The sequence below is a fragment of the Mobula birostris genome, chromosome 26, assembly GCF_030028105.1.
Source record: "Mobula birostris isolate sMobBir1 chromosome 26, sMobBir1.hap1, whole genome shotgun sequence".
NCBI lineage: Eukaryota > Metazoa > Chordata > Chondrichthyes > Myliobatiformes > Myliobatidae > Mobula > Mobula birostris.
The window spans coordinates 45,652,118-45,723,863 of NC_092395.1; the positions used below are offsets into that span (position 1 = coordinate 45,652,118).

The window sequence follows — 71,746 nt, forward strand, 5'->3', positions numbered from 1 at the left end:
TACCCAACAGAGGCAAGGACAGGATACTGACAATACAACCCAGCACCCACACTCGAACCCAGGGCCACTTATATTCCCAGCCCCAAGACGAGCATCACGTGCCTAAGATTAAGCCCAACAAAAACAAGGGGCAGCCAGAAGACCTGGAGTCCGGAGTCCACGGACCAGATCATGTACCAAAACGCAGACTTCACGGACTGGACCATGACATATATTTAAAGCAGAGGTTGATAGCTTCTTGGCTAGACAGTGTGTCAGAGTTTATGGGGAGAAGGCAGGAGAATGGGGTTGAGAAAGTTAATAAATTAGCCATGATGGAATGGTGGAGCAGACTCAATGGGCAGAGTGGTGTAAATCTACTCCTACAGCTTATGGTCTCTCTGTATATGTTGTATATTTGGATTTTCAGAAGGCCTTTGACAAGGTGCCACACATGAGGCTACTTAACAAGATAAGAGCCCATGGAATTACAGGAAAGTTACATACGTGGATAGAGCGTTGCCTGATTGGCAGGAAACAGAGAGTGGGAATAAAGGGATCCTATTCTGATTGGCTGCTGGTTACCAGTGGTGTTCCACAGGGGTCCGTGTTGGGGCCGCTTCTTTTTACATTGTACATCAACGATTTGGATTATGGAATAGATGGCTTTGTGGCTAAGTTTGCTGACAATACGAAGATAGGTGGAGGGGCCGGTAGTGCTGAGGAAACGGAGAGTCTGCAGAGAGACTTGGATAGATTGGAAGAATGGGCAGAAAAGTGGCAACTGAAGTACAATGTTGGAAAGTGTATGGTTATGCACTTTGGCAGAAAAAATAAACAAGCAGACTATTATTTAAATGGAGAAAGAATTCAAAGTTCTGAGATGCAACGGGACTTGGGAGTCCTCATACAGGATTCCCTTAAAGTTAACCTCCAGGTTGAGTCAGTAGTGAAGAAGGCGAATGCAATGTTGGCATTCATTTCTAGAGGAATAGAGTATAGCAGCAGGGATGTGATGTTGAGGCTCTATAAGGCGCTGGTGAGACCTCACTTGGAGTACTGTGGGCAGTTTTGGTCTCCTTATTTAAGAAAGGATGTGCTGACGTTGGAGAAGGTACAGAGAAGATTCACTAGAATGATTCCAGGAATGAGAGGGTTAACATATGAGGAACGTTTGTCCGCTCTTGGACTGTATTCCTTGGAGTTTAGAAGAATGAGGGGAGACCTCATAGAAACATTTCAAATGTTAAAAGGCATGGACAGAGTGGATGTGGCAAAGTTGTTTCCCATGATGGGGGAGCCTAGGACGAGAGGGCATGACTTCATGATTGAAGGGCGCCCTTTCAGAACAGAAATGCGAAGAAATTTTTTTAGTCAGAGGGTGGTGAATCTATGGAATTTGTTGCCACGGGCAGCAATGGAGGCCAAGTCATTGGGTGTATTTAAGGCAGAGATTGATAGGTATCTGCATAGCCAGGGCATCAAAGGTTATGGTGAGAAGGCGGGGCAGTGGGACTAAATAGGATAAAATGGATCAACTCATGATAAAATGGTGGAGCAGACTCGATGGGCCAAATGGCCTACCTCTGCTCCTTTGTCTTATGGTCTTATGGTCGTATGGTCTACATCAATCTTCTGACTGTCTCTATATGTCCTATTAAAACTAGATGTCACAAAGTGAATCACATCACATTTTTCTGGATTAAATTTTGTCTGTTAAGACTGCATCCAACTTTTCAGCTGATCTGTTCTGCTGTATCTTTAGACACCCACTTCACCATCTATGACTCCATCAATTTTTGTGTTATTTTCAGATCTATGAATCAGCCACCTATGCTCTCATCCAAGTCATGTGTATATATACCACAACATCAAAACGTCCTATCAGTAATCTCTGTGGCACACCACTTGTTGTAGATTTCCAGTCATAAAACCACCCATCTACCATTACTCTCTCCATTCTGTCACCTACCCAATCATGGACCCAGGTTTGCCGACACATCTCCGATCCCTTGTGCCTTAACATTCCGGACCAGGTTACTATCAGGACCTCGTCAAAAACTTTACTGAAGTCCATGTAAACCACACCTTCCCCTCTGCCTTCATCAGTTTTCTTACTTACATCCTCAAAAGGCATGGTAGCATAGTGGTTAGTTCAATGCTTTACAGTACGGGCGACCTGGGTTCAATTCCTACCACTGCCTGTAAGGAGTTCGTACATTGCCCCATGGGTTTCCTCCCACAGTCCAAAAACATACCGATTGGTAAGCTAATTGGTCATTGTAAATTGTCCCATGGTTAGGCTGGGGTTAAATCAGAGCTTGCAGCTTGAAGGGCCTATTCTACACTGTATCACAATCAATCAATAAATACATACATACATACATACATGCATAGATCAATCAATCAGATTTGCAAGACATAATCTCCCCTACATAAAACATGGTGACTCATCCTAATCTGCACCTGGCTTTGTAAGTGAATGATGCTGTTGCCATTGCAGAGATCTGGTAGTGTGAGGGACAGGATTGGCAACTCATGCCTGGGTTTCGTTGATTTAGATGTGATGGGGTGGGTAATGAGGTGGAGGGGTTGCAGTAGTGATTTGGGAGAATGTCATGGCAGTACTCAGAGAGGACACACTGGAGGAACCATCCACAGAGTCGTTTGGGTGGAGTTCAGAAACAGCACAAGTACAATTACACTGATGAGGTTATATTATAGGTCCCACAACAGCCACCGTGATGGAGAAACAGATATGAGGACAGATTATGGAAAAGTACAGAAACAACAGGGTTGTCATCGTGGGGGACTTTAACTTCTGTGGTATTGATTCTTTAATACATGAAGCTCAGAAAAGGAGGATGTCTTCAATGCATCCAAGAGGGGTTCTTGAAACAGTTTGTGGGTTGTCCATCTAGTAGTGAGAATGTACACGAGTGGTCCTAATTTTAGTCAGGAGGGAAAAGGAAACATGCATCAGGTTTAGGAAGCAAAAATCAGATTGGACCTTTGTGGAATATAAAGGTAGCAGGAAAGTGCTCAGACAGGCAATTATAAAAGGCCACAAGGGGCCACAATGTCCTTAGGCAGCAGGGTCAAGGATAATCACAAGGCATTTTGTACTTGTGTTAAGAAAGAGATGATAACTAAGGGGAGGGTAGGTCCACTCAAGGATAAGGAAGGGAACTTGTGCTTGGAGTCAGAGCAAGTGGCAAGGTAGTAAATGAGTACTTTGTTTCAGTATTGACCTGGAAGGATGAACTGGAGGACAGTGAGGACAAAGTGGAGCGTGCTAATCTGCTGGGCCATTTGAGGTTTGGAAGGCAGCACTTGGTCTTCTGAAAAACATCAAGATGGATGGGTCCCCCGGGCCTGATGGCAAATATCCCAAAATATCGAAAGAAAGCAAGTGAGGAGCTTGCTGGCCCTTTGACAAGGATCCCTGTGCCCTCATTATCAACAGGCAGGGACCTGGAGGACTGGAGAGCCACAAATGTTGTGCTTTTGTCTGAGAGGGGAAATAGGGATAATCCAGGTAACTACAGGCCAGTGAGCCTCATGTCAGTGGTAGGGAAGTATTGAAGAAGATACTGAAAGGCAGGTTTATGCACATTTGGAAAGACATGGCCTGCTTAGGGACATTCAACATGTCTTTGTGCATGGCAGGTCATACCTTACAAATGATTGAGTATTGTCAGGAGGTAACAAAACTCTTGCTGATAGTAAGGCAGTGCAAGTTCTCTACAGTGAGCCATTTGATAAAGTCCCCCGTGGTAGATTAGATTAAAATATAAAGGGTTAATTGCAAGTTTAGATTCGGAAATGGTTTGCCCATAGAATACAGAGAGTAGAGGTGGAAGGCAATTTTTTTCTGGCTGAGGGTCAATGACCAGTGGTATTCTCCAAGCATTGGTGTGGGGAACTCTGTTTTGTGAATATATATCAATAATTTGGATGAAAATGCAGATGAGTGGATTAGCATGTTTGCGGATGGCACCAAGATTGGTGGAGTTGTGGACAGTTTTAAGAACTATCAAAGAACGCAGTGGGATATAATAAAAGAAGTGGTAATAAAGTTTAATCCAGGCAACTGTGAGTGTTGCCCATCGGGAGGTCAAATGGAAGGAGAAAACATACAGTTAATGGTGCTCTCCTTAATAGCATTGAGGCACAGAGGAATCATGGGACATAGGTCCATAGTTCACCGGAAGTGGCTGTGAAAGGGATAAAGTGTATGGCATACTTGCCTTCATGGGTGGAGGTGTTGAGTACAAGAGTAAGGAAATCACCCTCCAGCAATATATAACTTTGTTCAGACTGCATTTAGACTCTGGATGCCACATTGTAGGAAATCTGTGGACATTGTGGGAAAAGTTCAGAAAAGGCCTATCACTGCCTGGATTAGAAGGTGCAAGCCGTAAGGAAACTTTGGACACACTTTCTTTGCTCTCCCTAAGGCATCAGAGGCTGAAGAGAAATCTGATAAAAGTTTTTAGAATTACAAGAGGCATAGACAGTATAAATGTTTTTTTTATGCAGAGAATACAAGGTGCCTGGAATGGGTTACCAGGGACAGTAGTGGAATCAGGCAGTCTGCTGGAGTTTAATATGAAGAGAATGGAGGGATATAGATTGTACACTGGAGGAGGAAATTTAGTATAAATTAGCATCAAGATTGACACAGAATTGTGGGCTGAATGGCCTGTCTAGTGTTGCATGTTCTTTCTTTTCTTTCTTTCTTTTTCAATCTTTGTATTAGTTTCATAATGATAAACACAACATAGTATTGATACAAAGTTATTGGGATTACATTGTTGTAACTAACATATTTTAAATATAAACCCAGTTAACACACGGGTATTAAACCTCCCAATCATACAGGATACAAATATAATATACAAATTTTTTTTTAAATATAACATGGAAAAGGAAAAAAATGTACACCCCAAAAGAGAAACTAACCTAAACAATACTACTAAACTAAACTAAAAAAGAAAGACATGGGCTGTTATGTATATCAAAAAAAAGAACCATTAGTGTCGTCGACTCCACTCCTCTCGACACGTATTAAAAAGAAATAGAATATGTTTGGAAAAGGTCAAATTACATCCTATGGAAGTGTTGAATAAATGGTCTCCAAGTCTTTTCGAATTTAATAGAGGGATCATAAATAACACTGCTAATTTTTTCTAAGTTTAAACACAACATAGTTTGAGAGAACCAATGAAATATGGTGGGAGGATTGATCTCTTTCCAATTCGGCAAAATGGATCTTCTAGCCTTTAATGTAAGAAATACGACGATCCGACGAGGCAAAGAGGTTAAATGATTTGGTTCTATCATTGATAACCCAAAAATTGTGGTAATAGGGTGAGGTTATAAATCAATATTCAGAACAGTTGAAATAATATCAAAAATATCTTTCCAGTATTTTTTCAAAGAAGGACATGACCAAAACATATGAGTTAAAGAAGCTATCTCAGAGTGACATCTATCACATACAGGATTTACATGAGAGTAATAATGAGCTAATTTATCCTTAGATATATGAGCCCTATGTACAACTTTAAACTGTATCAATGCATGTTTAGCACATATAGAGAATGAGTAAACTAATTGAAGAATTTTTTCCCATTTTTCAATCGGTAAAGTAAAGTTCCCTTTCCCAATCAGTCTTAACTTTATTAGATACGTCTGAACATATTTTCATAATTATATTATAAATAGTTGCTATTATATAGGATTTAAATCTAATTTTTTTTCCAAAATACCCGTTGAATATAAATTCGGGAAGGTAGGAAGAACAGTATTTAAAAGTTTCTGATCTGTGAATATCTTGTATGTTCTATAAATGCTGTTCCACAGAAATTGTTTTATTTGGAGACTAATCAGGCTGCCTTACTCCACAAGCTCTACGTTTACCCAGTGAGCCTCAGAAGGAGCTCAATACATCACAGCCTAGTGAATGCTTTAGTAAATAGACAAAGGATGAAATACCTTTAATACAATTACAGCTTGATAGGTGGAACTGCAGGAGAACGTCTGGTGGTGCTGTAGGTAGAGACACCAGGGCATAGGCTCACAGACCCAGTGATCCGTATTCAATCTTGACCTCAGGTGTTGTCTGTGTGCAGTTTGCTTACTCTCGCACTCTGACTATGGGTCTCCTCCACATCACAAAGACATGCAGGTTAAAGAGTTTGTTGGCTGCTATGAATTGCCCCTGAGTGGTAGAGTTTGGGGTTATGAGAATATGGGAAGAGTAAAACAAAATGCAATTTTTGTAGAAAGAATGTAAATGGGTGGTTGAGGATCACTGTGGACTCGTAGGCTGAAGGGCCTGTTTGTGTGCAGTCCTTCCCTCTGTCTGACTCTGTCCTTGTTAATGACACTAGTGTCCAGCATTATACATGGATTTAAGGTCTGTATTAACACAACTCAAAGTACTTCATCCACTGTGAGTTACTATTTTACCAGTGCTACACAGTTAAGTGGCACTGTAACTTTGGTGCAGTGGTATTGAATCAAGACATAGTCAGGGGCTGTGTATTGTTTTATGACCTGCCTTTGGTGCTTGATGCTGAATATCCCACATTGGCTCCAAGCATTTAACTATCATACAAAAGGCTACAGTCGTCTGAAGCCAGCTGCTCAAGAAGTTAATTCACAAAATTTAGAACTCTCTTCTGAAATTGGGGAAGGGAGGATTTGGCTCAAGAGGATTCAGTGTGAAGAGGTTAAGTGGCCCAGGTGCTCGGAGTGAGAATAGGAACTATGAAAAGGCAGGACTCATTGATTGGTTAATTGAATGGCATTTTATCCAATTAGAGAAAAATAAGATTAACTGAAGTAGCCTTTTGAATTATAAATTGGGAGATTGGGGTGTGGATACCTTAGTTGAAGATGTTTTGTTGAAGGGGAATAGGTAAGGTTCATCTACGATGCTCAGCCTTAGTAATTGATTCAATGCTGGCAGGATAGCAGTGGAATGTCCCTCCTGCCAGATGTGGGAAGTCAGAGAACCTCTTCATCTCCATGATGACTACATCTGTGGGAAGTACACCCAGCTGAAGCTCCTGACAGACCAGAAACTGGCCCATTGGGAAGGCCGTTGCCATTACAGGCCCACTGGGGAAGCTGAGAATCTCAGAGATGAGACTCGAGGTGGTTGCATCCAGGGTACAGGCTTCAAATAGATAGGTGACTAAAATTAGACAGGAACCAGCAGAGGCTGATTGGGTGAGCCTATTAGAAGAGAAAGGAGCAACTTGCAAATGGGAGGCTTTTAAGAGCATGACAGCAAGTGTCCAGGAGCAGTTAAGAAAAATCCCAAGTTTTTAGAAATATATTAAAAATGAAAGGGGTGGCCAGGGAGAGTAGGTCCCTTTAGAAATCAGCAGAGCTCCCTATGTCTTGAGATTTTAAACAAATATTTCTCTTCAGTATTTACTGAGGAGAAAATCATGGTTGTTCAAGTGATAAGTGAAACAAGTAGAGATGTTTGAGGACAGGAAGGAGGTATTTTCAGCTGTACAGTCCATTAAGGTGGATAAATCCCCAGAGCCTGGCCAAGTGCATCCTCAGATAATAGACGAGTCTGAAAGATAATGTCCCACAGAATCCAGGGAGAGCTAGTCAGACATATTGAAAATTGGCTCAGAGATAGGAAGGTGGATGTTGAAGGTTGCTCCTCAGAATGGAGGCCAGTGACTAGTGGTGTGCTGTTGGGGTGGGAGGGGGGTAAGAGTTGGTGTTAGGACTCTTGTTATTTGGATATGAATGCACAAGGCTTGGTCTATAAGGTTGCAGATGACATTAAATTATGAAGCCTGTTTGATAGTGAAGAAGGTTGTTAATTGTGGATTACAATTGGATCCTAGTCAGTTAAGGAAGTGGACTGAGGAATGGCAAATGAATTTGCAGTATACTTAAGTGTGAGGTGATATGTTTCAGGAAGTCAAACCAGCGTAGGATTTGTACTATGAACTGTGGGCATTTGGGTGTGTAATGGCACAGAATGACCTGGAGTAAAAGTGCATAGCACATTGAAAGTGCCATCGCTGGTTGATGAGGTGGTGAAAAAGGTGTTCTGTACACTGGCCTTCAGCAGTCAGAGTACTGAGTAAAGGATTTGTAACATTATGTTGCAGATCTATGTTATTGGTGCAGCCACTGTGTACAGTTTTGTCACCCTGTTAAAACAAATGTGGTGAAACTAGAAAGGGTGCATGAAAGATTTGAGGATGATAAACACGTCAGTTCTAATGAAGGGTTCTGGCCTGAAACACCGACTGTTAATTCCTCTCCATAGATGCTGCCTGACCTGCTGAGTTCCTCCAGATTTTAAGAGTACAGCACAGAAACAGGCCATTCAGCCCACAAAGTTGTGCCTAGCCAATTCAATTAGTAATCAAATGGCCAACTAAGTTAATCCTCTCTCCCTACATAATGTCCATAGCCTTCCATTTTCCTCACATTCTTGTGCCTTTCTAAACATTTCTTAAGTCTCTAATGTATCTTTCTCTACCATCACCACAGGCAGTGCATTCCAGGCACCCACTGCTCTGTGTGTTTGTAAAAAAGAACAATTCTTACCCCTCACATCTTTGAAATTACCCCCTCTAACCTTAAACCTGTGCCCTCTGGTAATAGACATTTCAACCCTTTTTTTTTTAAAAAAAAAGATACTGTCTACTCTATCTATACCTCTCAATCTTGTAAACCTCTATCAGGTCTCCCCTCAGCCTCCACTGCTCTAGAGAAAACAACCCAAGATGGAAAAGACATGTAATAAGTACAATGTTACGATAGACATGGAGGGTTGCAATATGCAGGTAGATTGGGAAAATGACATTGGTGCTGGATCCCAAGAGAGGAAAATGGTAGAATGCCTGCCAGATGGCGCTTTAGAGAAGCTTGTGGTTGTGCCCACGAGAGGAATGGCATTTCTGGATTGGGTGTTATGTAATGATCCAAATTTGATTAGGGAACTGAAAGTAAGGTAACCCATAGGAGACGGTGATCATAATGTGATAGAATTCACCCTGAAGTTTGAGAAGGAGAAGCTAAAATCAGATGTATCAGTATCATAGTGAAGTAAAGGGAATTACAGAGGCATGAGAGAGGGGGTAGCCAAAGTTGAATGGAGTGGAATATGAGCAGGGATGATGGCAGATCAGCAATGGCTGGAGTTTCTGGGAGCAATTCATAAGGTGCTGGAAAGATGCCTCCCAAAGATAAAGAAGTATTTTAAAGGAAGGGCAAGGAAACCGTGGTTAACAGGGAAAGTCAAAGACAGCATAAAAGGAAATGGCAGGGCATTTAATTAAGCAATAATTACTGGGAAGTTAGAGGATTGTGAAGCTTTTAAAAACCATCAGAAGGCAACTAAAAAGCCATGAAGAGAGAAAGAATGAAATATGAAGTAAGCTAGCCAATAATTAATGAAGTTAGAACTGTGTATGTTGTCTACATGGATTTTAGTAAGGCATTTGATAAGGTCCCTCATGGGAGGCTAATCCAGAAAATTAGCATGGGGTCTGCGGCAAATTGGCTGTGTGGATCCAGAACTGGCTTGTGCAAAGAACATAGAATAGTACAGCACAGTACAGACCCTTCGTCCCACAATGTTGTGCCGCCCTCAAACCCTGCCTCCCATATAAGCCCCCACCTTAAATTCCTCCATATACCTGTCTAGTAGTCTCTTAAACTTCACTAGTGTATCTGCCTCCACCACTGACTCAGGCAGTGCATTCCACGCACCAACCACTCTCTGAGTAAAAAACCTTCCTCTAATATCCCCCTTGAATTTCCCACCCCTTACCGTAAAGCCACGTCCTCTTGTATCGAGCAGTGGTGCCCTGGGGAAGAGGCACTGGCTGTCCACTCTATCTATTCCTCTTAATATCTTGTATACCTCTATCATGTCTCCTCTCATCCTCCTTCTCTCCAAAGAGTAAAGCCCTAGCTCCCTTAATCTCTGATCATAATGCATACTCTCTAAACCAGGCAGCAACCTGGTAAATCTCCTCTGTACCCTTTCCAATGCTTCCACATCCTTCCTATAGTGAGGCAACCAGAACTGGACACAGTACTCCAAGTGTGGCCTAACCAGAGTTTTATAGAGCTGCATCATTACATTATGACCCTTAAACTCTATCCCTCGACTTATGAAAGCTAACACCCCATAAGCTTTCTTAACTACCCTATCTACCTGTGAGGCAACCTTCAGGGATCTGTGGACATGTACCCCAAGATCCCTCTGCTCCTCCACACTACCAAGTATCCTGCCATTTACTTTGTACTCTGCCTTGGAGTTTGTCCTTCCAAAGTGTACCACCTCACACTTCTCTGGGTTGAACTCCATCTGCCACTTCTCAGTCCACTTCTGCATCCTATCAATGTCTCTCTGCAATCTTTGACGATCTTCTACACTATCTACAACACCACCAACCTTTGTGTTGTCTGAAAACTTGCCAGCCCACCCTTCTACCCCCACATCCAGGTCGTTAATAAAAATCATAAAAATTAGAGGTCCCAGAACAGATCCTTGTGGGACACCACTAGTCACAATCCTCCAATCTGAATGTATTCCCTCCAACACAACCCTCTGCCTTCTGCAGGCAAGCCAATTCTGAATCCACCTGGCCAAACTTCCTTGGATCCCATGCCTTCTGACTTTCTGAATAAGCCTACTGTGTAGAACCTTGTCAAATGCCTTACTAAAATCCATATAGGTCACATCCACTGCACTACCCTCATCTATATGCCTGGTCACCTCCTCAAAGAACTCTATCAGGCTTGTTAGACACGATCTGCCCTTCACAAAGCCATACTGACTATCCCTGATCAGACCTTAATTCTCTAAATGCCCATAGATCCTATCTCTAAGAATCTTTTCCAAAAGCTTTCTCACCACAGACGTAAGGCTCACTGGTCTATAATTACCCAGAGTATCCCTACTATCTTTTTTGAACAAGGGGACAACATTCAACTCCCTCCAATCCTCCAGTACAATTCCCGTGGACAACGAGGACATAAAGCTCCTAGCCAGAGGCTCAGCAATCTCTTCCCTCACCTTGTGGAGCAGCCTGGGGAATATTCTGTCAGGCCCTGGGAACTTATCCGTCCTAATGTATTGTAACAACTCCAACACCTCCTCTCTCTTAATATCAACATGCTCCAGAACTTCAACCTCACTCATATTGTCCTCACCATCATCAGGTTCCCTCTCATTGGTGAATATCGAAGAGAAGTATTCATTGAGGACCTCGCTCACTTCCACAGCCTCCAGGCACATCTTCCCACCTTTATCTCTAATCTGTCCTACCTTCACTCCTGTCATCCTTTTTTCCTTCACATAAATAGTTAAATAAATAGGAAATAGTTCCATCCCGACACGCAGGACGGAAGCAAGGTTGCATTGTTCATTCCAATGACCAGCTGCTTGCGCTAATGCCGACCGGTTTAGCGAGCAGAGCAGCGGATACCCCTGCTGAAATCTGGAGGAAAACACACAGAGGATGCAGAGGGGGATCACAAAGTTGAGGAAAGAGGACCAGGTTGAGACAACAGAGACTTGTGGAGAAAGGAGTTCGGTGGGTAATAAAATGGCGAGTTCACGGCGCTAGCCAGGCGTCAGAGAACATTTCGGGAGTGCAGTGTTATGTGTTTCACTGGAACGGGTCTGCACGAGGACATACCCGATCAAAACTTCTCCATGGACGGCTTCCAGACCATTCCGGCTGACCAGAAGTGCACTGAGAGCGGTAAGCGTAAAGGAGTTGGGTGGTTATTGTTCTGGTTAACAACAGATGGTGCAATCCGGGTCATATTACGATCAAGGAACATGTTGTTGACCGGATATTGAACTTTTTACTGTTGGACTTTGGCCACATTCCACCGAGATTCAAACACTGGGCGGCACGGGAGGTCGTTCCTGCCTGTGGCCATCGAACTTGCAGCTCCTCCCGTGGAGGGTCAGACACCCTGAGTCAATAGACTGGTCCTGGACTTTTTTCCATCTGGCATAGTTTGCATTTTGTTGTTTGATTATGGTTTTTGTATTGCTATATTTATGCTCTATTCTTGGTTGGTGCGGCTGTAACGAAACCCAATTTCCCTCGGGATCAATAAAGTATATCTACCTATCTATCTATAACTGAAGAATGCCTTGGGGTTTTCCTTTACCCTACTCGCCAAGGCTTTCTCATGCCCCCTTCTTGCTTGTCTCAGCCCCTTCTTAAGCTCCTTTCTTGCTTCCCTATATTCCTCAATAGACCCATCTGATCCTTGCTTCCTAAACCTCATGTATGCTGCCTTCTTCCACCTGACTAGATTTTCCACCTAACTTGTCACCCATGGTTCCTTTACCCTACCATTCTTTATCTTCCTCACCGGGACAAATTTATCCCTAACATCCTGCAAGAGATGTCCAAACATCGACCACATGTCCATAGTACATTTCCCTGCAAAAATATCATCCCAATTCACACCCGCAAGTTCTAGCCTTATAGCCTCATAATTTGCCCTTCCCCAATTAAAAATTCTCCTGTGCTCTCTGATTCTATCCTTTTCCATGATAATGCTAAAGGCCAGGGAACGGTGGTCACTGTCCCCCAGATGCTCACCCACTGAGAGATCTGTGACCTGACCCGGTTTGTTATCTAATACTAGATCTAGTATGGCATTCCCCCTAGTCAGCCTGTCCACATACTGTGACAGGAATCCATCCTGGACACACTTAACAAACTCTGCCCCATCTAAACTCTTGGAACTAATCAGGTGCCAATCAATATTAGGGAAGTTAAAGTCACCCATGATAACAACCCTGTAATTTTTGCACCTTTCCAAAATCTGCCTCCCAATCTGCTCCTCTGTATCTCTGCTGCTACCAGGGGGCCTATAGAATACCCACAGTAGAGTAACTGCTCCCTTCCTTTTCCTGACTTCCACCCATACTGACTTAAGAGGATCCTGCTACATTACCCACCCTTTCTGTAGCTGTAATAGTATCCCTGACCAGTAATGCCACCCCTCCTCCCCTCCCCCCCATCCCTTTGAAAGCACTGAAATCCAGGAATATTGAGAATCCATTCCTGCCCTGGTGCCAGCCAAAGAAGACAGGGTAGTGGTTGAAGGGATATATTCGAACTGGAGATCTGTAATTAGTGAAGTTCCACAGTGATCTGTGCTGAGAACTCTGCTGTTTGTGATGTGTATGAATGACTTGGATGAAAATATAAATGGGAAAGTTAGTAAGTCTGTGAATGATACCAATATTGGTGGAGTTGTGGACAGTGTAGTCCACTGGAAAAGAATACAGCGTGCTGAAGATCAGTTGCAGATCAATTCCTATCCCAGTTCCCATTCCAATATGTCAGTCCATGGCCTCCTCTTTTGCCATAACAAGGCCACTCTTGAGGTAGGGGAGAAACAGCACTTATTCTGTCTGAGCAGCCTCCAGCCTGATGGTATGAACATCACTTTCTCCTTCCAGTAACTATTTTTTCACTCCCCTTCCCTCTCTCCTAGTCCCCACTCTGCCCTCTTTTTCTTCCTCTTTTGCCCTCACCTCTTTCTGGTGCCCCTCCTTCTTTCTTATCTCCCATGGTCCACCCTCCTCTCCTATCAGATTCCTTCTTCTCCAGCCCTTTCCCACCCACCTGGCTTCACCTATCACCTTCTAACTAGTCCTCCTTCCACTCGCCCCACCTTTTAATTCTAGCATCTCCCCCCTTCCTTCCCACTCCTGAAGAAGGGTCTCATTGACTGTTTATAGGTGCCATCTGATCGGCTGAGCTCCTCGTGCATTTTCTGTGTGTTACTCTGAATTCCCAGCATTTGCAGAATCTCTTGTGTTTACCTTTCAGACAGATCATGGTTGATAAAATTTAATCTAGGGGTTGAGACTAATGCAGGGTTGAAGGAATGTTGCACATGAACAAGAGACGTTCTGCATTAACAAACTTTATATAGAGTCTGTATTAACCATTACTTCATATAAACTCTATGAAGTCTTCTTACATGGGCATCATCACCACCAATTAACAACTATCTAATTCATTGAACAGATTACTGAGCATCGTTCATAGCTCCACGGAAGTGGTTACACAGGTTGATAAGGAGATTAAGAAGGAATATGGCACACTTACTATTAATAGTCAGGGCACTGAGTTCAAAACTCAGGAAGTTATATTGCAGCTTTCTAAAATGCTAGCTGGGCTGCATCTGGAGTATTACATACGGTTCTGGTTGCCCCACTATAGGAAGGATATCGAGGCTTTGGAGAGGGTGCAGAAGAGGTTTACAAGTTTGTCTAACCTCGTTATAGCACGTGCCCCCACAACCCGGTTACCGGTGGGAGGCCTGGATGCAACTCCCATCTGGGTCTCTTAACCCTTGCAGTTTCTTTACTCTACCCACAAGTGTTCTACATCTTTCAATCCTATGTCACTGCGTTATTGAGGATTTGATTTTTTTTACCCAAATAGTCACTCCACCCCCTATTCCTACCTGCCTGTCCTTTCAATCCATGGATGTTAAGACCCCAACCGTGATCTTCCTTCAGCCACAACTCAGTGATGCCCATGTCATACCTGCCAGTCTCTAACTGCACTACAAGATCAGTTACCTTATTCTGCACACTGTGTAAATTCAAATATAAGACTTCCAGTCCTATATTGATCACCCTTTTCAATGTTGGCCTCCTGTTAACTCATCCCTCTGACTGTAACTTTGTCCTATCATCTGCCTGTCCTTCCTCAGAGTTTTTTTTATATATACAAACTTCCCCTTTCTCAGCCCTATCATTCTGATTCCCACCCTCCTGTCAAATTAGTTTAAAACTTCCCAACAGCTCTTGCTAAACTGCCCACACGAATATTGATCCCTCTTAGGTTCACATGTTACCCATTCTCTTTGCACACAGATCATACCTTCCCAAAAAAAGACCCCAGTGATCCAGAAATCTGAGACTCTTTCCCCCCCACCCCCCCACCAACTCTTCAGCCAGGCATTCATCTGCCAATTCATCCCATTCTTGCCCTGACTGATGTGTGGCGCAGGCAGGAATCCAGAGATTACTACCCTGGATGTCCTGTTTTTCAGCTTTCTACCCAACTCCCTATATTCTCTCCAGGACCTCCTCCCTTTTTCTGCCCACGTTATTGGTACTAATATGTACCATGTCTTCCAGCTGTTCACCCTCGCCCTTTTGAATGCTGTGGACCCAGTGTGAGACTTCTCTGACTCTGACACCTGGGAGGCAACGTATCAGCCAGGTGTCTCTTCCATGCCCACAGAATCTGCTGCCCACTCCTCTAATTATGGAACCTTCTATCACTACTGTGCTCCTCCTCTTCCCCCTTCGCTTCTGAGCCACAAAGACAGACTCAATGCCAGAGATCAGGTCACTGCATCTTCACCTTGGTAGGTCATTCCCCCCAACATTATCCAAAGTGGTTGAGGGGAACAGCCTCAGGGTTACTCTGCACTGGCTGCCTACCCTGGAGGTGACCCTGGAAGGACTGTTTGTGGCCCTGAACGGAGGTAAGGGAGGAGGTAAATGGCCAGGTGTAGCATTTCTGTCGCTTGTATGTGCCGGATGGGAGATTAGTGAGGGAAGACAAATGAACAAAGAAATTAGAGAGGTCAATCCCTGTGGAATGCAGAAAGTGGAGAAATTCATTCTTCTCCAGCCCTTTACCTTTCCCATCCACCTGGCTATCACCTTCTAGCTAGTCCTTCTTCCCCTCCCCACCACCTTTTTTATTTCGGGCATCTTCCCCTTTCCTTTCCAGTCCTGAAGAACGGTCTCAGCCCAAAACATTGATTATTTATTAATCTTCATAGATGCTGCCTAACCCGCTGAGTTCCTCCAGCATTTTGTGTGTCGTTCTGTCTGAACCGTGCTGGAGTCTGAAGGGACCAGTTGACTAAGTGCTAATCCTGTTTTTGTACTGATGTGCTTGCGTCTTTGAACCCTTGCATTCTTGAGAGACATGGAGGTTGAAAAATTAAATGCAAGATTTAAAATCAGTCACCATGCTCTACACAATTTGGGTATTCACAGTCTGAGATGCGTTTATTATCGAAGTATGTTTGCAGTATACAGAGATTCGTCTTCTCCAGACAGCCATGAAGCAAAACCGTGGAAGCAATTCAAAAAAAAATATCGAAGTGCTGGTAGCTTAGTTGATCACTGGGAGCTGCTATTGGTGCAGTTAAATGACTGAAGAACCAGAACAGTTTGTGAGCTTTTCAGAGCAGAAGTTGCAGGGCTGCGAGCAAAATGTGGAATGGTGTATAATGATGGGATTGCTCCACTCAGAGTCAACTGGAGCCAAAGGGCCAAGTGGCTTTCTGTGTCAAGTTTTTCATCCAGGCTGCTCCCTTCAGGGGGAGGAGGATGAGGAGTACCCTGGTCAACAGGGTCTTGTCTCTGCTCGGAAGTAGTCACAGGAATTACATTATCAATAAGATTTGTTTATCATCCAATTCCAATCATCCGACAAGCATTGCATTCACTGTGTTCACAATTTAAACAGTAGTTTGATTTCCAGGAAAGACAGACGATGTTCATATCACCACACAAAATTGTAAACAAAGCAACAGTAAGCAAACCAGCAAGCTCTCTGTCTCACACCGTCACACGCAGAGGGTGAAGCACTTCCTGCATAACAGTGTGAGACTCAGTCCAGAATCACTGGAAAGACAGCATGTGTTACAATGCCACAATTGTTATCTCTATCTTTGGACATCAAAATGTAGCCTTGATTTCCCCATTGAGTGCTGTAGCTAGAAAATATTAAAGAAATGGCAAATTAGTAAACATGGCTTGTACTTAGTACTATTGTTGTAACAACTGCTGTGGTCAGTGCTTCCCTGAATACTCCTTTGAGGTCTGTGTACAGTCTAACTTCCTAAAAGTATTATTCTATATGAGCCTGTATTGTCCCTGATATACACAGTCCAGTATACACCGGAACACACATTATCCAATACACTACGTACACTGTCATGCAAGTACAGTTCAGCATACAACCTGTACACTGCCCTGTATTAATTATGTCCACTAAACTTGTCTATACATATACTGCTGAGAACATTGACGTCCACAGTCCTATATGTACATGCTGTGCACTACGCTATTGTTAGGCAAGTCTAGTACACCACCCTTCATATATACGCTCTCCAGTACACTCACATGTATACACTTGAAAGCTAAACTTTAAAGAGAGGAGCCCACAATATGAAAAAAATACTCTTCTGGCTTCAGGAGATTGGTTGCTCCTTCTAAAATAGATGCTGCAAGGAAGGAAATTGAACAGAGAGAAGTCCCGGAGATCAGGGAGACTTGGACAGGCTGATGGAGAATAGAGTCTGTAAAAGGCAAGAGCTTTAAATATGGGAGCCACAGTGCCCTGGTAAGGGTTTGCCCAGGATGTCTCTATGGGGATTAACAATGGAAGCAGAGTATAAATTCCTGCAACTGGTAGAAATTTATAGTGCACAATCAAGCCCTTGTCCTGCTCTGCCTGCTCCTGTGGTTTAAGGGAATGTACCCAACATTTCTTCCCCTTGGGGGTGGAATGGTCCTGAATCTTGAACAGAGTGACTGTGACCCTGAACGGCCCGGGCACATGGGTTCGAATTTGAGGGCCACTGGAGTCAGGGACTGTCCTGTGTAGACTTTGCTCCTAGGAGCACAGGTACCCAACAGATAAGAGAATTTGACGTTGTATGAGCAGCTGCTGGATATCATGTCGTGGTTATGCAACCACTGATGCCAGGCAGACAATCTCAGAACAGTGTTGATCATGGCTGGGGTCACCCATCTTCTAAAAACACTGCCCAAAAGAAGACAATGGCAAACCACTTCTGTAGAAAAAATTGCCAAGAATAGCCATGGTCATGGAAAGACCATGATCACCCACATCATATGACATGGCACAAGGAAGGGAAAATGGGGAAAAAAACATAGAATTAGTGTGAATGGGGCCTTGATGATTAGCAGAGACAGATTCATGTCACGCTGAATGACTATGATACTGCACCTCCACCCTCAGACACCCCCTGGGTTCTCTCTACCCAAAATTTCTTCACCTAACATACACTTGATGTCTAACTTTTCCTAAATCTGATGAAGGTTCATCGGCCAGTTTCTCTCTCCACTGCTGCTGCCTGACCTGCTGGGCATCTCTCCCATTCTCGGTTGACATCCAACCTACACTGTACCAAGCTGCAGTTCAGCGATGTAAATTAGATGTCAGTTTCCGAAAAAACAAATAGAAATTTCCCATCTCCTGCCACCCTTACCAACCTGCCAATATTTTCTTAAACATCCTTAAAAGTAATAATGAGCCAACATGGCAAGAGGATTTAAAGTATTCTTACTTAAATCTGATGCTGCGACTATACCTGTTTTTAACAATCCAGTAGTTCAGTCCATGTTCACTTCCATAGCCGACAACCAGCATCGCGTGACTCATGAGGTATGTCTGACAATTCGGTTCATAATAAATACCTGGAGAAAAATAACACACTCCTCAGCAAAATCTCAGCAGCAGTACTGTCTTCTTATTACAAAACTAAACTGAAACAGTTTCAGAATTTTTTTTAAAAGCTTTCAACTGCAGATTCCATTTTTATATCCATCTCAATGATTTGTGTGTGGGCTGTGGCTTTCTTCCCAGGGTCAGAGGGTGTGGGTTAGATTCACACCCCTAAAGTGTGATTTGGACTGATGCTATGGGCTTTGTACAGCTGTAACAAGACTTTGTCTGATTGGAACAGAGTCTCCACTGGTTCCAGCAAGTGGAAATCAAAGATCCCCAGTAGGTGATTGCCAGAAAAAGACATCCTTGCAGCTTCCCTGCCTACCAGCCTGCCCTGGAAATACATGGCTCTTCCTTTGTTATCACTGAGTCCAAATCCCGTACTCCCAACAGCACTGTAGCAACAGCAGCACCAAAAGGACCACAACAATTCACAAAAGCAGTTCACGACCATCTTCTGAAAGGTAATAAATGTGGCCTTGTTAGTGCCTATTGCTAATAAAGTCAGTACTAATTTCCCAGCAATGTACTATTGATAGAGTGGTTAATTATGTTAAAAAGAATGCAGCTAATACACTAGTTAGTGCCACTGCAAGTAGTAATGATGGCATAGAGACTAACTATGCCAAACAGACTTCATAGTGTCATCTGCTGACGAGCCATCTCGCACAGAATATCTTTCTTTCCCCTTAACTGTGGCTTCCCCTCTACCACAGCGGACAGAGCTGTAACCACATATCATCTATTTTTCCACACTTCTGCTCTCACCCCCTTCTCCTCCTGAGTTCTCCTCATTCTCACTTTCTGTCCCATCATCAACCACACTCAATGAATCATTCTTCATAAACTCAGCCAATTCCAAAAACAGATTTCAGCACCAAAGACGTATTCCTCTCCCTCACCTTTCAGTCTTTGTAGGGATCACTCCCTTTGTGGCTCTCTGGTCAGCTCTATGCTCCCTGCTCACCACATCCTGTCATACGGAGATTTTCCTTGCAGCCACAGCCAATGTATCACCTATCATTTCACTTTTCCCCTCCCCACCATCCAGGTACCCAAACGCTCTTCCCAGGTAAAGCAGTGGTTCACATCTAGTCTGGTATTCAGGCGACTCACCACCAACCACTGAATTATGGAGGGGCTGCATTCTCATCTATGTAAGAACTGGTTCTGCCTGCCTTGCTTTTCCTCTGTCTCCCACTTGGCTGACTCAGAATGTCCTTGTAACATAGAAACCTCACCAGCAGCACATTACAGTGTGAGGAGCTCAACTGATTTCAGCTAGAACATGACTTAACACCATCAGAGCAATTCCCTTTGTTCTACCTCTCTGTGCTTGGCAAAGAGAGAGAGTGTGAGTATATTGGCAGGTATGAAGTCATGGGCAACAACTAAGTCATGGCTGAAAAAAAGATCATAGTTGGGAGCTTAACATCCAAGTATACTCATTGTATTGAAAGGTCAGGCAGGCAAGCAGAGACTGTGGGGTGGCTGTTAGTAAAAAAAAAATAAATTAAATCCTCAGAAAATGTAGAATCTTTATGGGTAGAGTTAAGAAACTGCAAAGGCAAAAACACCCCGATGGAATTTATATATAGGTCTCTGAACAGTAGCCAGGATGTGCCATACAATTTACAATGAGAGGTGGAAAAGGCACGTTATAAGGACAATGTTATGATAGTCATGGGATTTCAATATGCAGGTAAAGTGGGGAAAATCATGTTGGTGCTAGGTCCCAAGGGAGGGATTTTGTAGGGCTTTTGAGGTGGCTTTTTGGATCAGCTTGTGATTGGAGCCCACTGGGGGTCGGGGGGAGGCAATTCTGGTCTGAGTATTGTGTCGTGAACCAGATTTGATTCGGGAGCTTAAGGAAAAAGAACACTTAGGAGGCAATGATCATGATAGAATTCATCCTGCAGTTTGAGAGGGAGAAGACAAAATCAAATACATCAATATTACAGTGGAAGAAAGGGAATTACAGAGGCATGAGAGAGGAACTAACCAAAGCTGACTGGAAGGGAACACCATCAGGGATGACAACAGAACAGCAATGGCTGGGAGCAACTTGGAAGGTACAGAATAGATGCTGTACATCCCAAAGAAGAAATATTCTAAAGGGAGAATGAGGCAACTGTGGCTGACAAGGGAAGTCAGAGGCCATATAATAGAGCAAAAATAGTGGGAAGTTAGTGGGTTTAGGAGCTTTTAAGAACCAACAGAAGACAATTTAAAAAGCGTTAAGGAGAGACAAGATGAAATATGAAGGTAGGCTAGGCAATCAATTTTTATAAAAATACCAGAAGTTTTTTCAGGTGTATAAAGAATAAAACAGAGATGAGAGTGGCTAGCAGAGCAGAAATGAGTTTAGTTGTTATTTCTAAGTAGAAGGGGCTTGGGAAGCTGAAAGGTCTGAGGGTCCATAAGTCAGATCAGATGGATTACACCCCAGGGTTCTGAAAAGATTGTGGAGACAGCAGTAATGATCTTTCCACAATTGCTAGATTCTGGAGGACTGGAAAATTGCGAATGTCATTCCAATCTCTAAAAGGGAGTGTGGTAGAAGATGATATTATAGGCCAGTTAGCCTGACTTCAGAGGTTGGGGGAGATTTTGGAGTCTATTATTAACAATGAGATTTCAGGGTATTTGGAAATACATGATAAATAGACCAAAGTCAACATGGTTTCCTTCAGGGGAAATCTTGCCTGATAAATCTGTTGGAATTCTTTGAAGGTCTAACAAGCAGGATAGACAAAGAAGAGTCAGTGGATGTTGTTTACTTGGATTTTTCATAAGGCTTTCGTCAAGGTGCCACACATGAGGCTGCTAAACAAGATAAGAGGCCAGTAGTATTAAAGGAAAGATACCAGCAATAATGGAAGATTGGCTACTGGCAGGAGGCAAAGGGTGGCAATAAAGGAGGCCTATTCTGACTGGCTGCTGCTGATTAGTGGTATTCCACAGGGGTCAGTAATGGGTCTGTTTCTTTTCACAATATATGTCAATGATTGGATGATGGAATTGATGGTTTTGTGGTCAAGTTTGCAAAAGAGACAAAGATAGGAGGTGAGACAGGCAGTGTTAAGGAAGCAGAGAGTCTGCAGAAGGGCAGACAGGTTGGTAGAATGGGTGGAGAAGAGGCAGATGGAATATATAGTGGGGAATATATCTGTGTATAGTTTATAGTCATGCACTTCGATAGAAGTAATTAAGGCATAGACTATATTCTAAACAGAGAGAAAGATGAAAAAAATCAGGTGAAAAGGGATTTGGGAGTCCTTGTACAGGATTCCCTAAAGGTTGACGTGCAGGTTGAGTTGGTGGTTGGGAAGGAAAATGCAATGTTAGCATTCATTTTGAGAGGACTAGAATATAAGAGCAAGGATGTAATGCTGAGGCTTTATAAGGCATTGGTCAGACCATATTTGGAGTATTGAGAGCAGTTTTGGGCCCCTTATCTAAGAAAAGATGTGCTGACATTGATGCAGATCGAGAGGAGGTTCATGAGAATGATTCTAGGAACAAAAGGGTTAATGTGCGACGATCGTTAGATGGCCCTGGGCCGGTACTCATTAGATTTTAGAAGAATGGAGGGATGATCTCACTGAAACATTGAATATTGAAAGGCTTAGATAGAGTGGACATAGAGAGAATGTTTCCTCTAGTGTATCCATCAGGAACCAGAGAGCACAGCCTCAGAACAGAAGGACATCGCCCTTGAACAGATGACGGGGAGCTTCTTTAGCCAGAGGGTGGTGAATCTGTGGAATTTATTGCCACACATGGCTTTGGAGGCAAAGCCATTGAGCAAATTGATAGAGGGTGTTGATGTTCTTGGTTAGTCAGGGCATCAAAGGTTATTAGGAGAAGGCAGGAGAATGGAGTTGAGAGGGATTATAAAACTGCCATAATGGAACAGCAGAGCAGAATCAATGGGCTGAATGGCCTAAGTCTACCGTCTTACAGTTTGATGTGTCCCTCATCGAGCCTTTAATGGTTTGTTTTTCTACTGATATTGCCTGACCTGGTGAATTTTCCATCTCATGTCAGCTCAGTTTTTCTCATCCTTTTCATACAAAAGTCCAGACTGTCAGGCAAGTTCCACGGCATCTTATTAACTGCACATTACACGGAACAGGAGTTGTATGTGTGAGTACCTGCTCCACAAGCCATTTTGACTCACCTACGACAGTGATTCCCACCCTCCCCACCTTCTCTCCCACCAAAAACTGACTTGTAGACCTTTGTTCTAATTCTGACAAAGGGTTAAAGAATCAAAACACAGATGCTACCTGACCAGCAGCATGTTTTCAGTGTTTCTGCCTTAATTTCAGATGTCTAGTATCCACAGTAATTTTTGACCTCAGAATAGGTTACGAGGTTTTCTACTCAGTACGAAAGCAGGGATAGATTCAAGGGCTTTAGAATGACGTAAAGAAATCTGAAGATCCACAAACACAGATCATTAAAATGTAGTAGTCAGGTACAAGATATAATGATAAAAGGGATGGAACATCACCATTGATAATTAAATTGCTAGCATATTAGAGCAAGGAGGTTTTCCTCCAGCTGTTTAAAACTCTGGTTAGACTACATCTGTGTGTTCATTCAGGCTACACAAGATCATATTAGCGTGGAATACTTAGCGGAATGTTTTCAGGTTCTCAGAGTTACGTCTTCAGGTCATGATATCAGATTACATACACTAAATTTGTATTCCCCAGAATGCAGACTGTTTGAATTCTGAAAGGGGATGACAATGCAGAAGGACTTATTTTCATTTCTCATAGCCTCCATTCTTGTCATGCTTAAACTTGAAATGTTTACTCTCTTTTACCAGATAGAGACGATGATGAAGAAGGCATTTGTTATCACTGATCTTCATTGCTTCAGTAAAGGGGTTGGAATGTTATGTTGCACTTGTACAAAACATTGGTGAAGCTGCACTTCAAGTACCATGTGCAGTTTGGTTACTCTGTAATAGGAAGGATGTCATTAAGCTGCAAAGAGTACAAAGGAGATTTACGAGAATATTTCCAGGATTCCAGGGCCTGAGTTATAGGAAAAGGTTGAACAGACTGTGACTCTGTTCCTTGGAGCGCAGGGAAGTGAGGACACTATGAAGGTGTATAAAATCGTGAGGGACACAAGACAAGGTGAAAACACACAATCTATTTCTCAGAAAAAGGAAATCAAAAACTAGATGGTAGATGTTTAACCTGAGAGTATCCAAGGGCCAATTTCACATAGTGTGGTGCATATAGGAAACAAGTTTCCAGAGGAAGTGGTTGACGCCTGTACAATGCAACATTTAAAGAACACTAGGACAGGTCCATGATAGGATAGGTTTAGAGCAGGGGTACACAACCTTTTTATGCCATGGACCAATACCATTAACCTAAAAGTCCACGGATCGTGTCAGGAACCCCTGGTTTAGACAGAGATGGGCCAAATGAAGGCAAATATGACCAGCTTAGATGGGTATCAACAAATTGGTCCAAAGGGCCTATTTCTCGACTGTATTATTCTGGGACTCCAATTTAAATGAGCTATCTCCTTCCAATCGTATTATTATTAACAATATTTGTTCCTTGTTGATTCTCCAAATATCCCAAAATTATTCCAGAAATGACTGCTTTTATGGCTCATATTTCACCTGGGAAATCTACACAGAAATAATGACCCTCAAATTAAAATCCAAATTGCGACATTGGAAACCAATTTAAATATGTTAATGGGGGGGGCCCATCTCTCCACAGCAATTTGCTGAATATGACAGTTTTGAGGTGAATTCTTCACGTGCAAGTCTGAAGACCTCTTTGTTTGACTTTCTTGTGGGTTAATATCAAAGCCAATAATTCTAACATGTTACAGTATCAGATATGAAATATCATTATACAGAATAGTCAGTACTTGGCACATATTTGCAACAGGACAAATGGTTTTCTTCAAGTTCTATAATCTGTGACAACGTTGTCCTTGAATGCTGATTTTCAAGGGAGATACAGTAAAGCCATCTATCATACGTGAACAACTCCCGCTGGCATCTAATCTGCCTACACTGCATTACCTGAATGGTAGAACATAAAGGATTGATGTGTGGCATCGACAGCAACCGAAACTGGTCCAACTTGTGCCACGGCTTGAGCTAGAGCTTGTTCGTTACCTTGCGGAACAAAATAGTAATTGGAGCATCTGGAAGCTTTGTATGCGGATTTATAAGCACAGAGACCCTCCTGTTTAGAAAAACAAAATATGCTGTAAATACAATGTTATCATCATATAACCCAAAGGAATGACCAATGAAGGTATTCTGTAAATTCAGTGATATTCCAGAGAAATGAAGTGTCCTTAAACTTAAAAAAAAGTACCAGAAGGATCCAATCCAATAAACTCCACAAACTACATTGCACTTTCAATCAGTGTTGAACTCACTGATGTCAGTCTCACTCATTTCCGTGCCACTGCACTCAATGGCAAGTGCAATTCTTTACTGTGACTTTAATTAATTTCCCAGTCCTGTCCTCTTGATTGAAGATTGTTTAATGTTATTTCCAGTACACAAATGTAAAGGAGAATAAAATAATTGTTCCTCTGAAACTGATGCAACACATAAAAAACACAAGGTAATGAACACTAATAGAAAACCCAATAAATATAAATACACAAGATAGCTTAAATAGTTTGTAAAGTATGCCCACAAAGTATTGCTGGGCACAGGAGTGTCTCTACATTAGGTAACTCTGACAGGTAACGATAAAGTAGTGGTGGTGGGATGGGTTAGTGGGTCGGAGTGTTGATCAGCCTTACTGCTTGGGGAGCGTAACTGTTTTTGAGTCTGGTGGTGCTGGCATGGATGGTATGTAGCCTCCTCCCTGATGGGAGTGGGATACAGTCCATGAGTGGGATGGGTGGCATTCTCCATGATGTTGCTGCCTTTTATCCAGCACTTTTCCCTATATATTCCTTGATGGTGTGTAGGCTGGTGCTGGTGATGCGTTGAGCACTTTTAACAACCCTGTTGTAGAGCTTTCCTGTCCAGCGCAGTGCAGTTTCTGTACCATACCTTGATGTAGCATGGTAGGATGCTCTCTGCTACACATCTGGGGGCTGTGTGAGTGTAGACTTGCATAGTCCAGCTCTCTAAGCCCCCTCAGAAAGAAGAGGTAGGTGTTGGTGAGCTTTCTCGATTGTGTAGAACATGCTCTGGACCATGAGAGGTTGTGCGAGGTGTGCACTCTCAGGAGTTTGACACTGCTTGCAGTTTCCACACCTGTGCCACTGATGTGCAGAGGGGAGTGAGTGGTGCCAGTTCTCCTGAGGTCGATAACCCATCCGCTTTGTCTGGTTGACATTGAGGAAAAGGTTATTTGCCTGGCATCAGACCTTGAGGAAAGGGATCACAGTTTACTTAACCCTTCCTGTTTATTTACATGCAGAATTATTATTATATTTGCATATAAATTGCTAAGTTACTCTTAAACTCCATCTGTTTGGTAATCAATTTCAGTTGTCCTTGGCTAGTTTCTAACAATTACCCAATTCTCTGGCCTACCACTAATCTTTGCAGCATTTTAAGTCTTTATTTTTCATTGATACCATCTTTAACTTCTTTAGTTATTCATCCTTATCATATGGCTTTCCTTCTTAACAGAACATATTTCTGCTGAGATTTACAAATTATCTCCTTAAGTATCTGCCTCTACTGATCTGGTGTCTTACCCTTTAATCTATTTTCCAGTAAACTTTAGTCACCTCTTGTCTTTGCCTTTGAATTATTTCAGTCTTCAGTCCCAGAGTCATAATCAAACAATTTGAAATTCTGAATATGGTCACTTTTCTGGAAGTTGCTTTTCACCATGAAGTTATTACAGTAACCCTGTCTCATTACAAAGTTCTAGGTCAAAACTAGCTTGCTCTTTGGTTGATTTCTCAATGTTGCCAAGAGCCTATTCTGAATATACCCTGTGAACTCATTCTCAAGACTACCCTTGTCAATTCAATTTGTCCAATCTATATAAAAATTTTAATCACCCATATTTATTGCAGCATCTTTTCTACAAATACCCCATAACTGTCCCATAGTTTAGCTACTGTTAGAAAGCTGATACAAGTCTCCCATCAGTGACTAATTACCCCTACTGCTCTTTGCCTCCACCTGATTCCACACCCTGTGTTCTGAGTCAATGCTGTTCCTCACCATAACAGTAATCTCATTCTTTATTGTCCAAGCTGCTCGACCAGCTTTCCATTTCTTTGGAAGTTTCTCATATGCCAAAATATTCAGTTCCCTGCCTTGGTCAATTTTCAACCTTATCTCCTTAATGCGGCAGGATCAAACCCATTTATTCTTATTTGTACCTTCATCTCATCCATCTTGTAATGAATGCTGTGTATATTCAGATAAAGCGCCATTAGTTCTATCCTCACATTTCCTTACTTTGACTCTACATTCACTCCCCCTTCTGAATATGTTCTAGTTATCGTTACCTGTTATTTACAAACACTCATTCCTGAGTCTCCAGCAGCTGACCTTTATGGTCTCTTCCTCCTTCATGTTCTGATTCCCTCCACATTCAAGGCAGTTTAAATCCTCCTCATACTAGCAACCTTGACCCACACCAATACCCCAAGGTCCCAGACCTGTTAAGGTGGCTTGTAGAAGTCCCAATTCCTCATAAATCTGAAGCACATCAGCACCACTTACACACACACACACACACACACACACACACACACACACACACTCTTTCTCTCCAGCCCAGAGATGACCATCTTTAAGTTTCCACTTTTTAACCTTTTCCCTAGCTCACTAACCTCTGCCTGCTGAGCCTCATCCCTCTGCCTATCGTCATATGAAGAAAACCTGTGGCTGTTTTCTTTCCTGTATATATTCAATCACATCCTTCACCAGGGAGGCAACACACTTTCCAGAGTTTTGTCTTCAGCTACTGAGATGCCTCCCCTCCCCCCTACTTTCACTCTGTCACTATTTCACCATCACTATTGTCTCACTCTTCTGCCTCTCCTCCTATGTAACTGAGTTCCTTGAGCAGTCCAACTCCTGGATCTGGCTGTTCCCCTGAAGAACCAATTTGTGAGAGGGAGAAGGACGCTTGCTCTTTCTGGCAGTATGGTGGCCACTGCCTTCCCTTTCTGCCTCCTCACACTCGTGTTAAAGTGTGACCACATCTCTAAATCTCTAAATTGTGCTCTGGAGCCCATAAGGCCACTATCAGAAAATACGAGCATGGACTGGATTTGAACCCTGGTACAGATGACAAAGCACAGTAATGACGGAACATAGTCTTTACACTTTTCCTGAATCTGCATCAAATATGTGCACCAGTTTAAAAAAGAACTTCACTGAATATCACCATGATTAATGTAGCTGTGAAGAAGATTACTCACCCTCCCAGTATAGGGGTATCCAACCTCAGAGTCAATTCCATTATTTTTGTGTACATACAAAAAGGCATTTTCCATCCATCCACCGCGACATCCTGCATTCCCCTGTTCCCATGAACAATCGACCAGGTTCTGCTCACTGAGGGAGACGAGTTTTTTTGTCGTCTTAAAGGTCTGTCCCTCCAATGCTCCAACTGCACTGAATGCCCAGCAGGATCCACAGCTGCCCTAAGGGAGAACGATAACAAATAGAGCTGAACTTTAGCAAGTAATATTGCCTTTGCCAAATGTGAAAAGTGCAATGTCAGTTATCTCAATGCCATTGAGTCCCAGTTGTAAAATGTTCACATCGAGCACTGTAACTGATCAAGTTTCAGTTAAGGAGTAGGCCTTTCCAACCGGTGAATAACACTTGGCCTAAGCCACTAACGTACGAGTTCCTTCTACCTCCATCTCCAAGCTCTCCCTGGACACAACAAAAGAGGGGAAGAATGATGTTTCAACTTGTAAATCTCTTCTAATGGTATCTAATAAACATCTACAGATGTAGAATGTAGAATGGAAAGCATTATGGCCTAGTATGGAAACTCCAATGGCTAGGAACATAGAGGAGTGGACTTGGCCAATTACATCACAGACAACATCCATCAGACAACTCCACTATGCAGGCCTGCCCACTTCTCCATACCTCAATCAGGCAGGAGGTACAGGAGCCTGAAAGCTCCCACCTCGGGATTGAACAACAGCTTCTTCCCCACCGCCATCAAAATTCTTGAATCAGATATGTCAGCTGATTTGAGTGGTGTTGCTGCAACAACCTTGCACTCAATGCCAGTGAGAATAAAGAATTGATTGTGGGCTTCAGAAAGTGTAAGACAAGCAAACACACGCCAGTGTTCATCGGAGGATCAGAAGTGGAAAAGGTGAGCAATTTCAAATTTCTGGGTATCATTCCAACACCCAATCAGTGGTGAGAGGAGGTTCGTCTCAGGTCAGCGGCGTTTGTTTAAAAGGGGAGCTTCGCGGGCATTCCGTGTCATCTTAGCAGCTCTATCAGTGCTGTGGCGCAGTGCAGAGAAGAGTAAATAAATGTACAGAAGGGACAAGAAGAGCGGCCATTGTTGGAAGTAGGCCAGTGGTGAGAGTGGAAGTTTCAGGCCTGGGCTCAAAGGTGGGTTCAGCTCAGAAGTGGTGTTGGCTCTGGATAAGTTTTCCCGGTAAGTTTCTGTTAAGCTTCCCTTTTGTCTTACTATGTCAGGGGTACTTAGTGTAGTTTTAGTGGCTATTGTGTGTTCTTCATGCTGGATGTTGGAGGGCCTGGGAAACCCAGAGTCTCCCAGGGAACTAAATCTGTGTGAAGTGCATCTGGCTGCAACTCCTTGAAGACCGTCTTAGGATCTGGAGCAACAGCTAGACGACCTTCGGCTTGTACAGGACAACAAGATCATCGATTGGAGTGACAGTCACGCCCCAAGTTGCAGGAGGCGGTTAGCTGGGTGCCTGTCAGGAGAAGGGGTGGAAAGGTTAGCACAGATCACCCCTGTGGCCATTCCCCCCAATAATAAATATACAGTTTTGGATACTGTTCTGGGGGATGTCTTCTCTGGGGGATGTCTTCCCAGGGGAATGCCACAGAGACCTGGTTACTGGTACTGAGCAGAAGGGAAAGATGGAGAAGAGGGGAGTGGGAGTGGTAGTGATACAGATCTCATTAGTCAGACGAACAGATAGAAGATTCTATGGACATGAATGGGACACCTGGATGGCAGGTTGCTTCCCAGGTGCCAGGGTCAGGGACATCTCAGATTGCGTCTGCAGCATTTTGAAGGGAAGGGGACAGCAGCCAGATATCATGGTACATATTGGTACCAGTGGCATGGGAAGGAGAAGCAAAGCGGTCCTTAAGAGAGAGCTAGACAGCAATCTGAGAAGCAGGACCTCCAGAGTAGTAATTTCTGAATCGCTACCTGTGCCATGCACCAGTGAGGGTAGCAACGGAATGATTTGTGAAGAGTAAAGAGAATTAAATTACATCTGCCGAGGACCTGTTGTGCCAGCAGGCGAATTGGAGGGGATCCAAGTCACTTCTCAGGCAGGAGTTGATATGCTTCATCACCAGCCTCTCAAAACTCCTCGTCACTGTGGATGCAAGTGCTACAGGATGATGGTTGTTGAGGCAGGTTACCTCGTTCCTTTGGGCACTGCCATAATTGAAGCTTTCATAAAGCAGACTGCCGAGTCGAGAGGTTAAAGATCTCAGTGAACACTCCAGCCAGTTGATCAGCACAGGTCTTTAGTTCTCAGGCATGTGCAGACAGATGGGGTTAGTTAGATTGATATCATGGTCAGCACACACATGATGGGCTGAAAGTCCTGTTCCCGTGCTGTACTTTTCTAGCCTGAAGTCCCACACCACCAGGTTAAAGAACAACTACTTCCCTTCAACCATTAATTTCTTGAACCACTGGGTAAACCCAAATAACCGTTTCATTTAAGCAACATTATTACCAGTCTGATCATTTTGCACTAAAATTGACTTTCTGTTCTACTCATGTTATTTCTTGTAAAACTGGTGTTTATTTATGTTTGTTTTTCTTGTGAATGATGCTGATGTGATGTTATGTGCCTGTGTTGCTGCTGCAAGTAAGTTTTCATTGTACTTGTGCATTTAAAATTAAACTCAGCTTTGACCTTGACTATGTTCTATGTACAGTGTCAACCCTTGTGAGAGATTATCCTGCTGCTACTCACTGTTTGACCTCCAAGAGGACCACAGCCTAGGTGCAGGGTTTGTGTGGCTCAATGACAAAGAAAGCTATGCTGGCTGGAGTCAGGGCTTGATGCTTTGACTCTTTGTAGGGTCATCCATGCCAAACAGGTCAAAGCGTACAGGTCAGAATAAGAGTGGTCCACCAGTCCTCCAGGTTCGGGGGTTCAGCTCAGGGCCAACAGCCTAACTGGTCAAAGAGAACTGTTAGGGAAGTAGTAATGAAGAACCCTTCGACATCTGAGTGCAATGGGACTCCTCAGTCTCCACCCAGGACTTGCATGACTCACAGTAGTGAAAACAGAGAGGAAGCTACTGACACGATGAAGGAAGCCCCGAACATTGTCAGAGATGGAGGACCTTTATTGCTGCCCTAAACGCCAGCAGCATAACAGGCAGTATAAGACCATAAGACATAGAAGCAGAATTAAGCCATCTGGCCCATCAAGTCTACTCCGCCATTAAATCATAGCTGATCCTTTATTTTTCTCCTCCTCAACCCCAGTTCCCAGCCTTCCTCCCGTAACCTTTGATGCCATGTCCAATTAAGGACCTATCAATCTCTGCCTTAAATACACCCAACAACTTGGCCTCCACAGCTGCACATGGCAATAAATTCCACAAATTCACCACCCTTTGGCTAAAGAACTTTCTCCACATCTCTGTTTTGAAAGGGCGCCCCTCTATCCTGAAGCTGTACCTTCTTGTCCTAGACTCCCCCACCATGGGAAACATGCTTTCCACATCTACTCTGCCTAGGTCTTTCAACATTCGAAAGGTTTCAATGAGATTCCCCCCCCATCCTTCTGAATTCCAGTGAGTATAGACCCAGAGCCATCAAATGTTCTTCGTACGATAACCTTCCTTCCTGGAACCATCCTTGTGAACCTCCTCTGGACCCTCTCCAATGCCAGCACATCTATTCTAAGATGAGGGGCCCAAAACTGTTCACAATACTCAAGGTGAGACCTCATCAGTACCTTATAAAGACTCAGCATCACATACTTACTGTTGTATTCTAAATAGGTTGGTAAGTACTCACAGTTTGAAGCCCTCTGACACCATAAATCACTGAAGAAACTGATAGTTTTGTCAGGAAGAAAACAATGGGATGAAATTACTATTGGGCGCTAACCCATTTATCATGCCACCAAACTGACTCAAGTAAAATAAAACTGGGGGTGGGTTAAAATTGGTTCCTGATTCCCTTGGGCCTGAGTCTAATCCCAGCCTCACTGGATCTACCCAGATGAATACACTCCAGCACCACCTCTACCAGTGCTATTCGAACAAGGAAGTTTTCCCCTAACTTTTCTCTTTAGGCAAAACTCTTTTACCTGATTTTTCACAGGAGTGACATATCCTTTTTCACGCCAGTCAATTTCCTGTGGAATCTCAACTGATTCCCGAAACTTTAAAAGGTGCTCTGTTGAGTTCCTGGATTTGGGCAGACGGAAGCCATTCATAAGCTTGTTGAACTCCTCCAGGGTCTGAAAGGTAAGTGAGTGAGCATCAAACAAAAGAAGGATAAATCAAAGAACTTTCAAAATACAGAAAATTAGCCACAAGATGCCCTCCATTTTCAACAACCTGAAACATCGACCACAAATGCTACTCAACCCGTTAAGTTTATCCGACAGATTGTTTGTTGCTCTAATTTCAACATCTACAGTCTCTTGTGCCACAATATATTCCTTCATATAGAATTTCACTTGTTAGCCACAGCTGAGCGACCCACTCTATTCTATGTGCCTCAGTAATTAAAACTCACTGGAATTCATCCACTTGCTCCTTAAATGTACATAACTGCTGATCTGCTGTTAACTCAAAGATTAATGTTTCTCAGTCTCATAGCCAGCCTGGATCCTGATTTTAAAATCCACCAAATCACGTTCTGTTTTAGTAAGGAATTCTATCATGTTATGGTCTTTCCTCTCCAAAGGCTTTGCACAAACAGATCACTAATGAATTCTTTACTGAAGTGCAAAATGGCCTGCTCACCAATTGGTTCCTCAACAGACTAGTCCAGAAAGCCACCTCAATTAATATCATTGCTCTTTTTGATGGTGTATTTCCTCCCTCCCCCCCCACCCCACCCCCGCAAGAGGACAGTATTATTCTTTGACCCTTTTGTGCTTGGTTGCATGTAGCAACCATCCCAAGTAAAATCAATCTGTTCTCACCTCTCCGGATCTTAAAAGTCAGCTTTAGGAAACACCACTCAGTCAACAGATGCGGATAGTCAAAACTTAACTTCATCAAGTTGTCACCAGGCTTGACAATATTCTCAAAAACCTCTTGCATGCCACTGTGTAGTAGCACAGGAGCCCATTCATTCATATTACCCAATTCTAAGCCTCAGTTCAAATGTTTTCTTCACATTAAGGACTTCTCACTTACCAAGTCTCCAAAATGGTTCATCTTAAGATCATAGGTGTGTTTTCCCTTCATGTATTCCAGGTTGTGATATTCAATAAACCTGAAGTTTTTCTCCCACACCATTCTCCGAACAATTTCTTCTTCCTGAAGGACAATAAAGAAACAGAGTTCTGCTGATGAAGCAACATCTCTTAGGGAGCTTTCTGTACTTGGAGATAAGAATATGCTTGTCACTTCCACAGATCATCATCGTCACCCAACAATACAGCGTCATGCATTATGTCTTGTAAGTTTTCAGTTATTCCTGGACCTCATTCATGAAAAGGTTTGATAATATTTAGAGATACAGTACAGTAACAGGGCCTTCTGGTCCTATAAGCCCATGGCACCTAATTACACCCAACTGACCCAACTGTTCACCTTCAGACTGCAAGAGGAAACCCACGCAGTCACAGGGATAATGAACAAACTCCTTACAGACAGCAGTGGAAGTTGAATCCAGTCGCTGGCATTGTAAAGCATTGTGCCACACCCTCTTTCCCTTTGTGGAAAAAATATTCTAACCAAAGGATACAAGTTTTCCATGAATACTCATCATTCTCCACTTTTAGAAATCTAGGACTAGGTGTCACTATTCAAGAATAAGCTATCACTCGAAAAGGATTCAGATTAATTTATTTATCACGTGGACATTAAAGCATACAGTGAAATGCGTCATTTGCTTTGACAACCAACACACCCTGAGGATGTGCTGTGAGCAGCCAGCAAGTGTTGCCCACAAAACTTCAGCAGTACAACACGAGCAACAACTATACAGAACAACAAAACAAAACAACAACCCCCTTTCCTCCTTTCTGCACACAGACATGCAGACAGACACAGACAACCTATAGTCTCTGGCCCAGACTTGCAGACATCAGGCCTCCAACTTCCAGACGTGCCACTGGGCCTCTGACTCAGGCTCACACGGGATAGCCGAGACAAACCTTTTGAGAATGCTTGGAACCCTCTTCCTCAATGGGCAGTGGAAGCAGAGCTTGATAGACCCATTATGAATGCGTAGGATGAAATGTCACCTCGAGGTTGAGGTTACTCAGATCCGCCCTGATCTCACTAAATGGCAGCGCAAATGAGAGGGTCAAGTGGCCCACTCCTGCTCCCAATTCATCGGTTTCTTTGCACTAACCTTTACGAAGCAGGGCATGAAAAGATGGTTGTTTGAGCAATAATCCATGCAGACCTGCAAGATGGTGATGGGGCTTGAATTAAGGGTGCAATTTAACACCGACAAACCTAACTGAAAAACTTCCATCTCCAGACAGTGACGAGGTCAGGCTTTGGTATCTTCGCATATCCAGGGAAGGGATAGGAATGCACCCTACAAAAATGGATGAAGGCTGGCAGAATCCTTGGTGTGGTGTGGTGCAGTGCGGTGGAACCAGCACACCTCTAAAGAAGAGTGTGTACATGAAGGAAGTTCCTCGTGCAAACTGCATTCTGGGCAGGAAGCTGCCATTTGACGAACAACCATTGTTCCTACGAATGTGTTAGAGGGCTGCTCAGGTATCGAATCAAACCCAAACACAAATCCAGTAAACCCAAAGGAATTTTTTTTTATATTTGATACTTGATCTTAGCTTGACCCTTATGGTCAGGTTCCATCAGGCTGGGATGGAGTAGCAAGTTCCTCCGCCAGTTATACATCTGGAGACCCACTGATTGGTTCAGTTCCAGCTGCCTTTGTGTTCTCTCCCCAAGCCCACCAGTACATAGAGCCTCCGACTCGGGATAGGCCATGCACACTGCCCCCTCTACTCAGGACAGGCCATACACACTCCCCCCTCTACTCGGGACAGGCCATACACACTCCCCCCCCCTTACTCCGGACAGGCCATACACACTCCCCCACCCCCCGTTCAGGACAGGCCATACACACTCACCCCCCCCACCGCCCCGCTCAGGACAGGCCATGCACACTGCCCCCTCTACTCAGGACAGGCCATACACACTCCGCCCTCTACTTGGGACAGGCCATACACATTCCCCCCACTGCTCGGGACAGGCCATACACACTCACCCCTCTACTCGGGACAGGCCATACACACTCCCCCCCTCTACTCAGGACAGGCCATACACACTCCCCCCCCCCCCCACTCGGGACAGGCCATACACACTCCCCCCTCTACTCGGGACAGGCCATACACACTCCCCCCCCCCCGCCCCTGCTCGGGACAGGCCATACACACTCGCCCCCCCCCCCCCCCACTCGGGGCAGGCCATGCACACTGCCCCCTCTACTCAGGACAGGCCATACACACTCCCCCCTCTACTCGGGACAGGCCATACACACTCCCCCCACCCCCCCCACTCGGGACAGGCCATACACACTGCCCCCGAGTCAAATGAGAGCACTTTTTTTTTAATTTATAAGGAACACCCAACGCAACAACTGATCATTTTTTTCAAAGTCAGATCAGGCAGGCTCTCACACACCAATAACGATCAGCTAGCAAGGTTTCAGGGTGAGCTGCTGTCTGCAGATCAAGGCTGTACTGTAGCCTAAACTCTTCAGGCCACAGGTCCCAGAGATGGTCATTGGACTACTATAGCCACAGGCATCGAGATACACTGAAAACTGTGTGCCATCTATACAGATGGAGTCGAAAGGTAGTGGTGGGGTGAAAGACCAGCCAGGTAGAACCACTGTTCCATAACCACTGTTCCTTCTGTTTCCTTCTGTTTCATAAGGTTCTTACATTTAGTACTGCTGCATACCCAGGCCCTGGAATCACTAGTAACACACAAAATGCTAGGAGAACTCAGCTGGTTAGGGTTGTGGAGGGAAATAAGCAGTTTATGTTTCAGGCCAAGAGCCTTAATCAAGAGTCACCAAGTCTGTAGGATACTGTGTACTTCATATACTTCTGTGTCATACAAAGTTGAAGTTACTTTAGATCTGACCAGTCATCTCCCAGATGCCTTATTCTTTTCTCATGACTCTGTGTGATGGAATTTAGGGGTCACCGAGGCTCTGTAGATTGCGGTATCATTCTCAGACCTTCTCACATGGGCTGACAGGTTCACGGTGCCACGATGCCAGAGGTGGCTACTGCAGGGTGACACCCCAACTTCTCTGCCGGGCGATAAGAAGATCCACAGCAATATTCTGGAGAACATCAGGCTGGTTTTCCTGTATTGCTGATACCTACCCAGCCCCACCCACAAATTAGTGTCTGGAGCAAAGATATTTGTTCCCAGGTCTTGCTGGCAATTTCCTATTTGCTCTCTGCTGGTCAACAGTATTTGCTACCTGGTTAACATGACACACAAGGAGGCCATTCAGCCCACGTGGGCCCTTGCTAGATCCCAACAAAAGTAATCACATTGGTCCCACCCTCTCTCCTTATTCACACTGTAGCCCTCTATTTCATTCTCCCTCACAAACCCATCTCTCCCTTTGACTCTTCTGTCTCTTGCCTGCACAATGGGAGAATTCATAGCGGCCGATTGCCCTGCCATCCAGCGTGATGCCAGAAAATGGGAAGAAACTGAAGCAGCAACGAGAGTCCATGCAGTCACGGAGAGAACATGCACACCCTGCATGTATGACACCCAAGGTCAGGCTCAAACCCTGGTCACTGGAGTACGGCATGAAGAATTTCGCAATGCCAGAGGTTCTGAAAGATGCTATGGAAATGCAAGTTTTAACAGTCCATTTGGATTCACAGTCAATCTACCTACTGAAGCACACAAAGTGTGGCTGCTGCTTCATGGCCTCACCTCTGTATACTGCTTCTCATGCAACAGCTTCCACTTCTCCCAGTCCTCATTCAGCGCTGGATCAATCGAGGAGGCGGCAACCACTGCCAGAAGCACTGCAAGCAAGGTCACCGGAAGGAGAATGGCCTTCATGATAGCTCACCTGATAACGGAAAAACACAACACAATTCACTTTTGCTGTTCTCTCAAAGCTCCCCATTCCTGGAAACGCGGCCCTGTCAACAGGAAGAACAGCCGACAGTTGCTGGTTCACACACTGGAATTCATGGTTTATTAATATGCAGTCACACTCCCCTCCCTCCCGGTTAGAAAGTCTGCAAGCAGTGGATGTCTGATATTGGGCGGTTTCCCGTCAGCGAAATCTGTGCAGCTCGACAATGGCCCTCTCTCTTCCTGGGACCGTGAACACAATGCCACCGAGGCACAATCAGGTGTAATTACCATCTCAGAGAAGCAACACTAAAGCAAATCAAATGAACCAAAGACCAACATCTCAATCTTAACCATACTTACAGCACAAAAATGGGTCCTTCAGCCCACCAACCCTGCACCAACCCATTTACATTAATCCTACACTAATCCCATTTTATACTCCCCTCAGACACATGTTGGAAATCTTCAGCAACACACACACACACACACACACACACACAATGTTGAAGGAACTCGGCAAGTTGGGCAGCATCTATCGACTTCTAGGGCCAAGACCCTTCATCAGGACTGGAAAGGAAGGGGTAAGAAACGAGAAGATGCCGACTGCCCTGCTCAGTTCCTCCAGCATTTGCGTTTTGCCAGTGATTCTCATCCTTGAAGGATTTCTGCCAAAAATGTTGACAGTTTATTCCCTCTACAGGGGATTGCCAACTGACGGGTTCTGCCATTCACCTAGATACTTGTGGTAATGTGCGGTACCCAATTAATCTGTCAACTGACAAGGAATTGGGATGCAAGAGGAAACCAGAGGACCTGAAGGAAACCCACATGGCCACAGAGCGAACATGCAGACTCCATACAGATAACACAACAGGTCACGATGTGGTGAGTGTGTGGAATGGGCTGCCAGCGACGGTGGTGGAGGCAGGTACGATCGGGTCTTTTAAGAGACTCCTGGATAGGCACATGGAGCTTAGAAAAATAGGGGTAACCCTCGGTAATTTCTAAGGTGAGCACATGTTCTGCACAGCATTGTGGGCTGAAGGGCCTGTATTGTGCTGTAGTTTTTCTATGTTTCTATGACAAAACCTGTGTTGGAGCTATAAAGAAACAGTTCTACTAGCTGTGCTACCATTTCATTTAGCCCCAAAACAGCCATTCCTCAGGACAGTCTCCTAAGCAACTCCTTTTCAACTGTTCCATCAGTGATCATCTTTCTGTCATAAGGTCAGAACTGGGAATGTTCACCAATGATTGTACAATGGTCAGTGCATTAGCAATGCAGCTAATAAAGTAACCTACAGTATGTCTGTACAAACCAACATTCAGGCATGGCTGCTAAGAGGCAAACAGCATCCACACCGCAAAAATACCAAGGAATGGCACTTGCTGACTTGCCCCATTTTGAACTGTATTGGTCATAATATTTGGAAATGGCTATCTGTTAACTGGCTCAGAAATCTGAAACTAGGAAACTAGATGTACTGGTACAAGTAACAAGATAACTGGGAAATAAGTACAACAGGTCATTATTGGCAATAATGACGGATCTTCTCATTGATCCGCTGCTTCATAATCCAGTTGGCACCAAGGTACAAGGCTTAAGTCACAACAGAGAAGCAATGCACATTTTCACTGCCCTGGCCCATTCTCCCCTTGTGAGACCAGCTTTGGAAGATTGCAATGCCACGACCTAGGGTTGGGGCTAAATGACCATTACTTAGTGAAGAAAGGGTGAAATTGGGTGATTTGGAAGGAGACAAAACAGCAGCATTTGAGGATTTGGGAGGTAAAAGACCACACTTGCACTTTTTACTTGGAGGATTGGGCTCAAGGGTGAGGTGAGAGTGTAGCTATGGATTTCAACTTGAGGTGATACATTTTGGACAACTATCGGGAGTAGGACCTATACAGTGAATGGCACGGCAATAACAAGTGTTGTGGAACAGAGGGACCTGGGAGTACAAGGGCACAGTTCGCTGAGAGTGGCCACACAAGTAAACATGGTGGTGAAGGAGGCATTTAGCATGCAGGCATTCATCAGGCAGGGCATCAAGTTCAGGAGCAGGGACGTTATGTTGCAGTGAAACAAGTTGTTGGTGAGATCACCCTTGTGGTACTGTGTATAGTTTTGGCCATCTTGTTTTTGGCAAGATATTATCAAGCTGGAGAGGGTGTATTAGAGGGCCTGATTATAAGAAGAGGTTGGTCAAGCTGGATCTTCATTCCTTGGAGCACAGGAGAATGAGAGGTGGCCTTACGTAACTTTATAAAACCATGAAAGGTATGGATAAAGTGAATGGCCATTGCCTTCTTCCAAGGACTGGGGAGAACTAGACAGCAAAACAAGCTGGCACAGATACAGGGGGAGAGATTTGAAAGAGACCCAAGAGGTAACTTCTTTGCAGAGGGTAATGAGTACCTGGAATGTGCTGCTGGGGGATGTTGCAATATTTAAGAGACATTTGCATAGGTACATGGCGGGGAAGGGCCACTGGGACGAGTAGGGAGGATGCTATGGCTGGCACGTTTCAGTGGGATTGAAGGACCTGATGGCGTTCTGTAGTGCTCTTTATGTCGTTAGGGGTGGGAGATAATAAATACAAGAGGCACGAGGTATGGGTATTTTGTTTACATTGCAGGACTTACAGGTCAGTATTCTGGGAATCAGCTGACTCTCATGGGAGTGGCCAATGGTAAGCGTCCCAGAACATTGAACACCACCCCCCATCCCACACCAAGTTCACACAGCATAATATCATCCTACACAGGATACCTCCTGCCCAAGAAAGGTGAAGTCAAATTCCTGAGTTAACAATGATCCATTGGGTATTACTGTGCTTCACATAAGCAACCAGAGAAAAGAAATGATTGCATGATTCTGAGGAGTAACTATATTGTACAATTTAATTTTAAGTCAGAAATAATTGGTAAATATATTTGTTTAAGATAAAATCTTGTAGCCATAAAATAAAGGCAGTAAGGAAGATGCAAACTAAGTCATAGAGGTCAAGATGAAAATGTTTTCATACAAAAGATATAGACTGTGCCAACGTACTCAGCAATCAACAGATAAGGACTGGTTTCAGCAGGCTGGGGCAGATGCACCACTATCACCCCTCCACCCAGTGCATAGGGAACAGATAAAGATCCAAAGTTGTGAGAATCTGCTGGTGGCCTGATGAGAAAAGGTGCTTTTTATCTGATGGTTTACACATGAAATACTGTTGTTGGTTAGTAAAAATTAGACAATTTGAGGACCTCAGTACTAGATAAAGTGCTAGGATCTATTAGGAAGGGTATGACAGAAGATAATCATAGGCTTGGGCAGTATCAACGTAGATGTACGGATATTGTCAATGAAGTTTTTTTTCTTGTTTATTTTCAGGATCTGGTTGTCACTAGCAGGGCCAATATTTGTGGCCAACCCCAAACACCCTTGAGAAGGTGATGGTGAACTACCTTCTTGAACGGCTGCAATCTTCCTTTAGAAGAAACTCCCGAACACTACAGAATTCTTGGCAGTAAAGGATCGGGAATGTCTTCCCAGTTAAGAAGGTGCATGTGACTTGGAGGGGAACTTGCAGGTTGTCCATGTGCCCTGCTGCCCTTGTGCTTCTGGGTGTTAGAGATCATGGTGCCTGGGCCAATCACTGGAGTGCATTTTGTTGATGGTCTGCACTGCAGCCATTGTGTACCACTGACAGAGAGAATGGATGTTTAGGTTCATTAAAGGATCACCAATCAATATGGCTGCTTTGTTCTCAATGATGCCAAGTTCCTTGAGGGTCATTAGTGCTGCGCATCAGGCATGTGGAGAACATTCCATCACTCACATCGTAGATGACAGAATGGTATTGGTGATGGGTTGGAGTTGGTTCTTACCTAGCATTCCATTATCAGGCCATGCTGAATGTTGTCTTGGAATTGCTCAATGCAGAAACAGATAGTTTCAATTTTGCAAAGTTTCAAATGGAAGTAACCATTGTATAAGCATTAACACACATCCCCATGTCTGTCCGAATGATGGAAGGAAGGTTATAGGTGAAGCAACTGAAGATGATTGGGCCTGGTTTACTGCCCTGATAAACTCCTGCAGTCATGACTTGGAGCTGGGATGATTAACCTTCAACAATTACTGATGCCTACTGTCTTCAGTTTTAACAGGGTACCTTGATGCCACACTTGGTAAAATGCTACTTGATGTCACAGATTATCAATGTTATCTGATGTCTGGAAATCATCTCTTTGGTCCACATTAGGACTAAAGGCTGCAATGAGAACCGCAGCCAAACAATCCTAGCAAAAATCAAACTGTGCATTAGCTTATGGTATGTTAAAAACACCCTCCATTACTTTGCAGAAAATTGAGAGAAATCTAATTCAGTGGTAATTAGACCAATTGGATTTGTCCTGATTTTTGTGAATATGATATTCCTGAACAGTTTTCCACATTGTCCAGCAAATGCCAGTTTGGCAGCTGTCCTGGAACTGCTTGGCTAGAGTCACAGCTTGTTCTTGAGCACAGGTGTTCAGAACTACAGCTGGGATGTCATCTGCTCCCAGAGCCTCACTGTACCCAGTAATCTCACCTGTTTCTTATTACTTGTGGAGAATTGAATTGTCCAAAGACTAGTTTCTGTAATGGCGGAGATCTCGGGGAGGTCAATATTGATTACCCATTTCTGGCTGAACATGGTTATGAACCCTTCAGCCTTCCTTTGGCACTAATGCACTGGTCCACAGAGATGTTCTTGGAGCCCACTCTACATGTTAGTTATTGAACTGTCCATTACCATTCCCAACTAGATGTGGTAGGAGAGTAGAGGGATGATCTGATCCATTGGATGCGAGATGGCTCGGTTCCCATACTGAACGGATCAAATGCAAGGCCATGTGTTGCAGACTGGCCAGGCCTGCAACTTGTCCTTTCTAGGTATGGGTGATATATCAGCTTGTCCTTCTGCACTACTCACTGTCCAGCCATGTGGACAGGATAAGGCACGGGAGGAGGCTAGCATAATGTTTGCAAGGTATGTTTCTGTGATTACAACTACTTCAGACTGTTCCTCAACTAGTCTCCCAATTTAAAAAGCTGTCCCCAGATGTTTGAGAGGCAAGCATTGAGCTGGGTGTGATTTTACTCTGTCTGCATTTGGTGCCCAGATCCTTCTTTGTACATCTGTGGAGTCTGCTCTCCTCACCCTGTTCAGAGGCCCACCTGGTGTGGGTCTGCAACCAAAAATAGGCCAGACCAGGTAAGACTGGCCAATTAGGACCACTGAAAGTTATCAGTGAGCTAAACAATCTGGTGGTTTTCATGATTATCCTTATTTAAAATAGTTGGTGTAAATTTTTACCCTGCAAATTCCAAATTATTAACTGAATTTAAATTCCACAGTTGCTGTGGTGGGATTTGAGCACACATTACTCAGTTGTTCTTCTGGGTCTCTGATTGGTCGTCTGGTAACTTAACTGCTGTGCCACTATCTTCTGTAGACTGCTGGAGGTGCTGTGCAGATCAGGCAGTGCCCGAGTGGATGATTTGTGTCAAGACCCAGACTCAGAACAGAGGAGAGTAAACAAGTGTGTATAAGTTACAGGAAAGGGTGAAGAGAACAGAGGGAACGTGTGATAGGATGCAGACAAAGTGAAGCAAAACTTACTTTAAAATCCGGCTGCTACTCCATTGAGATATCTGTATCGGTATAGCCAACCCCATGAAGAAAAGGTTTATCTGAAAGTGTTGCATTTGCTTTCAGTGCTGGAAGTTCTAACACACGGTGGTGCTCATGGAACAAGCCCTTCATCACATTGACTCTTCTCCGATCATCAAACATCCATTATGGCATAATGATTACGACAATTGCCATTTATTCTTCGCACATTCTCATCAACCTCCCCCAGATTTTCCCTCTCACCAGCACAACAGAGGTGATATGGCAGTCAAATAACGTACCAGTCTGCAGGTTGGTGCAGGTTGGTGCGGAAACTCCAGACAGACAGTAGTGGAGGTCAGCAGCGAATCCAGCTCACAGCAGCCTCACTGCAACTAGGGTGTCCGTATACACAAGTCACTGTTACACTGAACAATTGAAGAATTAATGGAATATTTACCTTCACTAAAAGAGGCAAAGAAGACAAGGGTAGAGATGTCTTTTTTTCCAATAATAGACCTCTGATGAAGCCACATCTGGAATTTTGATGTCTAGTCTCCTTGTCCAAGAATATACTTGTGATAGAAGGGATGCAGCAAAGATTGATTCCTCCCCATTCCAGTGCAACACTGGAATGTAACTAGTACAGTGGATAGGGGAGAACCAGTGGATGTGGTATATTTGGATTCTCAAAAGGCTTTTGACAAGGTCCCACACAGGAGATAAGTGTGCAAACTTAAAGCACACGGCATTGGGGGAATGGTATTGATGTGGATAGAGGATTGGTTGGCAGACAGGAAGCAAAGATGTGATTGGTAGGTGGGAAGCCTTCAAAGGGGAAATTTTGAGAGTGCAGAGTTTATATGTTCCTGTTGGGATTAAAGGCAAAGTGAATAGGAATAAGGAACCTTGGTTCTCAAGGGATATTGCAACTCTGATAAAGAAGAAGAGGGAGTTGTATGAAATGTATAGGAAACAGGGAGTAAATCAGGTGCTTGAGGAGTATAAGAAGTGTAAGAAAATACTTAAGAAAGAAATCAGGAGGGCTAAAAGAAGACTTGAGGTGGCCTTGGCATTCAAAGTGAAGGATAATCCAAAGAGCTTTTACAGGTATATTAAGAGCAAAAGGATTGTAAGGGATAAAATTGGTCCTCTTGAAGATCAGAGTGGTCGGCTATGTGTGGAACCAAAGGAAATGGGGGAGATCTTAAATAGGTTTTTTGCGTCTGTATTTACTAAGGAAACTGGCATGAAGTCTATGGAATTAAGGGAAACAAGTAGTGAGATCATGGAAACTGTACAGATCGAAAAGGAGGAGGTCCTTGCTGTCTTGAGGAAAATTAAAGTGGATAAATCCCCGGGATCTGACAGGGTGTTCCCTCGGACCTTGAAGGAGACTAGTGTTGAAATTGCAGGGGCCCTGGCTGAAATATTTAAAACGTCGCTGTCTACAGGTGAGGTGCCGGAGGATTGGAGAGTGGCTCATGTTGTTCCGTTGTTTAAAAAAGGATCGAAAAGTAACCAGGGAAATTATAGGCCAGTAAGTTTAACGTCAGTAGTAGGTAAGTTATTGGAGGGAGTACTAAGAGACAGAATCTACAAGCATTTGGATAGACAGGGACTTATTAGGGAGAGTCAACATGGCTTTGTGCGTGGTAGGTCATGTTTGACCAATCTATTGGAGTTTTTCGAGGAGGTTACCAGGAAAGTGGATGAAGGGAAGGCAGTGGATATTGTCTACATGGACTTCAGTAAAGCCTTTGACAAGGTCCCGCATGGGAGGTTAGTTAGGAAAATTCAGTCGCTAGGTATACATGGAGAGGTGGTAAATTGGATTAGACATTGGCTCGATGGAAGAAGCCAGAGAGTGGTGGTAGAGAATTGCTTCTCTGAGTGGAGGCCTGTGACTAGTGGTGTGCCACAGGGATCAGTGCTGGGTCCATTGTTATTTGTCATCTATATCAATGATGTGGATGATAATGTGGTAAATTGGATCAGCAAGTTTGCTGATGATACAAAGATTGGAGGTGTAGTAGACAGTGAGGAAGGTTTTCAGAGCCTGCAGAGGGACTTGGATCAGCTGGAAAAATGGGCTGAAAAATGGCAGATGGAGTTTAATACTGACAAGTGTGAGGTATTGCACGTTGGAAGGACAAACCAAGGTAGAACATACAGGGTTAATGGTAAGGCACTGAGGAGTGCAGTGGAACAGAGGGATCTGGGAATACAGATACAAAATTCCCTAAAAGTGGCGTCACAGGTAGACAGGGTCGTAAAGAGAGCTTTTGGTACATTGGCCTTTATTAATCAAAGTATTGAGTATAAGAGCTGGAATGTTTTGATGAGGTTGTATAAGGCATTGGTGAGGCCGAATCTGGAGTATAGTGTTCAGTTTTGGTCACCAAATTACAGGAAGGATATAAATAAGGTTGAAAGAGTGCAGAGAAGGTTAACAAGGATGTTGCCGCGACTTGAGAAACCCAGTTACAGAGAAAGGTTGAATAGGTTAGGACTTTATTCCCTGGAGCGTAGAAGAATGAGGGGAGATTTGATAGAGGTATATAAAATTATGATGGGTATAGATAGAGTGAATGCAAGCAGGCTTTTTCCACTGAGGCAAGGGGAGAAAAAAACCAGAAAACATGGGTTAAGGGTGAGGGGGAAAAGTTTAAAGGGAACATTAGGGGGGGCTTCTTCACTCAGAGAGTGGTGGGAGTATGGAATGAGCTGCCAGACAAGGTGGTAAATGCGGGTTCTTTTTTAACATTTAAGAATAAATTGGACAGATACATGGATGGGAGGTGTATGGAGGGTTATGGTCCGTGTGCAGATCAGTGGGACTAGGCAGAAAATGGTTTGGCACAGCCAAGAAGGGCCAAAAGGCCTGTTTCTGTGCTGTAGTTTCTATGGTTTCTATGGTTAAAGAGTAGGAATAAACGGGACCTTTTCAGAATGGCAGGTAGTGACTAGTGGGGTACCGCAAGCTCAGTGCTGGTACCCCAGTTGTTTACAATATATATTAATGACTTAGACGAGGGAATTAAATGCAGCATCTTCAAGTTTGCGGATGACACGAAGCTGGACGGCAGTGTTAGCTGTGAGGAGAATGCTAAGAGGATGCAGGGTGACTTGGATAGGTTGGGTGAGTGGCAAGTTCATGGCAGATGCAATTTAATGTGGATAACTGTGAGGTTATCCACTTTGGTGGCAAGAACAGGAAAACAGATTATTATCTGAATGGTGGCCAATTAGGAAAAGGGGAGGTACAACGAGACCTGGGTGTCATTATACACCAGTCATTGAAAGTGGGCATGCAGGTACAGCGGGCGGTGAAAAAGGCGAATGGTATGCTGGCATTCATAGCAAGAGGATTCGAGTATAGGAGCAGGGAGGTTCTACTGCAGTTGTACAAGGCCTTGGTGAGACCACACCTGGAGTATTGTGTGCAGTTTTGGTCCCCTAATCTGAGGAAAGACACTCTTGCCATAGAGGGGGTACAAAGAAGGTTCACCAGATTGATTCCTGGGATGGCAGGACTTTCATATGATGAAAGACTAGATCGACTAGGTTTATACTCTCTGGAAGTTAGAAGATTCGGGGGGATCTGATTGAAACGTATAAAATTCTAAAGGGATTGGACAGGCTAGATGCAGGAAGATTGTTCCCAATGTTGGGGAAGTCCAGAACGAGGGGTCACAGTTTGAGGATAAAGGAGAAGTCTTTTAGGACTGAGATGAGGAAAAACTGCTTCACACAGAGAGTGGTGAATCTGTGGAATTCTCTGCCACAGGAAACAGTTGAGGCCAGTTCATTGGCCATATTTAAGAGGGAGTTAGATATGGCCCTTGTGGCTAAAGGGATCAGGGGGTATGGAGAGAAGGCAGGTACAGGATTCTGAGTTGGATGGTCAGCCATGATCGTAATGAATGGCGGTGCAGGCTCAAAGGGCCGAAAGGCCTTCTCCTGCACCTATTTTCTATGTTTCTATGTTTCTATGTAACACCCTGAAGAGCTTTTGGTGGTAAATTATGTCAATTCATTACCCTATGTAACATGCCAAATATTCTTAAAACACGATGACTTCCAGCTGGCTTTCACATCTCCTGAGAAGTGTTGCAATAAACAATCCTTACTTTCCTATTGTAACTGTTTAAATAAATTAATGTATTTAACATTAATATCTAACTGGGAAAGTTGGATTAGCTTTGCCTGGAATTGTGATCCTAGAAATAGAATTAGATAAATTCCCTCATTCGCAATGTGCGAACAGTAGATAGTTTATATGCTGATAGTCACCCTGACTATTATTTAATTAAGCTTTTGTATTGATTGGTATAGGTCAAGGTGTCTGTGGACAGATAACTGCAACTCTGTTCTGATGCTAGTGCTAATCAGAGGGATACATCTGGGACAGGATTCTCTCTGTTGTCAAGATCCAAGGGGACTCAGTCTCTATCAGATTCCTCCTTGTCTGAATTACCCTGATTCAGATGTATGACCATCTGAGGGGTGGGGGAGTCAGCACAATGATGTCATTGCTGGCACCTATTTAGTGAGGAGCAGTTTGTCTGAATCACACAGATCAGGTTGCAACATCATTTAAGTGCTGGTAAATGATCCAAACGCTTTCAGAAGGCAAGAATGCTCCAGTTGTAAAGCTTTTGATTGAACTCTAACTTGGCATTAACTGCTGACCTAATCAATTTACCAGAACAAAAATATATGCAATCCAACTTCAAAACAACAATTCTCAAATACAGAAAGGAAGTAGATTGTTTCCCCTTCTTCATTAATTTTCTTTCAGACCCTTGTTTCTGTATTCAGGCTTTGAAAGGTTTTTATTTCTGGTTTTAATCTTGTTCCTAGTTTCTAAGCACTGGTCGTGTTTTAGTTTTGGATAGAAACTTACAAAAGCCGTTGGGGGGGGCGGTCTCTCATTAACTTTCTCCAATCTAGGGTTTTCAGATTTTTTCAATAAACCATGTGATGGATATTGGCTTTCCAGTGCCTGAGAGGCTTATTGCCAACCTCAGCTTTCTAACATAGCAGCATGACCTTTCCAAAGGGTCAGAGTTGTTTGTGACAATGTTAAACTTCTTTTCTTTTTTCATTTTCAATCTTTTTATTAATTTCGAAGTATAAAATCAAAACATAGCAATAATACAAATAGTAGGAGAAATATTGTTACACTTAAGAAAAGTAATTGTAAAATCAGATAGTGTAAGTTAACAAAGCTCCCAATCATGTAGAACTGACAACGGATAATACAAATCAAAAAAAAAGTCATGAAAAAGAAAAAAAAACAAAACCAAAAAAAAACCCCATCCCCAAAGAAAAACAGAATTAATCAACTAAACTAAAAGACTTGGGCAAAACTAACAACTTAAAATTGGAAAAGAAGAGAACCTTAGTGTCGACAATTCCATTCCCCTCCAACAACAGTACAGAGAGATAAAACAAGTTTGGAAATGATCAAATTACATCAAGTGAAAATGTTGAATGAATGGCCTATTAAACTTCTAACCAATATTTCTTACTCACCTTCTCGCTGTGAACAAGAACTAGTCTTCAGTTCCAAATGCAAATTACAAGCAGTAATCAGTCTGAAGTGAAAAGGGGAGCTTTGCAAACAAACAACACTGTCTACAGAGCAGAGCCTGCTGGCCCACAGTAGGTGACTGGCTGCTCAAGAGGTGTGGTGAAGTGACCATGAGGTGTTCTGGTCTGCATCAGCTAAATGTAAAACAATGGGGTCATGTTAATTGCCCTACATCAAACCAAGCATCTACAGCTAAGTTATTTGCATCATTGTGATAGAGATCAAGGAAGTTTCCAGACCAGACTTATTTTGTCACTTAGCAGATCAAAGTTGGCACAGGTATGATCAATCAATAGTTGGGATATTTGTGGGCTCAGAGAGTCAGCCTCACAGCATTAACTTTGGGTGACTGGGATCTCTTTCCATAGAAACTTTTAGACCATCTGTGTGAATTACTTTGCCCCAGCAAAGGAATCTGAAAAACATCACAGGCAAATAATGTCAACTAGTAGCAAAACAGTATAAATGCTAGAAAGCATTGGTGATTGTTAGCAATGACAGAAAGATGGGGTGACAAAAAGAAGAAACAAGAAAATCTGCTGATGCTGGAAATCCAAGCAACACACACAAAATGCTGGAAGAACTCAGCAGGATGGGCATCATCTATGGAAAAGAGTACAGTCAATGTTTTGGTCCTGCTGAAGGGTCTCAGCCCGAAACGTCAACTGTACTCTTTTCCACAGATGCTGCCTGGCCTGCTGAGTTCCTCCAGAATTTTGTGTGTGTTGACAGAAAGAATTAGAATTAATTCCTCAACCTTCAGTTAGATCTTGCCATACAGACTAGACAGAGAAGTAAGCTACTCTTTGAAGAGTAGGGTATAACAGTATAAACTCCTGAGAGTGTGGGTACCTGTAGATGCCCAGATTGATACCTTGTCCTCCCAAAGTGCACCACCTTACACTTGTCTGCATTAAATTCCACCTGTCATTTTTCCTCCCATTTCTCAGTGATCCGTGATCAGCAATAGGGTTAATAGTAATACCAATGTTACCTCTTTTTCAGTGGTATGCATGGAAAAGCAGCAACAGTACCAGTTAGCAAGCATATTGATCATAGCAGGATCAGTGATTGGCATGTCCAGGAGAGACATTACAAGTCTGAAAGCTGATGGGTATGAATAGACTGTCACATTAATACCGTCAGAAAGTCATACAGCTGAGGAATGGGCCCTTCAGCCCACCACATGCATACTGTTCCCATGTACATTAATCATGTCCGTGGTCACTGATGGACCTCAACACACTGTAGCATTCTCAAAACAGGTTCAAAGATTCATTTATTATCAAAGTATGTATGTAGTGTACAACTCTGAGATTCGTCTTCTCCAGATAGCCATGAAACAAAGAAAACCCATGGAAGTCAGTTCAGAGAAAAACAGCAAACCCAGTTCCCCCACACACCCTGTAAGCAGTGGAGATATTAATATGTTAATTGATATGTCCAGATAAAACCCATGACTTTAAGGTCACTTAACCCTGATTAAAAAGTAACATTAAATACAAACAAGTGGTCTGGATAGACAGTGACATCAGTGTGGTGAGTTACATGTATCAGTGAATGAGGCAAGGAACTCAGCTGCCAAGCTCCTGAAATAAAACAAATCAGACAGGACAACTTGGATATCCCAATTCTCACAAGATCCCTCTGGGCCTCTCTAGACCCAGTCCTTAAACCTCTCGTTGCTGCAGTTTGAGGTTCCCAGCTGCTTCAAAAGAGCAGCAATCGTACCAGTACCCAAGAAGAGCAGAGGGAGCTGCCTCAGTGAACATTACCTGTAACACTCACATCTACTGTGATGAAGTGCTTTAAGAAGCTAGCATTCACTCCCGCCTGAGCAAGAACCTGTACCAGATTGAATTGTCCTATCCTATCACAACAAGTCTACAGCAGACAAAATCTCACTGGCTCTCCACTCTGCTTTGGAACACCTTGGCGACAGTAAGACACAATCAGGCTGCTGTTTATCTATTACAGCTCAGTGTTCAGCACCACCATCTCCTCAGTATTAATCAATAAGCTTCAAAACCTAGGCCTCTCTACCTCCCTCAGCAACTAGATTTTTGACTTCCTTATTGAAAAACTCCTCCTTGCTGACAACCTACACAGGCACACCTGAGAGGATGCACACTTAGCCCACTGCCATGATCTCTCTACACCCACATCTGTGTGTACAAAGCTCAAATGAAATTATTAAGGTACATTTGTGTCACCATATACAACCCTGAGATTCATTATTTTTTTACAGGCGTGCGCAGTAAATCCTTAATAGAATAATAACCATAATAGAATCAATGAAAGACTGCACCAGCTGTCTGTTCAACCAGGCAAAAGGCAATAAATAAATAAGCAATAAACATCGAGAACATGAGATGAAGAGTACTTGAAAATAAGTCCATAGGCTGCACGGACATTTCAGTGATGGAGCAAGTGAAGGTGAGTGAAGTTATCCCTTTTGGTTCAAAAGCCTGATGGATGAGGGGTAATAGCTGTTTTTGATGGATGAGGGGTAATAATTGTTCCTGATGGATGAGGGGTAATAGCTGTTCCTGATGGATGAGGGGTAATAGCTGTTCCTGATGGATGAGGGGTAATAATTGTTCCTGATGGATGAGGGGTAATAGCTGTTCCTGATGGATGAGGGGTAATAACTGTTTTGATGGATGAGGGGTAATAACTGTTTTGATGGATGAGGGGTAATAACTGTTCCTGATGGATGAGGGGTAATAGCTGTTTCTGATGGATGAGGGGTAATAACTGTTCCTCAACCTGGTGGTGCAAGTCCTGAGCCTCCTGTACCTTCTTCCAGATGGCAGCAATGAGAAGAGAGCTGGTGGGGTCTCTGATGATATTGATGGCTAAGCACAGCTCAATTCTGGTCTATAAAATTGCCAAAGACACCACTGTTATGATGGAACCTCAGATTGGCAACGAAGAGGCATACAGATGAGGAAGATTGGCTGGCTGGTTGGGTGATATCACCTTGCATTCAGTTGTGCATCTTGTTTATCAAGGAATTGATTGTGGGGTTGAAGAAGGGCAAGTCATGAAAACGCACACTAGTCCTCATTGAGGGATCAGTAATGGACAGGGTAAGCATCTGGAGTCAACACTTCAGAGGACCTCTCCTGGGATAACACTGAAGGCGGCAGGGCAGTGGCTTACTTTGTTGGCAGTTTGAAGAGATTTGCTATGTCACAAAGACTTGGAAGTTTCTACAGACTACTGTGGAGAACTTCTGACAAGTTGCCACATACTCTGGTACGGAGACACAAAGTCATGGGTTTGCAAGAGGCTGCTGACAGTTACAGACTCAGCCAGTTCCATCAGGCCACAACGCTCCCCACCATCAAGAATGTTTTCAAGAGGCAGTACATCAGGAAGGCGGCATGTATCACTAAGGACTCTCACCATTTAGCTATTGCCCTCTTCTCAATACTACCACCAGGAAGGAGGGAAAGGAGCCTGAAGAACTGCACTCAACGATTCATAAACAGCATCCACCCCTCTGTCATCAGATTTCTGAGCGGTACATAAACACTACCTAGTTATGCCTTTATTTGGCACTATTCCTCTCGTAATTTCAAGTCATATTGCCACTCAAATAACATATTTCACGTCATATAAGTGAACGATAACAAATCTGGTTATAATTCGCAAAGCTCCGTGTGTCTCCATTGTTTGCCTTTCTCCCCACCACACATTCCTTTCTGTTTTCTCAATTTACGTTTCACTTCTCCACAACTCCCTTCCCCTCTCCTCCATTCCCTCACGTTACGGCCCTCTCCCCACACTTCCCTCGGGTAACTTTTCAGATGGACCCACGGAACAGGCTGGTTTTGTTTCAGTCGCCTCCCGCGGCCCAACAGTTTTGGTTTTGTGCTCAATGCCGGCTGGAAGGGCTCCAGACAAAGTTTCCACAAGTCCAGCTCCGCCGCCGACTAGGTGTCAGTGCCTAGCCGGCTGTCAGTCACTCCGTTACAGATCGCCGACTTACCTCGGAGTCTCCTCCTGCCTCGCTCTCCGGTCCGGACACGACCTGCAAGGATTCCCTGCAGAAACAACTGAAGGGACAGCAGCGAATGCTGTAAGTTTTATATCTCTGCTCCCATGTGACTTTGAATTCGAACAGCCCAGTCGGATTGTGCAACGCGTGATATCCCCCGAGCTGAGAAAAGTGGAAACAAATGTGCGGTGTAACTGCAGGAAAAAAACGCCAGTCTGAAACTTGGCCTGATTCATGTGTATTTTTTTCATGTACAACTTAGTGTTGCAGGAGTGGTGGCTTGCTGGGAGGTTAACTGTGTACAGCTCCCCTCAACCTTGCCACTTTTCTCCGAGTAACTGTTGCACGGTCACGATCCCCAGGGCATTTAGTGCGTTTCCTCTGCTACTGACAGAAACTAGCCACCTGTCACCATTGCCGTTTACTCACCAAATCTAGGGGCAGGTGGTGGAGTTTGGGGCTGTGCAGTAACACAGGCCTCACTAGCTCACCTCTCTCTGCCCTACAGCATCTGCCAGCTCCATTTCATTTCAATGGAGAGCATCATGGAAAATGATTCACTGATAGCAGCCTCATCCTTAAGAACTCCCCCTGAGCTGGTGCTTACAAGCTTACCGTCCAGTCCTGCCAAGCCCTCTCTGTCTCCTGCCCAAAATCCACAAGCAGAACTCTGCTGGTAGACCATTGCTTCAGCCTGCTCTTGTCCAATTTAATCCAACCTTTTCTCTATCCATTCTTTTCTGGTCCTGTCCCTTCCCACATATCCATGACACCTCTAATGCCTTCCTCATTTTGACGGTTTCCAATTCCCTACAATCCCTTTACACCTCCATCTCACATCAGGATGGTGCAAGGACCCCCCCCCCAACTTCTTTCTGGAGCATCCGCCCAACTGGTTCCCTCCCCACACCAACAACCTTGTTGAACATGTTCTCACATTGAATAACTCCTACAGCCCTACATACTATTGCCAGATCAAAGATCCAACTATTGACGCTTTGCATGGGTCCACATTATTTGTGGAATATCTTGGGGGAGGGAGAACGGTCTTTCTTCCAATCTTTCCCAAGCCTACTCCTTCAACATCTTTCTGGTACATCAATGAATGCATTGGTTTTACTCCTGTACTCAGTCTGAATTCAACCGTTCTGTTACTTTAGCTGCCAATTTCTACACTGCCCTCACTTTTATATGGACAACCTCTGACTCTTTCCTTCCTTTGCTGTATCTCTTGGCCTCATCTCAGGAGATGGGCCAGCTGCTAGCATCTATGAGAAGCTTACAAATTTGTATTACTATCTCAACTATTCTCCCTTCACCATGCCTCCTGTTAGACCCTATTTCCATCCAACATGTTCCTCTAGCTGTAATATTTGCTCAGCTGTTTTCTTTCATGGCTTCCCCTCTAGCTTTGTTAACAAAGCCCTTTACTGCATCTCATGCATTTCCTAGAACTCTGTTCTCACCGCTCTATTCTGAGACAAGACAAGGATACAGTCCCCTTGGTTCTCACCTGACACTCCATCAGACTCCACATTCAACTGATCATCCTCCACAATTTTTGCCACATACAAGGAGATTCCACCACTAGATACATCTTCTCTTCCCATTTCCACATTTAGGAAGAACTGAATACCTGATCCATTCTTCTTTTCCCACAAACTATCTCCCCTCCCCCACACTCCCCTTTCCCATCTTAAGGCACTTTCTCATGCAATGACAGTTGCTGCAACATTTACTCTTCCAAATCTTTTCTTCCACCAACTAGAGATTCAGTCATTCCAGCTGAAGCAGCAATTCACACAATCTGTCTTCTGCATATGGTGTTCACAATGTGGTCTCCTCTACAGTGGAGAAGCTAAACACAGATTAGCTGAATGCCAGTGTTCTGTCTGCTGGGGTCACTCTGAGATTCCATTGCTAGCCACTTTTAAATCCCCATCCCACTCCAAATCTGTTCTAACAGTATGTGGCCCCCTGCATAGTCATAGTGAGACCCTGTGCATGTCAAAAGGTGGGAGGCTGGGAACGGACCCAAGTGCAAGACACAGACACTGAAGTACTAGGGACAGGACTAGGCTACAGGGCGATGGCAAAGACATCGACAGGAAAACCTGGTACCTGGAACAGGACTGAACAAGAGAGCTAGGAGCCCAAGCTTGGACTCCGAGTCAGAGACTGGACAAGGACCCAGTACCTGGGTCTTGCCTCTGGCTCAGACCCCAGAACTAGGCAAGGATGAGGCTTAGCAAGCAGGCAGGACAAGGCTGGAGTCTTCAGGCTAGAGGCTAGAGGCTGGAGGCGAGAGGCTAGAGACTTGGCTTGGCTAGAGGCTAAAGGCTAGAAGCTAGAGACTTGGCTTGGCTAGAGGCTAGAGGCTAGAGACTAGAGACTAGAGACTTGTCTTGGCTAGAGGCTAGAGGCTAGCGGCTAGAGGCTAGAGGCTAGAGGCTAGAGACTTGGCTATAGGCTAGAGACCTGGCTTGGCTAGAGGCTAGAGACATGGCTACGCTAGAGGCTAGAGACATGGCTAGGCTAGAGGCTAGAGATTTGGCTAGGCTAGAGGCTAGAGGCTAGAGACTTGGCTTGGCTAGAGGCTAGAGACATGGCTTGGCTAGAGGCGAGAGACTTGGCTTGGCTAGAGGCTAGAGACTTGGCTTGGCTAGAGGCTAGAGACTAGAGGCTAGAGGCATGGCTTGGCTAGAGGCTAGAGGCTAGAGGCATGGCTTGGCTAGAGGCTAGAGGCTAGAGACTTGGCTTGGCTAGAAGTTAGAGACTTGGTTTGGCTAGAGGCTAGAGGCTAGAGGCTAGAGGATAGAGACGTGGCTTGGCTAGAGGCTAGAGACATGGCTTGGCTAGAGGCTAGAGACATGGCTAGGCTAGAGGCTAGAGGCTTGGCTTGGCTAGAGGCTAAAGGCTTGGCTTGGCTAGAGGCTAGAGGCATGGCTTGGCTAGAGACTAGAGGCTAGAGGCTAGATGCTAGAGGCATGGCTTGGCTAGAGGCTAGAGGCTACAGGCATGGCTTGGCTAGAGGCTAGATGCATGGCTTGGCTAGAGGCTAGAGGCATGGCTTGGCTAGAGGCTAGAGGCATGGCTTGGCTAGAGGCTAGAGGCTAGAGGCATGGCTTGGCTAGAGACTAGAGGCTAGAGACTTGGTTTGGCTAGAAGCTAGAGACTTGGCTTGGCTAGAGGCTAGAGACATGGCTAGGCTAGAGGCATGGCTTGGCTAGAGGCTAGAGGCTAGAGGCATGGCTTGGCTAGAGGCTAGAGGCTAGAGGCTAGAGACTTGGCTTGGCTAGAAGCTAGAGACTTGGCTTGGCTAGAGGCTAGAGGCTAGAGGATAGAGACGGCTTGGCTAGAGGCTAGAGACTAGAGGCTAGAGGCATGGCTTGGCTAGAGACTAGAGGCTAGAGGCATGGCTTGGCTAGAGGCTAGAGGCTAGAGGCTAGAGACTTGGCTTGGCTAGAGGCTAGAGGCTAGAGGATAGAGACATGGCTTGGCTAGAGGCTAGAGACATGGTTAGGCTAGAGGCTAGAGGCTTGGCTAGGCTAGAGGCTAGAGGCTTCGCTTGCCTAGAGGCTAAAGTCTTGGCTTGGCTAGAGGCTAGAGGCTAGAGGCATGGCTTGGCTAGACGCTAGAGGCTAGAGGCATGGCTTGGCTAGAGGCTAGAGGCTAGAGGCATGGCTTGGCTAGAGGCTAGAGGCTAGAGGCTAGAGACTTGGCTTGGTTAGAGGCTAGAGGCTAGAGGATAGAGACATGGCTTGGCTAGAGGCTAGAGACATGGCTTGGCTAGAGGCCAGAGACATGGCTAGGCTAGAGGCTAGAGGCTTGGCTAGGCTAGAGGCTAGAGGCTTGGCTTGGCTAGAGGCTAGAGGCTTGGCTTGCCTAGAGGCTAGAGACATGGCTTGGCTAGAGGCTAGAGACTTGGCTTGGCTAGAGGCTAGAGGCTAGAGGCATGGCTTGGCTAGAGACTAGAGGCTAGAGACAAGGCTTGGCTAGAGGCTAGAGGCTAGAGGCATGGCTTGGCTAGAGGCTAGAGGCTAGAGGCTTGGCTTGGCTAGAGGCTAGAGGCATGGCTTGGCTAGAGGCTAGAGGCATGGCTAGGCTAGAGGCTAGAGGCTAGAGGCAGGAGGCTTGGCTTGGCTAGAGACTAGAGACTAGAGACTAGAGGCATGGCTTGGCTAGAGGCTAGAGGCATGGCTTGGCTAGAGGCATGGCTTGGCTAGAGGCTAGAGGCATGGCTTGGCTAGAGGCTAGAGGCTAGAGGCATGGCTTGGCTAGAGACTAGAGGCTAGAGGCATGGCTTGGCTAGAGGCTGGAGGCTACAGGCTAGAGGCTAGAGGCTAGAGACTTGGCTTGGCTAGAGGCTAGAGACTTGGCTTGGCTAGAGGCTAGAGGCTAGAGGATAGAGACATGGCTTGGCTAGAGGCTAGAGACATGGCTTGGCTAGAGGCCAGGGACATGGCTAGGCTAGAGGCTAGAGGCTTGGCTAGGCTAGAGGCTAGAGGCTTGGCTTGGCTAGAGGCTAAAGGCTTGGCTTGGCTAGAGGCTAGAGGCTTGTCTTGGCTAGAGGCTAGAGGCTTGGCTTGGCTAGAGGCTAGAGGCATGGCTTGGCTAGAGACTAGAGGCTAGAGGCATGGCTTGGCTAGAGGCTAGAGGCTAGAGGCATGGCTTGGCTAGAGGCTAGAGGCTAGAGGCTTGTCTTGGTTAGAGGCTAGAGACCTGGCTTGGCTAGAGGCTAGAGACATGGCTACGCTAGAGGCTAGAGACATGGCTAGGCTAGAGGCTAGAGGCATGGCTTGGCTAGAGGCTAGAGGCTAGAGGCATGGCTTGGCTAGAGGCTAGAGGCTAGAGGCTTGGCTTGGCTAGAGGCTAGAGGCATGGCTTGGCTAGAGGCTAGAGGCATGGCTTGGCTAGAGACTAGAGGCTAGAGGCTAGAGGCATGGCTTGGCTAGAGACTAGAGGCTAGAGACTTGGTTTGGCTAGAAGCTAGAGACTTGGCTTGGCTAGAGGCTAGAGACATGGCTAGGCTAGAGGCTAGAGGCATGGCTTGGCTAGAGGCTAGAGGCTAGAGGCATGGCTTGGCTAGAGGCTAGAGACTAGAGGCTAGAGACTTGGCTTTGCTAGAAGCTAGAGACTTGGCTTGGCTAGAGGCTAGAGGCTAGAGGATAGAGACTTGGCTTGGCTAGAGGCTAGAGGCATGGCTTGGCTAGAGACTAGAGGCTAGAGGCATGGCTTGGCTAGAGGCTAGAGGCTAGAGGCATGGCTTGGCTAGAGGCTAGAGGCTAGAGGCTAGAGACTTGGCTTGACTAGAGGCTAGAGGCATGGCTTGGCTAGAGACTTGGCTTGGCTAGAGGCTAGAGGCATGGCTTGGCTAGAGGCTTAGCTTGGCTAGAGGCTAGAGACTAGAGACTAGAGGCTAGGGGCTAGGGGCTACAGACTAGAGACGGCTTGACTAGAGGCTAGAGGCTAGAGACATGGCTTGGCTAGTGGCTAGAGACTTGGCTTGACTAGAGACTAGAGACTAGAGGCTAGAGGCATGGCTTGGCTAGAGGCTAGAGGCATGGCTTGGCTAGAGGCTAGAGGCTTGGCTTGGCTAGAGACTAGAGACTAGAGACTAGAGGCTAGAGGCTAGAGACTAGAGACTAGAGACTAGAGGCTAGAGACTAGAGACTTGGCTTGGCTAGAGGCTAGAGGCATGGCTTTGCTAGAGGCTAGAGGCATGGCTTGGCTAGAGGCTAGAGGCATGGCTTTGCTAGAGGCTAGAGGCATGGCTTGGCTAGAGGCTAGAGGCTTGGCTTGGCTAGAGACTAGAGACTAGAGACTAGAGGCTAGAGGCTAGAGACTAGAGACTAGAGACTAGAGGCTAGAGACTAGAGACTAGAGACTTGGCTTGGCTAGAGGCTAGAGGCATGGCTTTGCTAGAGGCTAGAGGCATGGCTTGGCTAGAGGCTAGAGGCATGGCTTTGCTAGAGGCTAGAGGCATGGCTTGGCTAGAGGCTAGAGGCTTGGCTTGGCTAGAGACTAGAGACTAAAGACTAGAGGCTAGAAGCTAGAGACTACAGACTAGAGACTAGGCTAGATGCTAGAGGCTCGTGGCTAGAGGCTAGAGGATAGAGACGGCTTGGCTAGAGACTAGAGGCTAGAGACTAGAGGCTAGAGGCTAAAGGCTAGAGACTAGAGGCTAGAGGCTAGAGACTAGACTAGAGGCTAGAGACTAGGCTGCAGGCTAGAGACTGGAGACTAGAGGCTAGAGTCTTGGCTTGGCTAGAGGCTAGAGACTAGAGACTTGGATTGGCTAGAGGCTAGAGGCTAGAGACATGGCTTGGCTAGAGGCTAGAGACTTGGCTAAGCTAGAGGCTAGAGGCTTAAGTTGGCTAGAGGCTAGGGGCTAGAGGCCAGAGACTCGGCTAGAGGCTAGAGGTATGGCTTGGCTAGAGGCTAGAGGCTTGGATTGGCGAGAGGCTAGAGGCTAGAAGCTAGAGGCTAGAGACTTGGCTAGAGGCTAGAGGCTAGAGACTAGGGACTAGAGACTTGGCTTGGCTAGAGGCTAGAGGCATGGCTTGGCTAGAGGCTAGAGGCTAGAGGCTTGGCTTGGCTAGAGGCTAGAGGCATGGCTTGGCTAGAGGCTAGAGGCATGGCTTGGCTAGAGACTAGAGGCTAGAGGCTAGAGGCATGGCTTGGCTAGAGACTAGAGGCTAGAGACTTGGTTTGGCTAGAAGCTAGAGACTTGGCTTGGCTAGAGGCTAGAGACATGGCTAGGCTAGAGGCTAGAGGCATGGCTTGGCTAGAGGCTAGAGGCTAGAGGCATGGCTTGGCTAGAGGCTAGAGACTAGAGGCTAGAGACTTGGCTTTGCTAGAAGCTAGAGACTTGGCTTGGCTAGAGGCTAGAGGCTAGAGGATAGAGACTTGGCTTGGCTAGAGGCTAGAGGCATGGCTTGGCTAGAGACTAGAGGCTAGAGGCATGGCTTGGCTAGAGGCTAGAGGCTAGAGGCATGGCTTGGCTAGAGGCTAGAGGCTAGAGGCTAGAGACTTGGCTTGACTAGAGGCTAGAGGCATGGCTTGGCTAGAGACTTGGCTTGGCTAGAGGCTAGAGGCATGGCTTGGCTAGAGGCTTAGCTTGGCTAGAGGCTAGAGACTAGAGACTAGAGGCTAGGGGCTAGGGGCTACAGACTGGAGACGGCTTGACTAGAGGCTAGAGGCTAGAGACATGGCTTGGCTAGTGGCTAGAGACTTGGCTTGACTAGAGACTAGAGACTAGAGACTAGAGGCTAGAGGCATGGCTTGGCTAGAGGCTAGAGGCATGGCTTTGCTAGAGGCTAGAGGCTTGGCTTGGCTAGAGACTAGAGACTAGAGACTAGAGGCTAGAGGCTAGAGACTAGAGACTAGAGACTAGAGGCTAGACACTAGAGACTTGGCTTGGCTAGAGGCTAGAGGCATGGCTTTGCTAGAGGCTAGAGGCATGGCTTGGCTAGAGGCTAGAGGCATGGCTTTGCTAGAGGCTAGAGGCATGGCTTGGCTAGAGGCTAGAGGCTTGGCTTGGCTAGAGACTAGAGACTAGAGACTAGAGGCTAGAGGCTAGAGACTACAGACTAGAGACTAGGCTAGATGCTAGAGGCTCGTGGCTAGAGGCTAGAGGATAGAGACGGCTTGGCTAGAGACTAGAGGCTAGAGACTAGAGGCTAGAGGCTAAAGGCTAGAGACTAGAGGCTAGAGGCTAGAGACTAGACTAGAGGCTAGAGACTAGGCTGCAGGCTAGAGACTGGAGACTAGAGGCTAGAGTCTTGGCTTGGCTAGAGGCTAGAGACTAGAGACTTGGATTGGCTAGAGGCTAGAGGCTAGAGACATGGCTTGGCTAGAGGCTAGAGACTTGGCTAAGCTAGAGGCTAGAGGCTTAAATTGGCTAGAGGCTAGAGGCTAGGGGCTAGAGGCCAGAGACTCGGCTAGAGGCTAGAGGTATGGCTTGGCTAGAGGCTAGAGGCTTGGCTTGGCGAGAGGCTAGAGGCTAGAAGCTAGAGGCTAGAGACTTGGCTAGAGGCTAGAGGCTAGAGACTAGGGACTAGAGACTTGGCTTGGCTAGAGGCTAGAGGCATGGCTTGGCTAGAGACTAGAGACTTGGCTTGGCTAGAGGCTAGAGACTAGAGGCTAGAGACTAGAGACTAGAGACTAGAGGCTCGCCGCTAGAGGCTAGAGGCTAGAGGCTAGAGACAGCTTGGCTAGAGGCTAGAGGCTAGAGACTAGGCTGGAGGCTAGAGACTGGAGACTGGAGACTAGAGGCTAGAGACTTGGTTTGGCTAGAGGCTAGAGACTAGAGACTTGGCTTGGCTAGAGGCTAGAGGCTAGAGGCTAGAGAAATGGCTTGGCTAGAGGCTAGAGGCATGGCTTGGCTAGAGGCTAGAGGCGTGGCTTGGCGAGAGGCTCGAGGCTAGAAGCTAGAAGCTAGAGGCTAGAGACTCGGCTAGAGGCTAGAGACTCTGCTAGAGGCTAGAGGTATGGCTTGGCTAGAGGCTAGAGGCTTAGCTTGGCGAGAGGCTAGAGGCTAGAGACTTGGCTAGAGGCTAGAGGCTAGAGACTAGGGACTAGAGACTTGGCTTGGCTAGATGCTAGAGGCTAGAGACTTGGCTTGACTAGAGACTAGAGACTTGGCTTGGCTAGAGGCTAGAGACATGGCTCAGCTAGAGGCTAGAGGCTAGAGGCATAGCTTGGCTAGAGACTAGAGACTTGGCTTGGCTAGAGGCTAGAGGCTAGAGGCTAGAGACTAGAGACTAGAGACTAGAGACTAGAGGCTCGCCGCTAGAGGCTAGAGGCTAGAGACGTGGCTAGGCTAGAGGCTAGAGGCTTAGCTTGGCTAGAGGCTAGAGACTAGAGGCTAGGGGCTAGAGACTAGAGACTAGAGACTTGGCTTGGCTAGAAGCTAGAGACATGGCTTGGCTAGAGGCTAGAAACGGCTTGGCTAGAGGCTAGAAACTAGAGACTAGGGGCTAGAGGCTAGAGACTTGGCTTGACGAGACTAGAGGCTAGAGGCATGGCTTGGCTAGAGGCTAGAGACTAGAGGCTAGAGGCATGTCTTGGCTAGAGGCTTGGCTTGGCGAGAGGCTAGAAGCTAGAGGCTAGAGACTTGGCTAGAGGCTAGAGGCTAGAGGCTAGAAGCTAGAGGCTAGAAGCTAGAGGCTAGAGGCTAGAGGCTAGACACTTGGCTAGAGGCTAGACATTTGGCTAGAGGCTAGAGCCTAGAGACTAGAGACTAGAGAGTAGAGACTTGGCTTGGCTAGATGGTAGAGACTAGGGGATAGAGACTAGAGACTTGGCTTGACTAGAGACTAGAGACTTGGCTTGGCTAGATGGTAGAGACTAGGGGATAGAGACTAGAGACTTGGCTTGACTAGAGACTAGAGACTTGGCTTGGCTAGATGGTAGAGACTAGGGGATAGAGACTAGAGACTTGGCTTGACTAGAGACTAGAGACTAGAGGCTAGAGGCATGGCTTGGCTAGAGGCTAGAGACATGGCTCGGCTAGAGGCTAGAGACTTGGCTTGGCTAGAGACTAGAGACTAGGGGCTAGAGGCTAGAGACTTGGCTTGACTAGAGACTAGAGACTAGAGACTAGAAGCTAGAGGCATGGCTTGGCTAGAGACTAGAGACTAGAGACTAGAGATTTGGCTTGGCTAGAGGCTAGAGGCTAGAGACTAGGCTAGATGCTAGATGCTAGAGGCTCGTGGCTAGAGACTAGAGACGGCTTGGCTAGAGGTTAGATGCTAGAGGCTAGAGGCTATAGACTTGGCTTGGCTAGAGGCTAGAGGCTAGAGACTAGAGACTAGAGGCTAGAGGCATGGCTTCGCTAGAGGCTAGAGACATGGCTTGGCTAGAGGCTAGAAGCTAGTAGCTAGAGGCTAGAGACTAGAGACTTGGCAAGAGACTAGAGGCTAGAGGCTAGAGGCTAAAGACTTGGCTCGACTAGAAGCTAGAGGCTAGCGACTTGGCTTGGCTAGAGGCTAGAGGCTAGAGACTTGGCTTGGCTAGAGGCTAGAGACTTGGCTTGACTAGATACTAGAGGCATGGCTTGGCTAGAGGCTAGAGGCTAGAGGCTAGACACTTGGCTAGAGGCTAGACATTTGGCTAGAGGCTAGAGCCTAGAGACTAGAGACTAGAGAGTAGAGACTTGGCTTGGCTAGATGGTAGAGACTAGGGGATAGAGACTAGAGACTTGGCTTGACTAGAGACTAGAGACTTGGCTTGGCTAGAGGCTAGAGACTTGGCTAGAGGATAGAGGCTAGAGGCTAGAGACTAGAGACTTGGCAAGAGACTAGAGGCTAGAGGCTAGAGGCTAAAGACTTGGCTTGACTAGAAGCTAGAGGCTAGCGACTTGGCTTGGCTAGAGGCTAGAGGCTAGAGACTTGGCTTGGCTAGAGGCTAGAGACGGCTTGACTAGAGGCTAGAGGCATGGCTTGGCTAGAGGCTAGACACTTGGCTAGAGGCTAGACATTTGGCTAGAGGCTAGAGCCTAGAGACTAGAGACTAGAGAGTAGAGACTTGGCTTGGCTAGATGGTAGAGACTAGGGGATAGAGACTAGAGACTTGGCTTGACTAGAGACTAGAGACTTGGCTTGGCTAGATGGTAGAGACTAGGGGATAGAGACTAGAGGCTAGAGGCATGGCTTGGCTAGAGGCTAGAGACTAGGGGCTAGAGGCTAGAGACTTGGCTTGACTAGAGACTAGAGACTAGAGGCTAGAGGCATGGCTTGGCTAGAGACTAGAGACTAGAGACTAGTGATTTGGCTTGGCTAGAGGCTAGAGGCTAGAGACCAGGCTAGATGCTAGATGCTAGAGGCTCGTGGCTAGAGACTAGAGACGGCTTGGCTAGAGGTTAGATGCTAGAGGCTAGAGGCTATAGACTTGGCTTGGCTAGAGGCTAGAGGCTAGAGACTAGAGACTAGAGGCTAGAGGCATGGCTTCGCTAGAGGCTAGAGACATGGCTTGGCTAGAGGCTAGAGACTTGGCTAGAGGCTAGAAGCTAGTAGCTAGAGGCTAGAGGCTAGAGACTTGGCTAGAGGATAGAGGCTAGAGGCTAGAGACTAGAGACTTGGCAAGAGACTAGAGGCTAGAGGCTAGAGGCTAAAGACTTGGCTTGACTAGAGGCTAGAGGCTAGCGACTTGGCTTGGCTAGAGGCTAGAGGCGAGAGACTTGGCATGGCTAGAGGCTAGAGACTTGGCTTGGCTAGAGGCTAGAGGCTAGAGGCATGGCTTGGCTAGAGGCTAGAGACTTGGCTTTGCTAGAAGCTAGAGACTTGGCTTGGCTAGAGGCTAGAGGCTAGAGGATAGAGACTTGGCTTGGCTAGAGGCTAGAGGCATGGCTTGGCTAGAGACTAGAGGCTAGAGGCATGGCTTGGCTAGAGGCTAGAGGCTAGAGGCATGGCTTGGCTAGAGGCTAGAGGCTAGAGGCTAGAGACTTGGCTTGACTAGAGGCTAGAGGCATGGCTTGGCTAGAGACTTGGCTTGGCTAGAGGCTAGAGGCATGGCTTGGCTAGAGGCTTAGCTTGGCTAGAGGCTAGAGACTAGAGGCTAGAGGCTAGGGGCTAGGGGCTAGAGACTAGAGACGGCTTGACTAGAGGCTAGAGGCTAGAGACATGGCTTGGCTAGTGGCTAGAGACTTGGCTTGACTAGAGCCTAGAGACTAGAGACTAGAGGCTAGAGGCATGGCTTGGCTAGAGGCTAGAGGCATGGCTTTGCTAGAGGCTAGAGGCATGGCTTGGCTAGAGGCTAGAGGCTTGGCTTGGCTAGAGACAAGAGACTAGAGACTAGAGGCTAGAGGCTAGAGACTAGAGGCTAGAGACTAGAGACTTGGCTTGGCTAGAGGCTAGAGGCGAGAGACATGGCTTGGCTAGAGGCTAGAGACTTGGCTTGGCTAGAAGCTAGAGACATGGCTTGGCTAGAGGCTAGAAACGGCTTGGCTAGAGGCTAGAAACTAGAGACTAGGGGCTAGAGGCTAGAGACTTGGCTTGACGAGACTAGAGGCTAGAGGCATGGCTTGGCTAGAGGCTAGAGACTAGAGGCTAGAAGCTAGAGGCTAGAAGCTAGAGGCTAGAGGCTAGAGGCTAGACACTTGGCTAGAGGCTAGACATTTGGCTAGAGGCTAGAGCCTAGAGACTAGAGACTAGAGAGTAGAGACTTGGCTTGGCTAGATGGTAGAGACTAGGGGATAGAGACTAGAGACTTGGCTTGACTAGAGACTAGAGACTTGGCTTGGCTAGATGGTAGAGACTAGGGGATAGAGACTAGAGACTTGGCTTGACTAGAGACTAGAGACTTGGCTTGGCTAGATGGTAGAGACTAGGGGATAGAGACTAGAGACTTGGCTTGACTAGAGACTAGAGACTAGAGGCTAGAGGCATGGCTTGGCTAGAGGCTAGAGACATGGCTCGGCTAGAGGCTAGAGACTTGGCTTGGCTAGAGACTAGAGACTAGGGGCTAGAGGCTAGAGACTTGGCTTGACTAGAGACTAGAGACTAGAGACTAGAGGCTAGAGGCATGGCTTGGCTAGAGACTAGAGACTAGAGACTAGAGATTTGGCTTGGCTAGAGGCTAGAGGCTAGAGACTAGGCTAGATGCTAGATGCTAGAGGCTCGTGGCTAGAGACTAGAGACGGCTTGGCTAGAGGTTAGATGCTAGAGGCTAGAGGCTATAGACTTGGCTTGGCTAGAGGCTAGAGGCTAGAGACTAGAGACTAGAGGCTAGAGGCATGGCTTCGCTAGAGGCTAGAGACATGGCTTGGCTAGAGGCTAGAAGCTAGTAGCTAGAGGCTAGAGGCTAGAGACTTGGCTAGAGGATAGAGGCTAGAGGCTAGAGACTAGAGACTTGGCAAGAGGCTAGAGGCTAGAGGCTAGAGGCTAAAGACTTGGCTCGACTAGAAGCTAGAGGCTAGCGACTTGGCTTGGCTAGAGGCTAGAGACTTGGCTTGACTAGATACTAGAGGCATGGCTTGGCTAGAGGCTAGAGGCTAGAGGCTAGACACTTGGCTAGAGGCTAGACATTTGGCTAGAGGCTAGAGCCTAGAGACTAGAGACTAGAGAGTAGAGACTTGGCTTGGCTAGATGGTAGAGACTAGGGGATAGAGACTAGAGACTTGGCTTGACTAGAGACTAGAGACTTGGCTTGGCTAGATGGTAGAGACTAGGGGATAGAGACTAGAGACTTGGCTTGACTAGAGACTAGAGACTTGGCTTGGCTAGATGGTAGAGACTAGGGGATAGAGACTAGAGACTTGGCTTGACTAGAGACTAGAGACTAGAGGCTAGAGGCATGGCTTGGCTAGAGGCTAGAGACATGGCTCGGCTAGAGGCTAGAGACTTGGCTTGGCTAGAGACTAGAGACTAGGGGCTAGAGGCTAGAGACTTGGCTTGACTAGAGACTAGAGACTAGAGACTAGAGGCTAGAGGCATGGCTTGGCTAGAGACTAGAGACTAGAGACTAGAGATTTGGCTTGGCTAGAGGCTAGAGGCTAGAGACTAGGCTAGATGCTAGATGCTAGAGGCTCGTGGCTAGAGACTAGAGACGGCTTGGCTAGAGGTTAGATGCTAGAGGCTAGAGGCTATAGACTTGGCTTGGCTAGAGGCTAGAGGCTAGAGACTAGAGACTAGAGGCTAGAGGCATGGCTTCGCTAGAGGCTAGAGACATGGCTTGGCTAGAGGCTAGAAGCTAGTAGCTAGAGGCTAGAGGCTAGAGACTTGGCTAGAGGATAGAGGCTAGAGGCTAGAGACTAGAGACTTGGCAAGAGACTAGAGGCTAGAGGCTAGAGGCTAAAGACTTGGCTCGACTAGAAGCTAGAGGCTAGCGACTTGGCTTGGCTAGAGGCTAGAGGCTAGAGACTTGGCTTGGCTAGAGGCTAGAGACTTGGCTTGACTAGATACTAGAGGCATGGCTTGGCTAGAGGCTAGAGGCTAGAGGCTAGACACTTGGCTAGAGGCTAGACATTTGGCTAGAGGCTAGAGCCTAGAGACTAGAGACTAGAGAGTAGAGACTTGGCTTGGCTAGATGGTAGAGACTAGGGGATAGAGACTAGAGACTTGGCTTGACTAGAGACTAGAGACTTGGCTTGGCTAGAGGCTAGAGACTTGGCTAGAGGATAGAGGCTAGAGGCTAGAGACTAGAGACTTGGCAAGAGACTAGAGGCTAGAGGCTAGAGGCTAAAGACTTGGCTTGACTAGAAGCTAGAGGCTAGCGACTTGGCTTGGCTAGAGGCTAGAGGCTAGAGACTTGGCTTGGCTAGAGGCTAGAGACGGCTTGACTAGAGGCTAGAGGCATGGCTTGGCTAGAGGCTAGACACTTGGCTAGAGGCTAGACATTTGGCTAGAGGCTAGAGCCTAGAGACTAGAGACTAGAGAGTAGAGACTTGGCTTGGCTAGATGGTAGAGACTAGGGGATAGAGACTAGAGACTTGGCTTGACTAGAGACTAGAGACTTGGCTTGGCTAGATGGTAGAGACTAGGGGATAGAGACTAGAGGCTAGAGGCATGGCTTGGCTAGAGGCTAGAGACTAGGGGCTAGAGGCTAGAGACTTGGCTTGACTAGAGACTAGAGACTAGAGGCTAGAGGCATGGCTTGGCTAGAGACTAGAGACTAGAGACTAGTGATTTGGCTTGGCTAGAGGCTAGAGGCTAGAGACCAGGCTAGATGCTAGATGCTAGAGGCTCGTGGCTAGAGACTAGAGACGGCTTGGCTAGAGGTTAGATGCTAGAGGCTAGAGGCTATAGACTTGGCTTGGCTAGAGGCTAGAGGCTAGAGACTAGAGACTAGAGGCTAGAGGCATGGCTTCGCTAGAGGCTAGAGACATGGCTTGGCTAGAGGCTAGAGACTTGGCTAGAGGCTAGAAGCTAGTAGCTAGAGGCTAGAGGCTAGAGACTTGGCTAGAGGATAGAGGCTAGAGGCTAGAGACTAGAGACTTGGCAAGAGACTAGAGGCTAGAGGCTAGAGGCTAAAGACTTGGCTTGACTAGAGGCTAGAGGCTAGCGACTTGGCTTGGCTAGAGGCTAGAGGCGAGAGACTTGGCATGGCTAGAGGCTAGAGACTTGGCTTGGCTAGAGGCTAGAGGCTAGAGGCATGGCTTGGCTAGAGGCTAGAGACTTGGCTTTGCTAGAAGCTAGAGACTTGGCTTGGCTAGAGGCTAGAGGCTAGAGGATAGAGACTTGGCTTGGCTAGAGGCTAGAGGCATGGCTTGGCTAGAGACTAGAGGCTAGAGGCATGGCTTGGCTAGAGGCTAGAGGCTAGAGGCATGGCTTGGCTAGAGGCTAGAGGCTAGAGGCTAGAGACTTGGCTTGACTAGAGGCTAGAGGCTTGGCTTGACTAGAGACTAGAGGCTAGAGGCTAGAGGCTAGAGGCATGGCTTGGCTAGAGGCTAGTGGCATGGCTTGGCTAGAGGCTAGAGGCTAGAGGCTTGGCCTGACTAGAGACTAGAGACTTGGCGAGGCTAGAGGCTAGAGGCTAGAGACTAGAGACTAGAGGCTAGAGGCTAGAGGCTAGAGACTAGAGACTAGAGACTAGGCTAGATGCTAGAGGCTCGTGGCTAGAGGCTAGAGGATAGAGACGGCTTGGCTAGAGACTAGAGGCTAGAGACTAGAGGCTAGAGGCTAAAGGCTAGAGACTAGAGGCTAGAGGCTAGAGACTAGACTAGAGGCTAGAGACTAGGCTGGAGGCTAGAGACTAGGCTGCAGGCTAGAGACTGGAGACTAGAGGCTAGAGTCTTGGCTTGGCTAGAGGCTAGAGACTAGAGACTTGGCTTGGCTAGAGGCTAGAGGCTAGAGACATGGCTTGGCTAGAGGCTAGAGACTTGGCTAAGCTAGAGGCTAGAGGCTTAAGTTGGCTAGAGGCTAGAGGCTAGGGGCTAGAGGCCAGAGACTCGGCTAGAGGCTAGAGGTATGGCTTGGCTAGAGGCTAGAGGCTTGGCTTGGCGAGTGGCTAGAGGCTAGAAGCTAGAGGCTAGAGACTTGGCTAGAGGCTAGAGGCTAGAGACTAGGGACTAGAGACTTGGCTTGGCTAGAGGCTAGAGACATGGCTTGGCTAGAGGCTAGAGGCTAGAGGCATGGCTTGGCTAGAGACTAGAGACTTGGCTTGGCTAGAGGCTAGAGACATGGCTTGGCTAGAGGCTAGAGGCTAGAGGCATGGCTTGGCTAGAGACTAGAGACTTGGCTTTGCTAGAGGCTAGAGACTTGGCTTTGCTAGAAGCTAGAGACTTGGCTTGGCTAGAGGCTAGAGGCTAGAGGATAGAGACTTGGCTTGGCTAGAGGCTAGAGGCATGGCTTGGCTAGAGACTAGAGGCTAGAGGCATGGCTTGGCTAGAGGCTAGAGGCTAGAGGCATGGCTTGGCTAGAGGCTAGAGGCTAGAGGCTAGAGACTTGGCTTGACTAGAGGCTAGAGGCTTGGCTTGACTAGAGACTAGAGGCTAGAGGCTAGAGGCTAGAGGCATGGCTTGGCTAGAGGCTAGTGGCATGGCTTGGCTAGAGGCTAGAGGCTAGAGGCTTGGCCTGACTAGAGACTAGAGACTTGGCGAGGCTAGAGGCTAGAGGCTAGAGACTAGAGACTAGAGGCTAGAGGCTAGAGGCTAGAGACTAGAGACTAGAGACTAGGCTAGATGCTAGAGGCTCGTGGCTAGAGGCTAGAGGATAGAGACGGCTTGGCTAGAGACTAGAGGCTAGAGACTAGAGGCTAGAGGCTAAAGGCTAGAGACTAGAGGCTAGAGGCTAGAGACTAGACTAGAGGCTAGAGACTAGGCTGGAGGCTAGAGACTAGGCTGCAGGCTAGAGACTGGAGACTAGAGGCTAGAGTCTTGGCTTGGCTAGAGGCTAGAGACTAGAGACTTGGCTTGGCTAGAGGCTAGAGGCTAGAGACATGGCTTGGCTAGAGGCTAGAGACTTGGCTAAGCTAGAGGCTAGAGGCTTAAGTTGGCTAGAGGCTAGAGGCTAGGGGCTAGAGGCCAGAGACTCGGCTAGAGGCTAGAGGTATGGCTTGGCTAGAGGCTAGAGGCTTGGCTTGGCGAGTGGCTAGAGGCTAGAAGCTAGAGGCTAGAGACTTGGCTAGAGGCTAGAGGCTAGAGACTAGGGACTAGAGACTTGGCTTGGCTAGAGGCTAGAGACATGGCTTGGCTAGAGGCTAGAGGCTAGAGGCATGGCTTGGCTAGAGACTAGAGACTTGGCTTGGCTAGAGGCTAGAGACATGGCTTGGCTAGAGGCTAGAGGCTAGAGGCATGGCTTGGCTAGAGACTAGAGACTTGGCTTGGCTAGAGGCTAGAGACTAGGGACTAGAGACTTGGCTTGGCTAGAGGCTAGAGACTTGGCTTGCCTAGAGGCTAGAGACTAGAGGCTAGAGACTAGAGACTAGAGACTAGAGGCTCGCCGCTAGAGGCTAGAGGCTAGAGACAGCTTGGCTAGAGGCTAGAGGCTAGAGGCTAGAGACTAGGCTGGAGGCTAGAGACTGGAGACTGGAGACTAGAGGCTAGAGACTTGGTTTGGCTAGATGCTAGAGACTAGAGACTTGGCTTGGCTAGAGGCTAGAGGCTAGAGGCTAGAGACATGGCTTGGCTAGAGGCTAGAGGCATGGCTTGGCTAGAGGCTAGAGGCTTGGCTTGGCGAGAGGCTCGAGGCTAGAAGCTAGAAGCTAGAGGCTAGAGACTCGGCTAGAGGCTAGAGACTCTGCTAGAGGCTAGAGGTATGGCTTGGCTAGAGGCTAGAGGCTTGGCTTGGCGAGAGGCTAGAGGCTAGAGACTTGGCTTGACTAGAGACTAGAGACTTGGCTTGGCTGGAGGCTAGAGACAGGGCTTGGCTAGAGGCTAGAGACTAGGGACTAGAGACTTGGCTTGGCTAGAGACTAGAGACTAGAGGCTAGAGACTAGAGACTAGAGGCTAGAGACTAGAGACTAGAGACTTCGCTTGGCTAGAGGCTAGAGACTAGGCTAGATGCTAGAGGCTAGAGGCTAGCGGCTAGAGGCTAGCGGCTAGAGGCTAGAGACTAGAGGCTAAGAGGCTAGAGGCTAGGCTGGAGGCTAGAGACTAGAGGCTAAAGGCTGGAGACTAGGCTAGAGGCTAGAGGCATGGCTTGGCTAGAGGCTAGAGGCTAGAGGCTAGAAGCTAGAGGCTAGAGACTTGGCTAGAGGCTAGAGGCTAGAGGCTAGCAGCTAGAGGCTAGAGACTTGGCTAGTGGCTAGAGGCTAGAGACTAGAGACGGCTTGGCGAGAGGCTAGAGGCTAGCAGCTTGAGGCTAGAGACTTGGCTAGAGGCTAGAGACTAGAGATTTGGCTTGGCTGGAGGCTAGAGGCTAGCAGCTAGAGGCTAGAGACTTGGCTAGAGGCTAGAGGCTAGAGACTAGAGATTTGGCTTGGCTAGAGGCTAGAGGCTAGAGACTAGGGGCTAGAGGCTAGAGACTTGGCTTGACTAGAGACTAAAGACTAGAGGCTAAAGGCATTGCTTGGCTAGAGGCTAGAGACTTGGTTTGGCTAGAGGCTAGAGACTAGATACTAGGGGCTAGAGACTAGAGACTTGGCTTGACTAGAGACTAGAGACTAGAGACTAGAGACTTGGCTTGGCTAGAGGCTAGAGACTAGGCTAGATGCTAGAGGCTAGAGGCTAGCGGCTAGAGGCTAGCGGCTAGAGGCTAGAGACTAGAGGCTAAGAGGCTAGAGGCTAGGCTGGAGGCTAGAGACTAGAGACTAGAGGCTAAAGGCTAGAGACTAGGCTAGAGGCTAGAGGCATGGCTTGGCTAGAGGCTAGAGGCTAGAGGCTAGAAGCTAGAGGCTAGAGACTTGGCTAGAGGCTAGAGGCTAGAGGCTAGCAGCTAGAGGCTAGAGACTTGGCTAGAGGCTAGAGGCTAGAGACTAGAGACTTGGCTTGGCTAGAGACTAGAGGCTAGAGGCTAGGGGCTAGGGGCTAGAGACTAGAGATGGCTTGGCTAGAGGCTAGAGGCTAGAGACATGGCTTGGCTAGCGGCTAGAGGCTAGTGGCTAGAGGCTAGAGACTAGAGGCTAAGAGGCTAGAGGCTAGGCTGGAGGCTAGAGGCTAGAGACTAGAGGCTAAGAGGCTAGAGTCTAGAGACTAGAGGCTAGAGGCTAGAGACATGGCTTGGCTATAGGCTAGAGACTTGGCTTGACTAGAGACTAGAGACTAGAGGCTAGAGGCATGGCTTGGCTAGAGGCTAGAGGCTAGAGGCATGGCTTGTCTAGAGGCTAGAGGCTAGAGGCTAGAAGCTAGAGGCTAGAGACTTGGCTAGAGGCTAGAGGTATGGCTTGGCTAGAGGCTAGAGGCTAGCAGCTAGAGGCTAGAGACTTGGCTAGAGGCTAGAGACTAGAGACTTGGCTTGGCTAGAGACTAGAGGCTAGGGGCTATGGGCTAGAGACTAGAGACGGCTTGGCTAGAGGCTAGAGGCTAGAGACATGGCTTGGCTAGAGGCTAGAGACGGCTTGACTAGAGAGTAGAGACT

General features: G+C 46.1%; 1 protein-coding gene across 1 annotated transcript; it reads right to left on the reverse strand.

Annotated features, from left to right (window-relative positions):
- Positions 1-16,039: 16,039 nt before the first annotated feature.
- Positions 16,040-52,385, reverse strand: LOC140188290 (cathepsin K-like). The gene is made up of 8 exons (XM_072244394.1): positions 52,280-52,385; positions 36,874-37,015; positions 33,115-33,237; positions 32,052-32,204; positions 27,951-28,175; positions 24,610-24,775; positions 18,403-18,508; positions 16,040-16,779 (listed from the first exon to the last, which is right to left on the reverse strand). The coding sequence occupies exons 2-8, from the start codon at positions 37,003-37,005 to the stop codon at positions 16,674-16,676; spliced, it is 1,011 nt and encodes a 336-aa protein (XP_072100495.1). The 5' UTR covers positions 37,006-37,015; positions 52,280-52,385; the 3' UTR covers positions 16,040-16,673.
- Between the last annotated feature and the right edge of the window lie 19,361 nt (positions 52,386-71,746).

Bases quoted from the DNA above. Each gene is read 5' to 3' on its own strand.
- LOC140188290 (XM_072244394.1), bottom strand. From the start codon at position 37,005: ATGAAGGCCATTCTCCTTCCGGTGACCTTGCTTGCAGTGCTTCTGGCA. The intron at 28,176-32,051 runs GTAAAAGAGTTT...GTTCTCCCTTAG, and splicing joins TCACTCCTGTGAAAAATCAG to GGCAGCTGTGGATCCTGCTG. The intron at 24,776-27,950 runs GTGAGTAATCTT...TTTTCTAAACAG, and splicing joins GATACCCCTATACTGGGAGG to GAGGGTCTCTGTGCTTATAA.